Consider the following 68,621-nt stretch of genomic DNA (forward strand, 5'->3'; position numbering starts at 1 on the left):
TAATAATTTATGGGTGTTGTTTGTTCATTTTGCTGTTGGGAAATTCACTGTCTAAATACATAGGCTTGATATTAAAAAGGTAAAATCAGGCTAACCTAATAAATTGTTGGAAAGACAAAATACACAGACAGAGGAACAAAAACCCCTGAACACATCAAAATATGCCACTTCTTTACACTCTGACCAGGAAGGTGATGCTGCCCCTCTACTCCACTCTTGTGAGATCCCACCTAGAGTATGGCATCCAGCTCTGGGTCCCAACAAAAGAAAGACATAGACCTTTTGTAGTGAGTTCAGAGGCAGGTCATAAACATGACTGAGGGCTGGAGTACCTCTCCTGCGAGGACAGGCTGAGAGAGTTGCCTTCCAGTACCTCAGGGTGGCCTAAAAGGCAGCCAGAGAGGGACTTCTGACCAGTGTGTGTGACAGGACAAGGGGGAATGGCTTTAAACTGAAAGAGCATAGGTTTACTCTGGATACTAGGAAGAAATTCTTTACTATGAGGGTGGTGAGGCACTGGCACAAGTTGCCCAGAGAAGCTGCAGATGCCCCATCCCTGGAAGTGTTCAAGGCCAGGTTGCATGGAACCCTGAGCAACTGGGTCTAGTGGAAGGTGTTCCTGCCCACAGTAGGGAGGTTGGAACTAGATGATTTTTAAGGTCCATTCCAACCCAAACCATTACATGATTCTATGAAATGTGTTTGGATATTTAGAAGTTACTGGAGGGAAAAAAAAAAAAAAAAAAAAAAAAAAAAAAAAAAAAAAAAAAGTAAACAGATCAAAAGGATGCTTTTTATGTAAAACAGAAAGGAGTATGTGCAGTCAAATCAGGCTGTCATGGACATATTTTTAAAGAGAAGAAGGAAAGGTGTTTCAAGAAGCTAGATCTATATGTCTTGTTCTAAAGGGCTAATAAGTCTTGAGAAAAATAAATATGCAGTTTGTTGGTTTTAAAATCTTTTACTAATTTCTCTCACAGGGAAAAATGGCAGAGATCCAATATTATACTGAGCACCAAAAGTGAACATCACAGTGCTCTGCAGGATTCGATTAAGGAGGAAAACTGAGGAATTCACAATGAGATGAGTAATACAGCCAAAAAAAAAAAAGTTGAATTGTGGTCAGGGAGAAAAAGAAGGAAATGTGACCACATCTGTAACCACCATAGCTGCCCTGAGAAGTTTTTTACCTGAAGGCTGATCATGCTTCTGTGAGGAGCAAATCCAGGGCCTAAGTTGTGTTAACAGCACAGTTCACACTCAAAACAGGAAGGAACTGTCAGATCTCAGGTGGTGCTTGGTTTTCATTTTTCTTTTTAAGTAACAGTCAACTTTTTCTAATGGCTTAATATCAAAAGTATGCTTGAAGGAGGAATTTCAATGAGGAAAGTTGGCAGTCCTGCCCAGGTTCCATTGATTCAGTGGAATTGGCTGCAGTCCTTGTGGGACAAGTGCTCCCTTAATTTTAGACAAGTCTACTTCAAATATAATTAGACAGGAGGGTTTTTTTTTTCCTTTTTTTCCTACATGCTGAGTGAGTCGCATTACTTGTAATCATTATATACTGGTTTATTGATCATGGCTTTTCAGTATTCACTGTAGATAGGCTTGTTTGAACAGAACTTTCAAGAGACATGTCTGGTTAACAAACAATTACCAAGTGAAGGTATAGAAACAAGCACAGGGATTTTGTCAGAAATGTGCAGGGTATTTTGACAAAAGTTGAAAGGGCTTTTCTCTTGAATATGGTATTTTTTAAGAGATGTTCCTAAAGTCCATTTAATGACATTTTAGGAGTGGTTCAATGTATTGTTTTCATCTCTGCTTCCTACATTTCAATATTTGAAAAGACTGAACAAATGGAAGTTATTCTCAGGAATTGCCTATATGGAAAACCTATGAGAGCTCACACAATGGATTACACTGGCTCATTATTTATAATATAGGTTACCATTAAAATGTATTCCAGTTATTAGGAAAGCTGGAAGTGAGTCAATTATTTGAATAACCAAACAAAGACTTGGTTGCCCCGTAGTTTAGTGCATCCCTGAGACGTCTGTAGGCTCCTTTCCCACGCCTCCTGTCTCATTCCTAAACTAGCAGGGGCTGTTGTGCAAGGCAGCCTGGCAGCTCCTAATGAACAGGTGCCCGCCTCGGAAGCAATTTCTGCACACTGTCCACTTCTGCACATTTGCTGCAGGTACAGGGCATCAACTGCATCTTGTGTGTGTCAGAGGAGGAAGATGTTTTACAGCTTAGGGAAACAGAAGGATCAGCTTATCAGGCCAAGGGAATGCTACTGTGATCCCTCCAAAGGGGCCCTGTGTTTTGATTGTTTGGACAAGTTGAAATACAGCAGTTTGGTGTGTCAGACACTAGAAGAAGGTGAAAAGACAGAAGAAGGTGGTGACTTTTTGCTTTACCCAAAAGACTGGAGTAGGGTTTTTGTGTCTAAAAGATATAAGAAACACTGATAACTTCAGCAAAAAGAAGCAACTCAACCTCACAACTGACAGCATAGTTCCCAGCCTTGTTAGGAAGCAGCAGCCTTACACGCAAATTCTTAGGTGATTGAATGAGGATAAACAGAAACAATACATGAAAGAAAAAAATCCCAAACATCCATTGGGACGAAGTATGCATATTTCAATTCCTAAAGAGTGAAAGTCTGTATTTTCTCAAACAACTGATGTTTCCTGTTTCCATTAAGGTCTAGGACCTTAATCCCAAACCATGGAAAGATGTTAGCCAACAGGTTTATATTTACCCTGGGAATCAAGGTGAGATTCATGATGTTGCTGCTTATTAAAGCTCTTGTTTTAATGTGCTTGGCTCTTGCAAGTTATGACACGGTAAATACATTTGTGTCACTTAGCAACCTCAGTTGTTTCTAAAAGAATGTCTTTTGTTCTTGGAAATCTATTATAAATGCAGACTACAAAACAATTATTGGGGAATCTAAACTTGTCTTATTTGGATGGTGTTCTGGCCTTTCCCCATTCTGCATTTGAAATGTGCACAGGAAATTAATTTACTTTGCACAAACATCCTTCATTGACACAATTGTTATGAAGAGAAGCTCTGCATATTTAACAAATATGACAGAAGTTTCTGTAGAAAATAAAGGATGTGAGAAATGCCTGGAGAAAGCAAGGACTGGAAAGGACCTCCTAGTTGCTGGGTTCACCCAGTTCAAAGCTGTCTTACTGTTTTGTAAACAACACTATAAATACTTTAACAATATGATGCAACACTACATAGTCTCTATCGTGAATTTATCAACCTGATTCATTTCTACACACACCAAAGTCTGAGATCACAGATCACGCAGCTCCAGCAAAAGGCTCTGAAATGTAAACACCTGCATAAATGAAGTATTATTTATAATTTTCACATTGACTGGGTTACAGGGCCTCCATAACAGATTACAACATGTGCATGATGCTGAACACATACATGTAGTCGAAGGACTGAGATTACACTGAATTGAAGACTTCAGAGGATTTAAGGGTTTCCTTTCTTTGTCTTTAATAGGTTTAAAGCACAGAATTTGCATCCAGTTGTCCATGTTGTCAGGATCAGTACAAAAGGTAAAATATATAAATTGACCTTTATATTCTGAAAAGAAAATGTATCCTCAGAAAAGACAATAAAATTATGTCAAAATTTTATAGATGGACACATATAATTAGTACTTGTTTAGGAAACTCAGATTTTGTCCTCTGCTAGGAATATCTGAAAGATAAGTATTACTAAAAGTAACTTAAAGACTGTCTTCTAAACATTTGAACAGATAAAGTGAGAGTGCAAGTGAACAGTAATCATAAAAAGGGACAGATCACTGTTCTCAACTGTAATGTCTTGCTAATAGAATGACTTAGAGGACAAGTTGCCAAGAGAATTTTGGCAATCCCAGTAAAGAAGCAGACCATACACAGAAATGCATCTGGGGGGAAAAAAAAAAAAAAGTACCAATTGTCATTAACAAATTTCTGCCCAAAAAAATACTGTCAGAGTTCAGAAAAATTTTATCAACAGTTTTGCAACTCCTTTTGCACTTTTATTTTAAAAAGAACCTCCCTCTATCCTTAGTGCTGTATGCTTTGGGGTTTGGGGATTTTTTTTTTAATTGAAATTACTGTGGTAGACTGCTAAAGTAAAAGCAGTGCTGCAGAGCTCATCTCCAGCAGTGGAAGACCAAGTATAATCACCGGGCTGTGATTCCCCTAATTCAAAAGAGAATACAGTGAGTAAGCTACAGCTTACTCAGGACTAGGCCAAATAAATGACCTGATAGTTACAAGTGACGAGGCCTCAGCTTCTTTGGGGCTGACCTGGCTGCCAATCCTGTCACTAATGCTCACAGACTGCATCAGGCCATCTATGACAGCGCCTTTATTGCAAAACCCACTGTTGAAGTTGTTCCCATTTCTGCGGGAGGGCACTAGCCAACAGCTGCTTGTTCATGAACTGCTGTAGTATTTCTGCCAGGAATATCTGATAATGGATGCAGAGAGTTTAGATCCCCCTTAGCATGGATTGGGGCTTAATCCCAGAAACGCCTCTGGGTGCTGACTGACTGAGATCCATTCCACAGATTTGATGATGATGTAAATTCATATAGAGCCCTCTTGGGTACAGTTTTCCCACATAAACAAATCTTTGAGGGAGAACTGCAGATACAGGATGTACTATTTTCTCCAGCATTTTAGCTCTTCTTTCATCATCCAGTGAAATGAGCAGATAGTACCAAAGTAATGGCTGAGGTTCCCAATTCCTCTAGGAGGACTTAATCTCAAACACCCTTCTCCTGAAGGTCCACAAACCTCATTTTGTTCAGCTGGTAAATCTATTAATCCTGATCAGCAGCATTCAGTGCAAATATTTGCAGTACATTTAGTCCTAAACCCCTCAGCGGATACCCAGTACACTGTCAACCAGTCATGACTAAAATTTTGCATTTAAAAAGATCTGAGGACATCAGGATTCTGCTAATGACTGTGCTCTGAGCCCCCTATCTGTGGCACTGATCTGCACGATCCTGCAAGCTTTTCCCAGCACTGCCGTTGGTTAGGGATGCAAGAAGCACGACTTGCGATTATCATTCCCAGGCTCATGAAAGCCCCAGGTGTAGATGTAATCACAAGCAGCACTGAGCTTTTGCTGGTATAGCTTATTTTGCTTTTGTGGGAGAAGAAAAGGCTGGAATAAGCTGTACTGGTTTATTGCAGTTTTGCTTGTATAGAATACTAGATTACCTACTCAGAAGTGATCTGAATATAGATCTCCGTTGGAGCTGAAGAAGATCCATCCACTGCACCTATGCAGGCCAGCTTCTGTTGCTTTTGAATAGATACTGCATAAATAAGGAATAAAGGTGAAAGCGTTTTCTTAAAAATATTTGGGGGCGTGTGGGGGGCAACAAAATCTCATTTTTCATCATCTGTAGAAAAATGTGATCTGAGTTTTAATCGACGGTTACCAAAAAGGTGCTGAAAATAAGAAAGTACCGGTACCTTAAGTCTGCGCATGAGTAAATAATACGGAATTAGGTAGCACGATTTATACCCAGTTCATATAAATCCAGGCAAGGGATGTAGCAATGGGCTTGGACACCTAGGCTGGAGCGACCAGTAGCATGTTCAGAATACAGTCATGCTCACCAACACGGGCACAGGTTCTCTTGCTCTGTACAGCAAGTGGAAGTAGCCCAGGAGAACATGAGGACGAACGGAGCAAAGGACATGCCCTCTCCTTTGCCAACCGCTTACTGATTAATCAAGGGCACAATGGTGAGAGCAGTTACGTGTATGAGCCACTTACACTTTACAAGCTGTTCCCAGCGGAGGCGACCGCATGCCCCGTCACGTGAATGAGCGTGTTCTGGACTATGTGCCCAGAGTTCCAACACCCAGGAAACCTTACTTAAAGCTCATCATAGAAATTTTAGCACCCGCTTGAATGATGCAGTGACAGAAACAAGGGAAGGACCGGAACTGGGACATGAAGAGACAGGGCAGAACCTCGGTGCAGGTGACGAAGTAAAGCGCAGACTGAGAGAAATTCCGACAAAACACCTGCACAGAGTCGCTTCACGCCCGCTAAGTCTAGTGATGTAAAGTAAGGTTCTTAAGGCATTTCTATGTCAAGGAATTAAACCCCAAACCAACGCGCCGCCGGGGGCGTGGGCACGCAGCGGGCATAGCCATCGGGGCAAAGGCGACCGCGCACCAAGCGGTCCGACCGCGCCGCGATCCCAGCGGGATCTTTGCGGGGGACCGCGCTGGGTGACGGGGATCGCAAGGGCGCGGCCGCTCCCGGAGAGGCCGGTGCGGGCCGGTCGCGCCCCCATGGGAAGCGCCGGCTCCCGCTTCCAGGCGCGCGGCGCTGCGGGAGAGCCGCGCGCGCGCAACCGCCGGCCGCTCGCGGGGGCACCGGCGCGCGCCCGCACCGGGGCCCCCGCGGGCCGTTAACGGCGGGGCGGGAGCGGCGCCGGCCGAGCCGTCACCGGGCGGTCGCGGGCGGTCACCGGGCGCCGCTCGTCCCCCGCGCCGCCCCCCGCGCCCCCTCCGAGCGCTCCTCTCGAGGCGACGGGGCGGCGCGGAACGCTCGGCCGCGCGGCCCGCCCCGCCCCCTCCTGCCAATCACCGCGGCCCCGCCCCCGAGACCCGAGGTGCGGGGTTTGAAAGCGGGCCGGTCCACGCGGCGCGCAGACGGGGGGGGGAGAAGGGGACGGAAAGGGGAGCGTCGCGCTCGGTGCTCGCGGAGCGGCCTCGCCAGGCCGGCCGCGCCCGCCGGCGGAAGCCGCCCCGGCGCCGTTGGCCGAGCCCTCCCCGCGCGGGGCGCCGGCCCCGGGAGCGGCCGGCGAGCGGTCGGTCCGGAGGGCCGCCCCCCTCCCCCCCCGGCCGGCGCAGTGGGAGGCGCCCGGGCGCGCGCGTCACCCATTGTTTACAAACCAACGCCAGCGGGCCGAGCTCCAGCCGCGACCGCAGCGCCGGAGCCGCGTGTGCTCGCGCGCGCGCGGGGCGGCGGGCGGGCGGGCGGCGGCCCCGGTCCCGCTGCGGCGGCTGCGGCGCGGCGGGCACCCGGCAGAGATGCCGTGCCGCCCGGGCGAGCGCTTCCTGCTGCTGGAGCGCCCCGTCGCCGTGGGACAGGCGGGCTCCAAGGAGGTGGACGCGCTGGTGGCCAAGCTGGGCGAGGTGCTGCAACTGAGCGCCCAGCGGGCGCCGCCGCCGCCCCGCGTCCCCAAGCACCTGGGGCCGGGCAGCGCCCGCGACCGCGCCGCCCCCTACTCCCCGCGGTGCTGCAGCGGCGGCGGGGCCGGACTGCTGGCGCCGCGGGGACCGGCCCCGCCGCAAGCTCACACGCAACACGTCGAGCCTCCGCGGCCGGACCGGAGCGGCCAGCAGCGGGTGACCAAGCAGCTATGCGGACGGGGCTGGCTGCGGAGCGCCGCCCGCCGGAGGAAGCAGCCTCCGCCGGGGCCGGGCGACGGGCCGGCGGAGGAGGAGGACCCGCACCGGCTCCTGCAGCAGCTCATCCTTTCCGGCAACCTCATCAAAGAAGCCGTCCGGCGGCTGCAGCTGGCGGCTGCGGCGGCGGCGGCGGCGGCATCCGCGGCCTCCAGCGGCAGCGCCTCGGCGGGGAGCGGCGGCGCGGACGGCGAGGCGGCGGCGGCGGCGGCGGTGCAGCCCCTGCAGTAGCCGGCGGGGACGAGCGGTGGCGGTGACCGGGGCGAAGGAGCGCGGCCGCCGGCGGCGGAGCCCCCGCCGGGCGGGGCGGACTGCGGAAGCGCGGTGCGGGCTCCGCCAGGATGTAAGTGCGTCCCGGCGGCGGGGCACCCCCGGGCCGGTGCCGGTTGGGGCGGGCAGGGTGCCCGAATCCCTCCCCACCCCCGCCCCAAGGTCACCCGCGGCGCGGACCCCGTGGAGCCCCAGCCGGCGAGGCCGCGCACGCCGCCCGCCCCGAGCTGTTGTTGTGCCCCCGTCTCTCCTCTGCCTTCCCCGGGAGCTCCTCCTTCTCCTCCCCCCGCCGGGGCAGCCCGGCCGGGGCCGCGGGCCCCCCCCCGCCGCCGGTCCCCCGCTGCCGCGGAGCTCCTCCGTCTCCCAGGAGCCATTTGCAATAATCCTCGCTGACCCCGGCGGGAGGTGTTTCCTTTCCCCTCCCGGGCTGGTTCGGTTTTTTGTTGGGGGTTTATTTGTTGTTATTTTAACGTTTATTGTTATTATTTCTCGTTGTGACTGTATGAAGCAGTTTTAAAAAATGTGAATATCGAAGCTGTAAGGCAGCTGGACTTATAACAAATGAGTGAATGGAGGCTGAGATGCATTGTTCACATAAGGTAGCCGAAACAAGTTTTTTTCTACCAAAAAGAAAAACCCCGAATCCACCCTTCCCCGACAAACTCAATGGCTCGAGTACAAGATGCGGCTGTTGATTTTAAATATATGCACTTCGTACCGGAGCGTTTGAAATGTGTTCCTGATTTACAGGACTTACTGTCTTAATTAACCTGTCTGTATTGAATAAACGTGGTCTTGTTTTTATTTTTGGGTCTGTGTCTCATTGTTAAGGGGAAATGAATTCTGGGTTCATGAGAACAAAACTGTGTAGGCACGTTCCCCCTTGATCTTCTTTCAGTTGTAAGATCTCCATTTTGCAAGCCGGAAAAAAAAAAAAAAAAAAAAAAATCCCCACAACAATCCGCATAGTCTGATGCAGTGGGACACCGGTTATTAATGCACGGAGATGCAACTGAGCCCCTTTGTTTGCCAGCAGCGTTCATTCGTAAGCCGTGAGACGCCCCTTGGAGCAGCCGAGAATGTGGCTGTTGGAATTTACAAGTCAAGTCATACTGAAACAAAAATTAGGTATTTTGTCCTGGGGAGGGAACATTGCTTGTGTTGGTCACTTGTTTAGGTTGTTTTGTTTTGTTTTGTTTTTTTCTTTCTCTGGGGATAGAAGGGGAAAATACTCGAGAGAAGAGGTCTAGGCAGCAATCAAAAAAATTTTTAAAATCTGTAAACCAGAATTTTGTAATTCGAGGCTGGTCATTAAGTTCCAATAGCTATTTCGAACAGCTTTCTTTATAAAATCCCATGTTGGGTTTTAGGAGTCAGGGAGCTTCAAGATCAGAACTGAACACATCAGACAGGCTGGAGCTTAGCAGTCTCCCAACCCCCACTCAATTTGAGGTAAAAGCTTCTCCTTTGAAGAAGGTAGCAATCCCACATGAAAGAAAATGGAAGATGTTTGCCTTTGTCCAAGAGAGCAATTTGAGCAGCTACGTTTACTTGTGTGATTAGTTCTTTCATGAATACATTAAATCCACGAAATATTTTAGATTTCTTTCTCTGCCACAGCTGCTACTAGAAACTGATGCTGAAGGTTTTTAAGATGTCTCACTGAATTCCTCCTCCTGCATTAGGACCAGTATGTGATATTATTAGCTTTATCTTGACTAATTTATAAGTTGAACGCAGTTTTTCCATATCAAAGCATGTGAAATGCAAAAAAGGAAGTTCAGTGCATTTTAGAACCTCCTTAATTACTAACATCTGAAGTCCTTTTTTTCATAACTTGGGCTGCTTTTGTGGCATTTTGCACAACTTGGAAAAGATTCAGGTCTGCCATTAGTTCTTAGTCTCTAATACAATGCTGTACTGTGTAGGTTATCCTTCAAATGAATTTTTATTTGCAATGTTCTTGTTTCTTTCTTCAGGAAAAAAAAATAAAAATGAAAGGTGTTCATAGCAGATACAAAGAATATAACCAGTAGCCACAACTGAAGAACTAGTTATTCTTGTATTTGTCCTTTAGATGCTCAGGAAGGTAAGTATTTGCTGTGCAGTTGCTGAATTTGAACCCTAGGATGAGTAGCTTAATTACTGAAAAAGCTGGAGGAAACAAGCTAAAAGCTGGGCATGGATGGTGGAGCCTGAATAGTTAACTACAGTTAAAAGTATATGGGTGGGGGTCAGCTGGAATTCTGAAAGCTGGTGGGTTTGACTTGAACTTTTTGCCACTGATAATTATGCATCGATTTTGCATCTCCTTTCCCTCCCCCCTTTCCTCCTGCCCAAACCCTAGTCCCTGTATACTAATGAGAACAGCTAACTTTACAAGTGTCCTTTGTAGTCATTGAAAGCCTTGAGACATTCCTTTCAAGGATTTTACTAGAATAACACTTTTCAATAAAGTGGCAGTTGAAGTGAGGCGTAGAAAAGATGCTAATAAATTTCACTGTGACTGGCTGGTTTTTAAGCTTCCTAAATTACTTCTAAAATAGCTTTTACTTTCTCCTTTGTGCAAGGCTAGGAGATGTATATATGAACAGGGTTATAGTAAGCTGAGCGTTATGCAGAGTGTGTGATGATTCAGTAAAAGGAATTCTGGCCCTTGTTTCAGATAACTTGCTACTTACATCTTCCATATAAGTCTTTGTCTTCTTCAAAATATAGAACATATCACTCCTTCGTAAGGGAATGGATTGAACATGGCTCATTTTGGTTTTGGAAGATGCATTTTAAAAGACGTTGGACCAGTTGAAGTATTGCCAGAAGGTTTCTGCTGATTCGTTGCAAATTCTCCTTTTCTTTGCCTTGTGCTACACTATGCAAGCATTCAAACTGTGTTATAAAAGTCATTGTCTGCTTTGTTTCCCAAACAAGATTAAAAGTGTTGACCTGGGAAGTAATAATTTTTCTAAGTTTTATATATCTGTGTTTCAAAGGTGGGGTTTCTTTAGTATGTTAAGTCTGTGCCAGTCCTCAAATACCAGTTGTTGGTTTCTGGAGAAGCAAAGTGGAAATACATTTGGCCTTCACAGTATGCTTAAACCTTCTTCATTCTTAAGTGAAAATATACATTTACTTACCAGTTTAAATTTGGAATAAAATTGTGTTTTCATTATAGGCATTTAGCTAGGTTTTAGCTCTTTTTTTTCCCCCCCGTACTGTGAAGAAAAAAAAATTGTTCTAAACATACAGATTTTTGCAGTGGGTGACATAAGCTGTAGAACCAAAATAAACCACTTAGATTTTTGTTAACAAGTAACATTGCAATGCACTGGGGAAGAAATTTAATTTCATTATATCTACAGGAGGCTATATGTTTTGAGGGTAAACTTGATTTTAAATAATGTTGTAAACAAATGCACTGAGGGCTCACAACCTCATCTTTCAACGTGCCTCTCTGTGCTGCTGTGCTAGCATGGCACTGGGCTGCCACAGATTTTTTTTTTATTCATAGTCTACATTGCTGCTTAACTCCTCCTGAGTTTTCTCAGTATGACTGGACAACTGTTTCCCTGACTGCCCAAAACTCAGCTTTGCATCCTAGTTATATCTTGTTCTTTGTACTCCCATGTTCCCTGAGCTCTTAGGAGTAACCTCAGTTTAGCCAGATGTCTGATTTTTGTCCGCTATTTCCCTTGTGTGACCCATCTCCCTTGTAGCTCACTATTGTGTATTGCACCAGCGCTTACAATCTCCTGTAAAAATTAGGTTGGCACGGTACTTGGCATGATAAACATGGTGGGAAAGTAGGGACTCCACCCTAAGTCCTTAAAATGAGATTTAAAAGAAGTCTTTCAAGCAAATTGCAGGCACATCTCATGGAAGGCATAAGGGAGAAGAAGGATATATGCTGGTTAATGCACAATTTAAGTTCTGGTCAGCTGGGGTCAGTCCCAGTGTTGGTGACTTCTCTTCCACCTCCAATAAAAAGCATTTCATTCCCTCCTAGTCCCTGGCCCCATGATTTTTGTCTCTTCACCCTGCATTCCCTGCCTTAGCCAGGCCATTTTTTTTTCAGCTTGTGGTTGAAGTATTTCACTTTTACATGTCTTTTGTCCATGTCATATTACTCTTCCCAAATATTAGGAAGCTTTGTTCTCTTCAGTTGCCTTTTGATGGGTGCTTTTGATGTGCTTGTTCACTTGACTTTCAAATATTTTTTCTCAGTCACTTCTTGGTGGCCACAATCTGGTTAACTCTTTACAAACCTTGCAGTGTGAGTTGGAGGGCAAGTTACAAGTGTCCTTCATCCTCAGTTTGTGCAGCATAGGGCAGAAATCAGAGAAATCCTGGCTGCAATGAAATGAACAGATGAAGTTAACATAAAAAAATATTTTCAATTTCTATGGGAATTTCCTCTTGTTTTGTTTTGTTTTGTTTTGTTTTGTTTTGTTTTGTTTTGTGGGGTTGTTTTGTTTTGTTGTTTGGTTTGGTTTCTTGGTTTTTATTATTTTTTATATAAGTAGCTGGGAAATACCACTTAAAGTGATTCAATGACTACATAAATGCCTTTGGGGGGACACAAAAATGACATCAGCAAACTCATTTCCTGAGTCAATGAGTTTGGTTCACTCTTTCTCTTCCAAAAATTATGCTTTAGCTGTGTGACTAACCTCAGTCACCTTAGTCAGAGCTGCAGATTTGTCATTATACAATTTCCCTGGCAAAAAAGGAAGCTGCTGGAAAAGAATTGGTGCCCATAGAGAGAGGAAGGCTGCAGTGTGCCCAAGCTGCGTTAGTAAACACTGTAAACTCCACAGCAGAGGAAGCTACAGGAAATCAGGCACCATAAATTCAGAGGCGTGCAGCATTAGCTGTTCCTTATGCAATATCCTGTATTTAAATTGTATTATTTTTGCTTCCCATTATATAACACGGTGATGTCTGGTGGAGTAACACAGCCAGCTAAGGGTGCTCTTCATCACTGCAGGCATTAGGTAGGATATAAGCAATCAAAAGAAATTGTAAGAAACACCTTGCCTGTGTGTCTTCCTTGTAATTACCGACTTGGCAGGACTTCATTCATGAAGAGTTGCCAAGGATAGGCTGTAAGCTTCTGAGTGGTATGAAGAAGTTTAGTATGTTCAATTCCAGCCCCAAGTACTTACTTTATAGCAGCAACAGTTTTAAAACTAGGGGGAAAAAATCCTGCTGGAACTCTGAGCTTGGTAAGTGGTAAATTCGAGAATAAATGGACCTGCTTTCATTGTCCTCCCATGTAGGTACTTCAGTTCTTATCCAAGGAACTTCACTGCTCCCTAGCATACTGTGGGGCTTGTATCATCAGCTGCCCTGGGGAGCTGATCTCTGATTGATTTTACAGTCCAGGGAAGTTGTAGTCTTCCAGCTCAATGGGATCACTTTCAGGAGCAGTGCTGACTTAAAAACATTTTTTGTTTGGTGGTGAGGGATGAAACAGCACCAGGATAAAAATGTTTTAATTAGAGGAAATGGATCCTGGCTGGCTTAATAGTAAATATTTATTGCTCTAAGCATTTTACCATAAGAGATCAGGGCTTATTTTACCCGCATCACAACAATTGTCCTAGTTTCAAGGCTTAAATCTACAGAAGCATGGGCTCACAGTTAAAGTGCAAATTTGGGTTATTAGTGTTCTTAAATCCACATTGCAATGCCTTTTCTTGTTTACAGGACTAACTTAGTGTTCCAGAGGAAACCACACAGGGCTGAAGCAGGTGACTGTACATACATCCCCAGCTTCTCCTGCAAAATGGAAGATGAGGGGGATCCCTAATCGTCTCCTGTTGTCAGCAGGCAGCGTTGGCAGTTGCTATTCTGGCAATACCTAATCTGTCAGTGCATGGGTGCGTCCCACTGGTGTGATATCTCATCTCTACATTGTTGTGGAAAGCAAAAAACTAGACATTTCTGTTTTCCATCTTGCTGTCTGCTCTGCTGTTTGTTTTCACCAGGCTGCCTTGACAGCTGCTTTCCTCCAATGCCTCCAATGCAAACTTCCTCAGCTGCTGTCAGCTCTGACCTGAACTGTGGCTGGATTCTGGATCACAGGACACAGAAAACTTATTCCCATACAAAAGGAGAAAGTCAGCTTGGAGCATGCCAGACTGGTGGCAGGATAGAAACAAGAAACATAAATTTCCACATCTGCATTTTTAGAGATCTGTTCTTCCATTCTTCTCCAACTTTTTTTTTTTTCTCTCTCTCTCTCTCTCTCTCTTTTTTTTTTTTTTTTTTTTTTTTTTTTTTTTTTTTTTTTTTTTTTTTTTTTTTTTTTTTCCTTTTAAGAGAGGCCACAGATGTCAAGAATCTCTGGAAATCAAGCTGCCTACTTCAATAGGGGTTTAGGAGTGATCCATGGTCCGTATGTTCACCTTTCCTCTTGTTTTCCTGGAGAGCCTTTCACAGCACATTTGGTTTGTGCTGATCCTCTTCTCCAATCTGCAGTGAAACAAAGATGCTTTGGGGCTAAAGAGCAAACATGCTCAGCCTGGGTGCTGTGCATGTGCACACACAAGCATGGATCAGATGTGACTTGCTGAAACGGTACTTGTGTTCGGGATCAAATGTACAGGTGTTTTATTGACATATATAAATATAAATTATATATATGATATATATATTATATTTAAATATAAATATATAATAATATATATACACACACATATAAATAGAAATATAAATTATATATAAATATAAACTTGTACAAAGGACATGCGCTATTAATTAGATTTAAAACTAAATTTTCAGGGAAAAAATACAGTAAAATCTGTGGAAAAATATAGTTGTGCTTTTTGTGCTGTTGTAAAAGTTAAAGGCAAATGTGTTTTAGTGTAATATTGCCTATGTCCTGCATGTGTCTTGCCTTGATAGCTGCCCCTGAACAGGCCTTATCTTAGAAGAAGCAGATCAAACCCTACCAGAACTACCAAATTATTGTCAGAAATAGAATTTCAAATGGACTTTGGTTTACCTGTTTCTTCCTAAACAAAACAAAAGTCCTTATTGTAAGGTACATATCAATGCTGAATAACTCTTTGAAGAATGTCTTCATGCAGGAGTGACTTAAGTTTGCAGCCAGCATCATACAGGTCTCCCTTATTATTGCAATGGCTTTAGCTTATCTATTATTAAAAGTTTTCAATTATTTTGGCTTTAGTAATTTTGAATATGGTTGCAGAGACATAGAAGTTGAAATTGTGTTATCCAGGAGGCACTACTTATAAGTTCTTAAACTTCAGAAAGTTTTAAATTGGAGAGAGGAAGTTAACTTGAATGGTTAAACTAGAGTACTGATTCTCCATGAGCGATTTCAGCTTCGCAAGTTGTTCAGTTCATTTGAGCTCTTATGAATCAGCAGAGGAGATTAACAGTTTGACACCAAATACAATCTTTTGTAAATGATAGTCATAGAATCATGGAATGGTTTGAGTTGGAAGGGGCCTTTAAGATCAACCAGTTCCAACTCCCCTGCCATGGGCAGGGACACCTTCCACTAGACCAGACTGCTCAAAGCCCCATCCAACCTGGACTTGAACACTTTCGGGGATGGGGCATCCACAGCTCCCCTGGGGAACCTGTGCCAGTGCCTCACCATCCTCACGGCAAAGGAAAAGCCATTCCCCTTCTCCTGTCATTACACACCCTGGTCTAAAGTCCCTCTCCAGCCTTCTTGTAGGCCCCCTTTAGTACTCCAGGTCTCAGGAGAGCAGAGCAGAGGGGCAGAATCACCTCCCACATACATAAACCTTTAAAACTGTCATACTGGGTAAGACCTGAGCTCTGGGTAGCTCAGTATCTCGGATGCCAGTCAGCTGCTTCATATCACCTGCTGTGTGCTGGAATAGCCCCCAGCAGCTCTTGTCCTGATGTCTGGCAGTTTGGCTCCTTCCTGGTTAGAGTCCCTTCCATGCTGTTGGATTTTGGAGCTTTGGCCGTGGTTACAGTTGATTTTCCTGATAGCTCTGCATGACGTTACGGGTGTTCCAGGGTTTTCCGAGCCAGGAGAGCTGCCCTGCTGTATGGCCTGTGTCTGCTCAGATTCTGTGGGTGGTGGTGGGAGGGTGATCAACATGGTCAGGGAGCAAGGTACACCCTGTGAGAAGCAGAGGGGCTGGCCAGCCCATCAGACATGACTGCCTTGACCTCTGCATTTAATGCCGAGGGTTGATGATCAAAGAGTAGGAATGGATGTTTCCTGTGGAAGCTGCCTCTGGAGAGGGATGTGGGAATGCAAGTCAGGCTCCACATGAAAAACTCCTCAGGACACATTGGAGCTGACCAGGAAGACAAACAGAAGATGGGAGAACACTGCACAGAGGTGAGATTTGAGCCAACACAAAGATGGGAACAGCTCTGGGGAAAAGCACTTCTAGACGCTCTAGAACAAAGGATCTATGCTGAAACCCAAAAGGGTACATAAGCTTCAATTCCCCCTACCAACTCCTAGAGAAAGAGGTTATTGACACTTTGACAGCAGATGATGGAGCCCCATCGTGAGAGGAAGGGTTGTTAGAGACCCATGTGGAGAACTGTAGGTAGAAACAAACTTCCTGATGGGAAAAGGCAGCTGCATGGCAGAGAAAACTAAGACAGGCTTGACTAGCAACCCCTGCCTGCATACAAAAGGATGTGGAAACGTGGACACTGACTGTGGGCAGCACTGACTGTTCCTTCTGTTCTGGTGTGCTGTTGGCCTGGGTCTTGCTGGGGTTTTACCCTTTTCCTGTCACTGATTGACTCTGGGATTGTGGGTTTGCAGGACAGATGGCAGGACAAAGTTTGGGGGCTTGCCCTGCATCAGTGCTCCTCAACACCCCAGCACTTGAGATCTGAACCTTTTGTCTGATGCTCCACTTAGAAGTCTCGGCCTCAGCAGGGCAGAGGGAGAAGTACAGCACTGCCCAGTCTGATTTCTGTAGTTGTGTCTATAAAACAACTGTGTGGTTATTGACTCCTTGGTTGTTGCAAAGTGACCTTGAAAGCAGTGGAGTTGTAGCAGCTACGCCTTCCTCTTCAGCTTGCCTTTTTCTCTCTTTCTTTGTTTAAGTTAGTTAGTTGCTACTGCACTTCTACCCATATCACAGTGAATGAAATTAATTATAAGTGATATCTATTGGCTTGCTGCTCTTTTGACTGCACATTCAGCAACGATGACAAATTTTTGTTGGTACCAAAGACTTCAGCACTTACGTTGTCATTTATAGCTCACAGCTGAAATTCATGTCCCTGGGTGTTCCTGGCATCAACAGCTTCCCTTGAATAACTGCTGTTACTCAGTTGTTAACAGCCACACTGTATTTGGTGTGGTCTCTGGGGCACAGCAGAGCTGATTATATAATTTACCACCTCCTAATGTCCTGGATATAAGGATAAACCTCTTTCCCATGAAGACAGCCAGATACCGGAACAAGTTACCCAGCGGTTGTGGTCTCTCTCCTTGGTGGGTTTGATTAGGCTGGAGAAAACACAGAGTAACACAGTGTGATTTCACAGCTGTCCCTGCTTCAGACAGGTTTCTGGACTTGAGATCTCTTCAGAGATGCTTCTGACTTGAATTATCCTATGATCCCACAAAGTTGGGACATTTGCTTGCAGCAAAATATTTCTTTCTAATGCTGTACATGGAATTCACCCAGCATTTCCCTAACTCTCAACTAGGAATAAGGAATCCAGGCTATGTGAATGTAGTTCTCAAGAAGCATGTAATCTCAAGGCTTTTCCTGCTGTGGGTTCGTTCACCCTGGGTGCTACTCTCATTTAGGGTCCTATGATGGAAAAGACCATTCTCCTCAGTTTTTTCTGTGTCTAGATTCTGGTATTTCTCACTGAAATCTGTGAGGTTTCAAAAGCAATAACATCCTTTCCCCAGGCACTGATAGCTCATCTACAACAAGAAGGACGTCCACTCTTCAGCTGATACTGCTCAGGCAGGCACACGCACTTTCGTCTCCAGCAGTAGCAAAAACAGACAAAAAAAGGCAGAAAGGATGGCAGATATCATCTTTGTGGTTTGGGCCTTCTTACTTTCCTCCATGGCCCACATCTGGGTCATTTGGATCATACCTTTGGACTCAAGAGGAAACAAAGCACTGCAACGTTCATGTGTGCCCAAGGGCAAGTGTTATTCCTAAGAGGCCAAGAAAAAAGCCTTTTCCTGGATTTGAAGGACCCCAACCTCCTGTGTTCTCAGGATTGTGTTCATAGTGGCAGCTCTTGTCTCAGTAAACCCAGTGTTTTGGGACCTGACAAGAGCTGACACTACCCTCTGTATCAGGAAGCAGTTTCCTGTGTACCAGTGATTTCTCAGAAATTGTTCTAGGCTGGTGCCTGTGTGGGTGTTTCTGATCACTGTGCCTGGACAACAAAACTACTCCAGTTTTGGTTGTTCGAGATGAAAATTGACTGTGAGCTCATGTTTCTCTTTGGTACATAATTAAATTCACATCCTTTGCTTCAGATAAGCCATGTGCCTGAGACCACCTTTCAGAGATATCTGTGTGCCCTGTACATCTCTGCTCCCCAGCATATACTTCCTGTTCTTCTTTTGGCAAGGGCATTAGGAAATTCAGAAGAAAGCCCACATGTGTGGTCTTACCAGGGCATGGCCAGCCCAGCCAGTTCATCTCTCCAGATCTCCTGAAGCTCTCATTTTAATCTCCAACAGTGTGGGCAGGTTGTTCAGTTTTTCTGAATGGCAGCATCTCTGAATCTCACCTGGAGTTTTGGTTGGTTAGCTTCCACAGGGATGGGTTCTTCTAAGTCAAACCAAACTCCCCCAAGGTTTCAGTTATATAAGGTCAAATATTAAGGGGAAAAAAAAAAAAAAAAAAAAAAAAAAAAAGTGAGGGTGTATGTGGGGTTTTCTATGGTGGCAGAACACTGTGGTATTTCTTAGCAGAGTCAGACATTTGTAACAGATGCATGTACTCTCCCAGAGCAGAGTGTATATGACCAACACCTCTCCAAGAGCCGACTCTGAGGAACTAGCCATTCTTTCCCAATTAAATATCAAAAATGGGGAATGATGGATGGTTTAGTCCGGCCCGTTGCATAATTTACTCTGGGGTAGACCATTCACGTTTTTTTCCAAATGTGTCTCTGCACGAGGGCTTCTCTTCATCCTTAACTCCTTTCCTCTCTCTTATCTGAAATGCCATTATTCTCTTGCTGTCCGTGGGAGGAGTGACCAGAGCTTCACATGGCAGTGCAGGCAGGAGCTCTGCTGCCCGCTCTGAACCACCACAGTCCTCTCCCTTGTCTCCATCCCTGCCTCTCAGAAACTACAAGAGCTTGTTTGGGTTTGGTTTTTTTTTTTTTAAACAAAACTGCTGAACTGTCTCCTGTAATACCCTATTATCCCATCCTGCTGCAGCGTGCCGCTTTTGATTTTTGCTCGGCTGGTTTGCGAGCACACCGCTTTTACACGTGTACGTACTGCACCGGCGTGCCACGAGGCGAGCAGAGCCGTGTCTGTCCTTGCTGCGTGTATGGCAGAGACAAACCAGTCCTTTTATCACCGAACGCGGTGTCATTATAGCCGCCCTCCGGCCTCCCCCTCAGCAGAACCGGGCTCTGGGAACACAAGGGAAGCCCCCAGCCGTTCCTGTTCGCGTTCGCCGGGGCGCTCGGCGCAGGGCCCGTCCCGCCGCGGAGGCGAGCGGGGCCGCGGCGGGCAGCGCTCAGCTCCCCGCGGGTATCCTCGCACCTCCCGCAAGCGCGAGGGACCCGAGAGCGCTTACGAACTCCGCCTCGGAGCGTGCGGATTCGGGATCCGTGCCAGCAGCCCGCGTCAGCTTTGAGCCTCCGTTTTCCCGTGTCTTGGGGCTCGGACTGGGCAGATGAGCGCTTCCCATTAGATACTCACAGACACCAAAAATAGATGCTGCATCACTGCAGCATGCTAGCTGACAGTAATGATAGGACTCTGCTTACTAGTTCAGTTACATACTGGCAATCTGGCCTCTTTGCATGCTTTATTTATCAGGTATTAATTGCGGCTTCCATTTATCACCCCCAGCCTAAATCACTGCATTGTCTCTTGCAGCGGTCAGACATTTACTTATTTTTGCTTTTATTATTAGCATGAGAAAACTCAATTACAGGCGAGCAGGCATGCATACACAAACACACAGTAGTAGGTCTGTGCTGATGTTCTTAAAGATACACATCTGCTGATACTAAAAATAGCTCCTTGTCAGCAGCTTGGTAATTTTAGGCTCAATGAGAATTCATCCCCATGGTAACTGTACAGTTGTTGAATCATTTATTATTTGAGCTTCAAAATCACAACAGTGCCGGCAATTTTCATCCTCCAAACATTTTTTAAGGACCTTTCGCAGTTTTGCAATACTCCTCGCTCCACACCATCAATATTTATCAAGCAAACAGCTGTAGCCCTTGAACTGACTACCTGCTTCTCCTTGGACATAGTGGGGCTGGGATACTCGATAGCAGGGTGACGGTTTAAAAAGGTTTCACTTTTGCGATAACAGCAGCCCGTGATGTGGCCGTTTGGCCAGGGACGGCACACGCGAAGCCCTGCAAATTCCCAACTGGCAAAATGAAACTTTAAAGTGTCAACCTAAGCCTCGGTCTTTGTCTCGAGAGCCAGAAAACAGGATATCTCAGGTCTCTGTGTTGCAAGAGTTTTTGTAGATAAGAGGCTGTTTGTTTTTAACCTCTCAGATAGACGCTGTTGACCCCAAGCTGGCGGGGGGGACACACGGCCTGGCTTTGCAGAGATAAAAGCTGTTTGCACTTTCCCTCGCTTGCAGATAATGCTCATTAGCCATCTTCTGCTAAACCCAAGAGAAGTCAAGGCTAGCAAAGAGTAAGGTGAAACTCAGGTTCCCTGAGACCAGGGGTTGCTCAGACTCTGCTGTCATGGAGTCTCCAGAGAGCGGGAGCAGGGTGAGTTCTGCAGGGTGGGGCAGGAGGTGCAGAGCGAGCACTGCCAGGTTTGAAACAACAGAAATCACTCAGCAGCAGAAACACTTCCATAGCACACAAATTGCAGTGAAATGGGGTGCCAGAGATTGATTTCAGGATGGTCTAAATCACAGACACCAGCTCTCTCACCAGCTGCATGCATGACTTTTGTTGCACTGTTGCTGGCCATTAGATTTACTGGAGTGCACGGTACAGCACTGTTACGTTTTGGGTAGGGTCATTCCCTTTTAGTCTGACAAACTGAAATCTGAAAAGACTGACCCAGAAACACAGACACTATTCCCAGGTGCTCGCAGTTGTAACATGATACACTTAACAGAGCTGATTCTCCTGGGTTAAAACATTGTAGATATTACACACTGTCACACTGATGCCGTATTTTTAGATCAACTGCACTTTAATTGTGTGAGCTTTTTAGAAGCTCTTGGACAAGGTAATCTGCAAGGTGCTTTGAAATTGCCTTTTGCCTTATTAGTTCAGTTGAGTTGAACACAACAAAATAAGAATGTGCAGGAGCCTTTTACAGCTGCTGTGCAGCTGCCCTCTACCTTAAGTAGCTTTCTGTAAATCTGTCAGTACCCGAAGTGTGTTGTGCATCACCCTGGCGGGATTTGTCAGGTGATCCTGGTGTGCACTGCAGGGAAAGCCAGCGTCTGCCACCAAGGAAAGCTCAGTTTCCCCTCCAGTGCAACTGTATGATCATCACTGATGTCAGTTCAAGTCACCTACATGCCAAGAGACAACACACTGACAGAAGCAGGACAAAGTGGCCCATCCACAAACCAGCCCCCAGCTCTGAAGTTGTCTCCTGGAGAAGCGGTAGCTATTCTTTATTCTTTATTCTTTATTCTTTATTCTTTATTCTTTATTCTTTATTCTTTATTCTTTATTCTTTATTCTTTTTGTTCTTGCATCTGGTTTCTCAGTCATTTAATTAAACCAGAAATGTCCTTCCTTCCAGTTGGTTCAGCTGCTGTACATTTATTCCAGAGCACATACAGAGAGAGTTTTGGAAGACACTGCCTTTTTGTATTTCCACCTACCAGGCTTCATCTTCTCTGGCTGGGTGGTGCTCTCTGTGGCCACAGCCTCAGCTGGTGGAGGCCGTGCCACGTCCCACTGTGCCTCAGACAGACATGTCAATAGCAGAATTACTTGCTTGTAGCAACAAAAAAGTTGGTCACAGCTCATAGGTTTTATAATGAGTTGGGAGGTGAAGGAAATCACCTGCACAATAGGCCAGAAGTGGAGTTTATTCTCCAAACCCTTTGCGACCAAGAGCTTGGTTTCAAACAGTTTTTCTCACTTGCCACAGGGCTGGGTGGGTGTTTTGATTCTGCCCAGCAGGGTATTGCCCATGAAGATGGGGTGGCTGTTCCAGAGGTTCCCAGCTTTTCCCAAACATTGTTTTCCTCGTTTTTCCTGACAAAGTATGAAGATCTGTGTAATGACCTCAAATATGCTGTTACTGCCCTGAGGTGTACAGCTAAGCACAGCACCCTGTTTTACACGGTCACTATTTATTTATTTTTACCTCGTTATGCATTTTTGACCCTGCCTGGGGAGCAGTGGGGGGAGGAACATCCACAGTGATGATGTGTGATGCTCCAGTGGCATTGCAGAGCAAGGGCCCCCAGAGCCTGTGAGCTCCCCGGGTGGTTGTAAGCCAGGGTACCTGCACATCCACCACCCAAGGTCCCTGCACTGTCAGAGACCTTCCCCAGGCACCAGCAAGGGTGTTACTGAACCTGCAGAGCAGCTGCAACGCGTGACCACGCATGGAAAGGAGACCCAGCCTGCCTGAGACTTCGAGTTCAGGTTGGGTTTGAAACTTTGGAGACAGTCTCCTTGAACATAGGCTGCTTTTTAACCTGAAGCCAGAAAGAAATAATGAACATGTCACACCATTCCATACTATTTTTGCAGTCGCTGTCAGAAAAAAGAATCAAGTGTTAAAGCTTGTGTCTCAACTCTGCCTTACTAGTTTTTCCCATCTGGTTGTAACTGTATTTCAGGGATGGCTGACAACCCGTGGGGTGCTACAGTAATGTCACTCTGTCACTTTGTGCTTTCTTTGTGATAGCTTATAAGTGACATTTTTTCCATGTAATATCCCTTCCCACTTCACCTGAAGGCAGACTTGCATAGGCTGAAACTTTTTAACACACAGGCTGCTTTGTTCTGTATTTGGTCTGAATCTTGCACTGCAAGTTACACATCAGCCTCCTAAAAAATGCAGGTGAAGTGCTTCTGTGCACCTTTTCACGCGGTGAGCACGGGCAGACGCTGCTGCTGCCCGTGGAAAGCTGGGACTGCTGGGGAGCTTGCAGCACAGACACCTTCCTCTCTAACCTGGTGCTAGCTGTGATGTACAGGCTGAGACTGGAAGCCAAGCAAAGCCACGGGTGAGCCTTTGTTTCCTGGAATCCAGAGGAGCAGGTGGAGGGACACACGGACAGCACGGACAGAGCCAGCAGGCTCTGGATTGCAGCAGCCCATGCAACTGCCCCTGTGCATGGAAGGACACAAGACATGGGATTTGGTGGTAGAGATCTCAGAGCAAGCACTGACAAAATCCCATTCTGCTGCTGATGCTTCTTTATACAATGATGGATAGATTCTGTCTGCAGGCACCAATGTGTAGCAGCTCTAAAAAGCAAAGCAGGCTTGATGATTAAGTAGGCCATCTTTAATTTTCTCTGCACTTATTTCTGTACATTCTCATTTCAATTCTGTGCTATTATGGTGGGCTCTCACTGCTGAGTGCACTTAAATGTGACTGCAGCCATGTGAGAGAAGACTCTCTTCTGTCCCTTTCTCCCCCTGTCCCTCCCCATCAAGGATCTCATTTCAGCTGAGTTCATACAGCATCAGCTCCTGCCCAAAACAATCCAGCCTCCCAATGCCTCCCAAACAATCCAGCAGCAATCCACAGCAGTGCCTCAGCACTCCCCCCCCCGGCTCCCTGAGTGTGGTGAGCCCAGGTCCATTCTTTTATTACCAGTCAAGCTCACAAATCAGCATGAGATTAGTCATTAATTGCTTGGACAGACAAGGCCTGTAGCTTTTGAGGTCTGAACCACTCCTGCATTTGATTTCTCTTCTGTGGTGCAACAAGACTGGGTGGGACAAGCTTCTGTCCCCCACTTGCCCACAATGGTAAGTCTTGACTGAGTGTGGGATGATTTGATGTGCTAGTGCTATCATCAAGGTGAGAGCCTCAAGCTGGCCTGCCCTAAATTCCCCCCGGGTCATCTCAGGCTTTTCATTGCCTGTGATCCTGTGATGCTCTAGTGACAGACCTGTGCTCCTAGGTTCTGCACTGCTCATTCCTGGCTCAGCACTGGGGCTCCCTTGTGTGTGAAGCCACCACTGCTGATCCAGCTCCAAACTGTGTTCAGTAATAGCCAAGTCTAGAGCAGTTAAACTTCTCTGTTGCTCCTTTATGCCCAAGAATGCCATGGACTCTCAGAGGTATGCCCAGGACCCAAGGTGGTGTGTGGTGGCACAGGGCTGGGTGCAAGTGTGGCTGGTGATGAAGAAGCGATTTTCAAAGGGGGTTGCTCTCATACTATGAAATCATGGCCCCAGGATATGATTAGGGGCATAGCTTGGAGGCAGAAGTGATAGCTTTCATTAACTGAAGAGATGAAGTTGAAAAAAGCCACAAAGTTTGGATGTGAGATGGTATGATACTTCTGTGTTTCAGTTTGTCACAGGCAATGAGAGCCAGTCAGGGTAGGGCTTCCTGGAGTTCATGTGAGCTCCTTGCTCAGCTATGGCCACTCCATCAGTCACCCCCTCGAGCCCAGCCAGGCTGACGTGTGCAGCCACATTTCTCACAGGAGTAAATGAAAAAGTGGGATTGGTATTTAATAACTTTTCCCAGTGTAGTCACAGTCAGGTTTTTCAGCTGTTTTCCAGCTTGGTTCTGTAGGCAGTGCTTTGGCTATATGTCCTTTCAGCAGGTTTGCTGCGACTCTGTTACTGCAGAGACTCGTTGCAGGAGCTCCCAGAGTAGACCAGAACTACAGTCCCTGGGGAGATGCAGGTAGTACACCACAGAACTGCCACACTGACATGCAAGAAGAGTTGGACCACAGGAGGAGAGTTTTAATAACCACACTCCATTGACACCATGAAAATAAATTTTTTCCTTTTTTCCTTTAGTACAGCATGACCTACCATCAGCTTCACAAACCAAGCAGGGCAGAGGTGGCAATGGTGGGTGAAAGCAAACTCATCTTGCTTACACTCACTCTGACTGCCCAGACTTGTTTGCCAAGTAGCCCATCTGTGACCTGGAGTGTGTAAAAGGATCACTTGGCTGCCTTCTGGGTGAGGATACAAGAGAGCACAGTTGTTTACGTGTCCATTCAAGTGACTGACCATTAAACAACAGAACAAGGAGTTTGTGTGGCTCCACGAGCTGACCGTGCCTGTCAGCACATGCTGAAATAATCAGTTGTTTTGAGGGGGTGGCAAGCCCAGCAAACACAGGCTCCTTCCCTGAGTACAGCAGCAGAAAGGGACGCAGTCTGGATGGGAGATGCTGGGGAGTGAACCATGCCTACCCTTTGTTGTCCTCTCTCCCGGGGCTGTGCTTTGATATTCACACAGGATGGTTGGTGCTTTGGGTCTCCTTTCATCCTCTTCCCTCCCAGTGAGAGGCACAGCCCAACTCTACCCTATTCCCAGCTCCAGAGAGGCCAAGGAGGCAACTGGGAAAAGCAGAACAGGGCAGAGGTGGGAGCATAGAAAAAGAGAATTCAAACACATGAGCAATAGATTCACATCACAAGTTCAATCAATATTCTTAACCTCAAGAAAGTTACATTGTGGAACTGGACTTTCATTTTTACTGATGGAGTCTCAGGCTTTCCTGCTTAAATAAATAAAATTGCCTCTAGCTGAGAGCCTGCCTGAGATAATGGAGATATTAAGGGAGAGCAAAGCTGTGAGATTCGCCAATTGATTTTGGAAAAAGAAAACAGAATATACACATTTTCCCCTTTTGTAGGAAACATTTCTAGTTTGTTTTCTAAACCATACACATTATACTGGGGAAAATAGTGTCCTATTCAGCTTAAGGTTAAATGATATTTAATGTTGTAATGAATTCAAGCAGAGACATATTGAAAAGGAATATAAAGGATTCTGTTCTGAAAAGACAGAATCCCAAAACTCACAAACATGAGAGAGCTTGTGAAAAATAGCAAAATATATATGATCTGACTTGAAGGCTAAGATGTAAGCTAATTTTATAATATCTAAGGTCAGGGTCCTAAAAAAAAAACCAAAAAAACAGTGTCATCACAACAATGAACATCTGAAGAGGACATCTTGTCAACATCTGTGCCTGACAGTGGGACCAGTTATACCAGTGCTATTTCTGATAAATGCTTGGCCAACCAGTCCCAAAAGATTACCAGGGTGGAGACTGTGCAGCGTCCCCAGGCAGTTCAGATCAATATTTAACTACTGCTGGTAGAAGGTTTGTTCTGAACCCTTAATCCCTGCCTGTAACTCCACCCCTTACTCCTGGTCCCATGCACAAGGGGAAGAATTTATTCCCTCTCTCTTCATAGCCACATTTTTTAATATACTGTTCTCATACCTCTCCCCAGCCTCCTTTCACCAAACTAAGCAATGCTAATGCCTTCAGGAGGTCTGGGGGAGCTGTTTTCACATTGCCTCTCTTCACCTGCAGTTTTTGAGCATATTATTGGTTATAAGTTTTTGCTGAATTTTTAGAGTTACACTGTAGAGAACACTTGGGAAAATACAAAGGCATCCCAAACAAGAAGCCCACTTGTGCAACCTACCATGAAGTTTGTTTCCACAACAGCATTTCATTATTTTTGCATTCAGTCTGTGATTTATATTCCCAAACCTTTTCTGGCCTAGTGCTTCCCATCCCCTCATTGTTTGTCTCTATTTGCACACTTGAGATATTCCTGCCACAGTTAATAAGCAAAAATTCTATTCCCCCATCACTGCCCTAGTGGCTTATATAGGCTAATTTTCCTTATGCATAACTACTAATTTGTACTTACGCTACATAATCAAAGGCAGAACCATTTTTTCAGAAGGAAAAATTGGAAATACCATTTAAAAGTATTTTGCATCAATTAATCATGTTCAATGTGCTCATGTTTGCAGAACAGTGATTTTAGAAAAGGCCCTATCAAATACTTTAGACTGTAACAGTATGAAGTTTACCAGGATAAAATGTAAATCTAGATTACTATGGCTGTAGTGAGTGGGGCAGGAAGGAAAGAAAAGGGCAAAGAAGAATTAAAGGGGGGGAGGAGATTGAGGTTTTTTAATTAGACACTAGAAATGAGATTAGCACTTGCCTTGTCTGGAAGACTTTTTCTACTTTGTCACCCCACCACCTGTTTTTTCTTCCCTTGTACTTACTTTCAGGGATACCAAGGCACTGTTGTCACTGTTGTGGATCTGGGTTCACAGTAACTAAAAACTCCTACAGCACCACCTACCTAAAGTGCTTGTATTCCTCAGTTCTGCAATATTTATTTTGAATGTGCCAAAGAACCTACACAATTTGCCACTTTTAAGCCTCATACATCTCATTATTTCAGGGTTTCCTTGCCCCTGTTTTCAGCACACATGAGGACTACAACTGCCATGGAAAGGCATAGGGATCTACTCCTGTGCCTGAGGCTCAGTCCCAGGGCAGGCAGGGACACCAGGGGCTGCTAAAAGACAGCAGTTATTTAAGAGCATGTACAGCATCTGATTTCTCTGGTAAGAGTGACAAGTGTGGTGCTGGGTTACTTGCTGTAGCCCAGAGAGACCAAGCTCAAACTACCGGCTCTGGACTGACCCTCGCTTAAAGCAGACCAGGCACTGCATCTTAACTACAGGTCACATTTCCTCTTGCAGGGAAGACAGTCAAACACCAAGAAGGGTGGGGAGAGCATGAAGTGGAAATATAAAAATAGGACCACGGGAGAGAGGTTAACTGCATTTCTCATTTTCTGAGTGTGCCCTGTGATCAAAGTTTGAAAATGCCCACTCTTGTAAGCTTTTTAAAATTTAAATACCTGAGTGCATAGGAAAAGCATGCAAGATAAGAATCAGAGACAAAGCATTTAACATCCCACACATATTTTTACAAAGTTACAGCATTTTTTCCTTAGATAATCCATTTTACATTCCTAATTATTTCTGCACTGTTTAAAATATGCCTGCATATAAAGTTTACAGTGGCTTCTTTTGCAGAGATTAGACATATATATACAAAAGATTTTTTATTAAAATGACAAATGCAAAATCAGAGGTTGTAAAACACTTTAATTAAAAAGAACAAATTTAAACTGTGTGCAAAATTATGTAAAAAAGACTTTTTCTATTTCAAAGAACGAAAGATCAGACTTTGTAGGTTCAGGCTGAACTATTTTTGTGTTAAGAGCAGTTTAATACTTTCTTTATCAAGCAGAAACACCCTCAAGGACTTGCATGATTTCAGCACCTGTGCTCTCAGTGAAGGGCTTAGTGGTCTGTGTGCACACGTCTGGAAATTGTGCATGAACTTTAAAACAGTAACAGATCCATCTGGTCACTTTCAGAGTTCTGGTGTTTTTTCTCTTGAGCACAATTGGCTTGAGAAGTGGTAAAGGTGGAAACATAACCAAAGTCTCCATCTAGGCTTGCTGTGTTTGTTCAAAACATCAGAAAGGGTAGAGGAATCTGCATGAAAGAGTTGCGCAGGTCACTGAACACCATGATAAAAGCAAATATTAATTTCTTGATTTCCTAAATTTAATATCATTACAGAAGAACCAAAAGCTTTAGTTTTCACCTCACACACACACAGTTTAAATGACATTTTCTACTAAAGTTAAAAGTGCTTCACTAAGAGAATACCAGAATTTATTCACTATTTCATGACCTTTTACCTTTGGAGGTGAAGATTTACAATCAAGTCCAACATGGCAATGCCATTACTATCTCTCAGTACCTGCTTCAGCCACTTCCACCTTGCTGTCTCTGGGCCAACACAGGTACTAGCACTGCTAAGCTGTAAACTGGCTGGAAACAAAGACAAACCCCGTGAGTTTTTCCAGCTGGATCAGCTTCCTGATCTAATCACTGGATGGCAACACAATAAAAGGATGGGAAATGATGTAGCATAGTTTAGGCAAAGGGTCCAGTACAGCTAATTATGGCTCTGACTGTCAGTGCAGGGATGGGGTTTAGCTTTATCAGTCCAGCCAAAGGCCAGCTTGTTAGACAACGAGCTGATGGTCACTTTTACACATGCAAAAGTAGCACACTTGGAGCAGATGACAGAGAGGTGATGCTGCAAGTAAAGATTTCGACCAGAAGTAGATTACACTCTGGGCTAAGTTGTCTGTGTCAAAAGCAGAAGAATTACAAAAACTGGACAGTTTTGTTGCTATTTTCCAGAGGGGAAGCTGAAAAAAGGAATAGAGGAAAGAAAGGGGCATAAAAGAAATCTAAACACTTCTTTGACTTTGTATGTTTTCAAAGACTAGAGATTACAGAAGCATTTTTTGCAAATACATTTCTATATCTTCCTCTGAGACCACAACACAACAAGTCACATGGTCCATCAATACACTGCTTTGCAGTTCAACTTGCATTTCTCTGCACAAATGCTTTCTGGGTGACTTCACCCTTTGACTGTTCCTACACAGAAGATCAAGTAAACCAAATTGGAAAGGCCGAAGTGGCCTGATCTGAAAACTCACAAAAGCAAGAGAGTAGCTGCCATTATACAAACTACTTCATGGCTTCAATTTTACATCAGTGTGAAGCTTAGACATTGGATTCTGTAGTTACCTAAGAAAGTGGCTCATTCTGTCTAACCAACACCTCATCCTAGGTGCATTGCTGCATACTTTGCTCCACAGAGAAAACTGGCTCTGAGAAGCTTTCTGCAGGCTCTCAGCAGTGATATTAAAGCTTGAAGTAGCCTGCATTTGAAGCCCTGGGAAATGTGCAAAGCAGCAGCCCTCAAGATGACTGGAGTAGTTAAAATCCTTTAAATTATGGCTTTCATAGGGTTTTACATATTGCAGTGTGACATTCTGAACACAGTAAAGTGTAGCCACCTTCTCAGAGCAGCAAATGACAAATTACATTGAGTATGGTGGTGATCTGAATAAAATACCATAATACCCCCAAACCCTATCTCTTGGGGTTTGTTATCCTTACCTTCACTAAGGAAGTCTAACTGCTGGGGCCTTTAAATGCAAATCCATTCTTTGGACACTGTCCTGGCCGCATCATTTGTGCGTACAAGTCCATCCTCTGCTGCATACTACAAACACAAGTTAAGACAGAGGCAATCAGAAGCCAAACTAGTGCAGAAGAGAGCCAGCAGCTGGCTGTGCAATCCTAACCTTTCTTAAAGTGCTGGGCAGATATCAAAGTTCAGGCTGCAGAATTAGACATTCATAATGCTCCCAACCACCATGGTATTAAGAGCAATTCAACAACAGAAACACTGGGGTAATCAGCTTTCCCTAACAACACAACACATGGGTATACACAGGATCTTGTTGAACACCACTGTCTCCAGACTCTGGCAGCCCCAGCTGACTGATCTCAAGAGAGTGTCCCTGGAGACAAACACCTCCTGCAGAGCCACACATTCCCAAAGTCTCTAAAGGAAAAGTTAACAAGATCTATACCAAGTAGATTTGCATAGACCACTTACCCCTAAAGTTGTCCTAATACTGAAGGATGTCACTGGCTTCTCCTACTTACTTTATAATTTTATGAAAGTGAAAAATAAAATAAAAAAAAAATTAAGAAGTCACTCCTCCAAGAGCTCATACTTCTTGCTCAAAGCTACCTCAATAATTTTGCTTCATCTCCTGAGCATCAAGCAGCTAAACCATTTTCATCACCATTTCAATGCTATTCCTTAGACCTGGGATAACCTCTCCAAGCCACACTAGAGAGGCAGCTCCCAGACAACCTCCACTTCTGTTCTCCCAGCTCAATACTGCAAAAATATCATGAGGAAATTTCTACTGGGCTCTATCAGTCTTCCTTCTGCATCCTCACATTGGTGCTTCAATCCTTAGCTAAGCTGTATTCATGAAGACTAAGTTTAGCCCAAAGGCTACTGTCCCAAGATGCCTTGTGGAAGAGTCCTCTTTCCACCTGAGTCCTACAGTGCTAGCCTATATTCCATCTCCCTAAATTAAAGCTCATCTTCTTGAGTGCCTCTATAGCTTCCAAGTCCAGTAGGCACATTTGCCCCCAAAGCATATGTTCTCACTAGTTTTCAGTTTTACCTGCAATGAGTTCTCATTATTTGCAAAGCCCTGAGCCATCTTTATGCAGCAGAGTATGGAAGGGAGTAGATTCATCACATCAGGTAACAAGTAAATCCAGCAGACAAGCCGTTCCTGGACACACTATACAGATATTTATAGCCTCCCTTCAGAGGAACCTCTTCAAGGTGTTTCAGAAAGTAAATGGAACTGAGTGAGGCTTAACACTGCTGCTTCTAAAGGGAACAGCTCTCCATGTCTAGAAAGAGAGCTGCTTTTCTTTTTTCCAGAGGAACTGCTTATAATGCTTGTCTATCCCCACAACTGCGCTCCCAGATACCTTTGTGACAACATCTCACTGGTGGTTCCACTAGATAGCAGAGATAGTCTGGTGCCAAGGACAACACTTGTAATCATTTTTGTCGATTTTGAGCCTATTGTCAGAAAAAAACAGCTGTAGGTAAGACTTTATGCTGTAGAGTAACATCTTCATACAAACTTATCACAACACTTTCCACTAATCATTTCCTGCATGCCCTTTCTGTTACATTAGTAGTCATACTAATCCCTAAAAAACTACTGCCACAGTCAATACACCTTTGTACTACTCAGATTCCCAAACATAAGATCCAGGGGTCAGCTTATGACACCAGTGAAGCTGAAAATAAGTCTTCCCCAACAAGAGCACCATTCAGCTTTGGAATTTATAGCCATCACATGCTTTCTCCAACTCTTTTTTTTTTTTTTTAATGTAGCTATAGAATAAGGATATGAATCCATGGCAAATATGCCCATCCAGTTTGGATGCAAGCTCCAGGTCAGTACCTGCCAAATACATCTGGGGATGGAATTCCCCACAGCTGCCAGCTGCAGTATTTGCTTCTATTTACTTATGTTTTGTGGACTGTTTAGACACAGCATCTTTTGTGGTCAATGGCAACTGCCAGATATAAAAGGTTAGTGCCACAAAGGGACAGGCTTGTCTTATTTTAAGGCAATATTTATGCCACAATAATATAATTTGTTCAGGAGTCAAACCAAAAAAATCTTTTCTTATGCCCAAAATATTAAATCTCTGGATGTTAGAAACTTTGATATTCTTTTTCAGGTCTTTCACAGCTTTTCTCAAAGGCTAAGGGTACTACCTACTCCAACTCCCTAAGAGAAGATAACATATGGACTGTTTCCAGCCAATTCTATGTTCACCCAGTCTGAGGGGTGACAACCTCCCAGAGGAACAGTGGCAAGTGACTTAGAGTAGCCATGTCCCCAGATGGAAAAGAAGTCAATAGAAGACATATGAAAACAGTGAAAAGTGTCCAGTCAGGCACACAAGACAAGTATCCCAGCCTATATTCTCTAAACAAGCCTCAGGAATTAATACATGCATGTTTTACATCAGGCCAGACAGAATTTCTACAGTTGTTCTTTGTAGGTATATACCAATATATAGTGATGCAGTGCAAGCATCATTATATCCATCTAGATCTTGAAATCAAATATGATATGAAGCATTTCCCAATGCAAACCTTTTTTCCTTTGATCCTTCATGGATCTCATCAACAGGCAGATTGGATTTCTTCAAATCAGTACTTCTGATATTGTTGTATTCTCCAAAGAATTTCAAAACAATTAAGTTTCAGAAATCAGTTTTGGATGCAAGAACAACCTTTAGAACACGTGAAAACTTGATGCTGGCATTCAAGCAGCATTTATACACCTCAAGGGATCCCAAATACTCATCACTAGAATATTATGTGGAAACATTAAGGTTCACTGTCTCTCCTGATTTCCTAACAATTTTTTCCATTATACATTTGCTTAACAGATACCAATATCCAGAAGGAAGCTGTGGTTTATATTACAAGTGGGTGTGAGTTGAGAGCAGTCAGCATACATAACCAAGCAGGTTTTCAGATACTCTGCCAAGTATCCTGCAGGTCCATCAAGAGAACCACAAATACGCCCAGCACTATATGCACATAGGAACAGACATGCACATAGACACCATCTAGAGGTTTCAGTTCTCTCCTTGCAGATTTTCTATCCCTATTTTTCCACCTGTAATCCTGGCAGTTTTTTGTTTGTGAAGTATATTAACTATTTTCTTCTTTGTGACAGATACTGACAATATTCTTTCACCAAGCTACTGATTAGCAGCTTCTACTAATTTCAGGACTGTAAAACAGGTCTTGATCACAGGTTAGTCTTGCTTCATATCCCTTACTCTAATACTCAGAGGAGCACTAGCAGTGAAAGAGACCTTGTCAGACTCATCCATTAGCATTTCAAGATTAAGTTATTGTCCCTCTTTTCTCGGTCTAGGAAGCTCAGCAGACCCAGATTATCTTTACAGCACCCCCAAAGTGAGATCCTCTGACCGAAGCCAGCAGGAGGAACAGAAAAAGCAAAGGGTGCAAGTTACCAAGAAGCCCTCAGAAAAAACGCAAAAAGATATTGACAGACTATCCCAGACTTCAGTGAACAGCACACCTTTTCAAAAACTTGTAGGGATTTCAGATACTCCTTAGGCTGGTTAAGAGACATGACTATAATGTGCACGTATACATGAGCTTACAGCATAATGTCTGCACTTTCACTACTGGAAAGCAGCCCATGAGGAAATGCAGCTTCAATATAAAGCTCTTTTAGAAGTGGTTCATACAAAAGTTAATAGTAAATTTTGTGGTATAGCCACCGAAGTTGGAAGTTTTAACACAGTACTTTGTTCACAAAAACTAACAAGACATGTTATTAGCAGAAGTATTTACATAGCCAGAATAATTTTCCTGTTCCAAGACTGGAATGTTTATTCACATATAAAGAAAGGCTGTGTAACTCAACAAATAGCAGAAGTAGGAGCACTAAACCATCAGGTCACCTGTTAATCAAACAAACATTTAGATCCCTATGACTACATAATCATGGAGGAATATCACAGATGGTATTCTCAACAAGGAAGACTTCTTTTTTAATATAAAAACAAGCAAAGAAACAAAAAGCTTTCAGCTCTAAGAAGTCTTATTCCAAGATCAACCCAGCTCTATCCCTGGAAATACAACAGCTCCTTCAACACAGATACCTTCCTACATTTAACCAGATAACCTGCTGCCCACTCTGCCTACTGAAATCAACTTCCCAGCTGGATAAGGTCATGGTATCATGACAACAATAAGCAGGGGAAATGGATCCAGCAGCTCTGCCACAGAAGACTGCAATAGTCTGCCCTGGGTAGTGCTGGGACTTTTAACACTGTAGAAGGCTGCTTGTGAGTAAGGTGAAGCATCCAGGAACATACCTTGGTGCCATGAATAACTTGAGATCATTGCAAATATTTTAAAAAGCCACCTGCATGGATGACACACATGCCTTCAGGCACAACAGGCAGAACTTCTCTCCCACCGCTGAACTGTGTTGTAAATAGGCAAAAGGAAAAACTATACTCAAACTGATCTCTGCAGCAAGCTTGCACAATGTTGCTGTAACAATTAATCCCTCATACAAATCCAAATGTTTTACTAGTTAGCAGAGAAACAATGAGAAGGTGACAGTAAGTGCTACTACCTGAAAATCAAGTATATTAAGGAAACAAAAGGAAGAAGTCCCCACCAGTCTCCATGGCAGCATTTTCCTTGGTGGGCTGAGTGAAAACTTGGACACTGCTACATTTCAGCAGCAACATTTTATCAGGCTTACCAGCTTTGAAGAAAGGTGAGGTTTGGTTGGTTTGGTTTTTTAATTTAAATAATTTTACTATCCTGATATCCAGATAGCTGTTGATCAGAGCATTACTGTTCTGCTGCTTTCACACACCAAGGCAGTTTTACTAATTAAAACCTACAAATGAAGGGATAACGACAGCCTATGGAGGCATGCAACAATTAGTCTTGCCTGCTAATGCACTCGTCCTAATGAAATACGGTAGTAGTTAAAAGCATCCCTGCTGTTCTAGTCCTTGGCATGCTACATTTATTTTGAGAGTGAATCATGAAGTGTCCCCCCGCAAACAATCATTCTGGTGATAAATTTGTGACATTAACTAAGGAGTTAAGGGTTTTTTGACAAATTCATGATGGAGCACAGATCAACAGAACAAGGTAATGAAGAGTCCCAGGTTCAGCCACTTGATTTAAAGCATTTGAACTCCATTTGCTGGACAGCAACTAAAAGCCACCAATAGGCTTTTATATCCAGTGAGCCATCACTGCAGATGTGATTTCATGCAATCCAAGCTGACATACTTAGCCTAAAAATAATAATAAAAAACAAAATCACAAGAAGTTTAAGAGCTGTAGTCCAGAGTGTTGATGTGATGCTGTTAGTACAACTAAAAGAGGTTTTGTTTCTGGCTGCTGCTGTTCTCCATCTGTGACAGAGCTCCCAGGCTAAACACACATATGGTTGTTTCCTAACCCAGTTCTGTCGAGTGCTGCTGGTTAGCCAGAAGCAGAGATATGTAAACAAAGCAGCTGGCAGCAGCTCCAAATGGTATCACCCACTTGTTCCTAAGGTTTGCCAGTTTTAAAATCCCTGTAACTTAACTGTGCTTCAACAAGAATCTGAGCAATAATCAAGGTTAGAAAAGGCTCACTTGTTTCTTTCTCATGGTGATCATTATGGAGAATCTGAATAATCACAGAACAAGTGAGACTTTCTTCTAACCTTGATTATTTCTCAGATTAGCCATTTTACTTTTATACATACATACTTCTGCATGTATGCATACATAAATATGAATGTTATATGTATGTTGCACATGTATATACTTCTACAAGGCTATTAGCAAATGAGAAAACCCATGCCTTATCCACAGCAGGAAGAGATGTAAGCAGACAGATGAGAACACTAAGACATTACCCTGTATCTCCTTGTGCAGCAAGTGTCACAATCATACCTTCATCACATAAAGAGACCTTTTACCTCAAACCACTTCAATGGAGAGAACTGTACACGCTGGCACAACAGGGAGATAATCCCAACTTATCCATTATTAGACAAACACATTGGAACAGACCCACACTCTCAAGAAGTACCTGTATCTCTCAAGACAAGTCCCACAAAGGTGTGAACAAACAAGTTTACCTACCCACCATGGTTCAACAGCACAATAATTTACCACAGAACACACTTACAGTTATTTTGAGTTCAAGGACTTCCTGAGCCAGGTGTGATTTCTGTGCATTCACTAATTCACAATGAATTTCCTGTCATGGAATTTATCCAGTTTGTTTGAACCCACACCAGGTTTCAGTTTCCATATCATACTGGGCTAATCCTACAATTAAGAAGGTCCTCTTTCCACTATGCTATTTAAAATACTTTTTACAAGAGTAAAAAGCATAAGTGTATTACTACATGTATGGATTTTGACAGATACTTTTGAGGCTTTAGAGGCCCTGCTTAAAAGTGATAAAAATGGCATTAGAACTCAACAATACAATAAGATTCCACTTTATTTTAAAACTGTTTACCCTATAGCAATAGCTTTCAAGTTTGTATATGGTAAAAGTTCCAAAAGGATGTGTTAGCAATTGCCAAGTAGTGCAGTTATTATTTTCAATATATGTACAGCACCTAGTACACCTAGAACTAGATAAAGGAAAACTCCTCCCTGCCATGAATCCTAGTGCTCTTTCTTAAAGGCTTGGGACTAGACAGATAGCAAGACCACTGATTTGCTGTCAGAACATGATGCCAGATATAATTACAAGCTGAACAGAGATATCAAAGACTGATGGATCCTGAATAACTTGCTCTCCCTCCTTTTCATTAGGAGTTCACTAAAGCTATTTTAATATCTTAGAAGGCATCCATTTCTTTACACCACTGGTTTCATCACTGAGACCATAATGAGACCATAAGAGCATTAAGACAAGCCTGAGAGTTTCAGGACTTCTGATAGGTACTAAAGGCCAAACAAGTATCTCCCCCCTTTCCACCATTTAAGTTGATTTCTGTATGGAAAATGAGGTTGGACTATTATAAAGCAACTTGACCTTGCAAAACACAAGCTGTAGAAGCTTTTGGCAGCAGCCAAAAGAAATTTTCCTTATTTCCATAAATATTCACCAGTTAGATTTATGAACCATTGCTGATCATTACCTACCATCTCTCTATATTGCTTTTCCTGGGTGTACTTTTAATTGGAACACTTAGTACAGAGGATACCCCTTTCTTTCCTGCTGCATGTACTTTAATTTTTGAATTAAGTTTCAGAGCCAGAAAGCTACATTTAAGAGAGTTCTGATTGCTACTTCCAATGGACTCAAGCATTCTTTGTATCCTGGACAAAGCACAGGGACTTGCCTGAAAAGCAGAAAGAATTAAAAACAAAACAAGCCCAAAATGTCAGCTGCAAAGAATCACTACATCTATTGAGTATATAAAAATTGTCTGTAGATCAAACATTTACTCCCGATGGAAATGCAATACCTAAACACCAAATCTCACAAAGAAAGAACCCAACTTGACTCCAGAAATTTTTCCTTATTTTCTTTAAAAGGGCAATCATTGTAATTGGCAGAGAATCTATGTAATATTGGTTTCCTAAAACCAGTGAACAACTGCCAGGTAGACAAGAATATAAAAAGAGTATTTGGGGACTTGGGATTGATCACTCTGTGACCAACATATGTGCCCACAGCCCAGGCAGCCAGTGATGGGACTCATGGATCTCATTCAGTGAGAAATCACTAGGGTCTGACATTTAGCCTACAGTGGCCAGTCTACTCTTATCTTAAGAAGTAAAACATGTCAGTAACCACAGACTATTACTGTTACTATGTTTTCATGAAATATAGAATTGTTATTGAGAACCTTGTTTTATATTGCCACAGTGCAAGTTTGGAATTTTATTTTTCTTAATCTTACATTAACAAGGCTGAGTTTGGTAATATTATCATAACCATAAAACAGATATTGAAGGTATTATAGAAAATAACCCATGAGTGAAGGAAACATTTTAATAAAAAACTACAACAGTCAGTTCACAGATATATATAGGCAAAGTAATAACAAAACCTTTGTTATCTTACAGGTATTGAAGAGCTCATATTGCTTAACAACTTCCTAAGTAGCTATGTGGTCCCTGCTGCAGAGATAAACTTGAGTTATTTAGCAGATTTCCTAACAGATGAGAAATGGTTTATGGCTTAAAGGGAAAATGGCTCCTTCCAAGGCCTCATAACTGCAGAGGGCAACAGTGTATCCAGAGATTTTGTTCGGTAGCAGATAGCTAATACATCCAGAAGAACCAAAAGCTCTTTGTGAGAGGTGCTTATGAGGACAAGAAGAATATATGCCTCTATGTGCTTCACATATGTGTTCAATACAACACGTGTCCACAGAAATAAACAGTTTTCATCATTAAGGTCAAAAGTTACTTTGTTACATAAACAAAGAGGCAGTACTTCAGAAGTTATTAAGGCAGATTCCAGTCCACCCATTCTAAAGAGGGGCCAAAGGGCTTCTTTATAGACATGGGAAGGAGTACTGCACACATCAATTTCCACTGAGGGCATAAAGCAAACTAGTAAGTTTAAGAGGAATGTTAGGTGAAACAAAAATACTAAAAAATACCCCACTTAAATGTGTGTCCTCAGTTTAAAAAAAAAAAAAAACAAAACCCACAAAAAACACCAAACCCACCAAACACACTAACACAACAACCCCCCTGCTCCCCAAACACTGCTACCTGCAATACTATAAATCTTGGAAAATCCCTAGCTATCCTGAATTTTTTTTCTCCCTGAACAAGATACTGAACAAGCTGGTATCACAAGTTCTTAGCAGAGCAGACAAGGTTCTTTTATGAGCTTTGTGCATTTGCTGGAGACAATTAAAAAAAATTCTTCTTTGCTGCATGGGTTGTCCTCTGCTTTACCTGGGGTAATATGCTGTGTAGTTCATGAAGAGCTGAGCCCCAGCAGGGTAGTAGGCTGTCGAGGGCTGGAGTGTTCGTGGGTTCAGAAGCATGGATGGCTGATACAGAGCAGCTTCTGTTGGCACAACTGCAGCAGGAGCTGGAAAGGAGTAGGCAGGGGGTGAAAGGCCTACAGGGAGCAAATGGAAAATAGATTAGGACTTCTGAAATTCCAGAGCTAATGAAGACCATACACACACAACTCCACAGCACATCAAGAACTTTCACAATCTTCTCATCCTTGTTCACCACAGAAAATAAATGTGAGCCACCAATGTGAGTGTGACTACAGAGTGTTGCGCCCAGCCTCCAGTCTACAGTAAAGTCAAAAATATACAAAAAGCCACCTCTTGCTCTGGGAATAGGGACTCTTTCTGATATATAGGTCAGTTTTGCTTGTCTAGCTCAGATTTTAATGAAGTCTGCAATCAAGAACTACAAGACTTCTCCACGGTGAGAAGAAAAAAGATCTTTTATCAAGGAAGTTAACATTCAACAAAAGAGAGAAGACTTTCATCCTGGTATTGCTTACCCCTTATTTAATCAAACAGCAGAGTGAGAAAAGTCATGGCTTTACAGCTTGAAGCATTAACATTAAATTTAAAAAAAAAGAACAAACCAAAAGTGCACTTTGTGCTGTTTTGACAAGATATTAGGCTCTAAATGAATTCTCACTGATGAGACATCACCCTCCTCCCTTTGCCTTCCTCTTCTCCTCCCCGTTGCCAAATAAGAATAAAAAGCTTTAGATAAAGTAAGCCTTCAATTTTGCTTTTCAGAGTTACAGCCGGCATCTCACTGTATTGTAAAATGTAGAACAATAGGCCCAAAAGGCCTTATCTGAGGAATACATCACAGGCATTTGTGATTGGAAATGGGAACACTGACACCTCTGTGTTTCCAAAGTTTATGGCTCTGACCAGAACCTGTCCTAGGAGCTCTCAGAAGGTTCCAACCCATCTGGAACAGCAGGGACTGCCACACACAGGACTATCTACTGCTGACCCCCCCTCAAGATACTTTCATTGAAAGACAAAAAACTCCAAAGATTAGCTGAAGGTCTACTTGCACCCAAAAGAAACCACTCCTAGGAAGTTTGCTGCTGTATTGGTGGCTCTGACTAGCATGTAGAGGTCATTTCTTAAAAAAAAGTCCACCACACACACACAAAAAATACAATTGCATAGAGAGACACAGAGAAAGCTACTACTTGACTACCTTGCCACTTATGATTTTGGAAGAAAGTATTATTTTTCCCATAGGCTCAGATGCTTAGTAAATCAGTCCTTAAGCTCTTAAAGCATTTCCTCCAGAAGTTGATATAGAAGTCAGTGTTCATCCTAATAGCTCTGAGAATCAAAATTTAAAAGGAAATACAGATTTCCTTCTAAATCTACAATTCTCTGAGGCAGAGGCCATGTGTATTTCATTCTCCCAAAGCCAGCCTCCATTCCATATGAACAAAAACAAAGGAAGAGTTCAGTCGGTTTCAGTTCAAAAGGCAGAACAGTTGATTAAGTCTCAAAGGGGAGCATTACCTATGGTTTCTCAAATTAAGTTTTGGAAGTGAAAAGGGAAGGTCTTTTACTTGACATGTTCACTGTGACAAAAAAATGTAAGTACAGATCAGTTAAAATGCAAAACAGTTCTTTAAGGTCTAGGCAGGGCTTAGAAATTACTTTTCAGAATCATCATTCACCCCAACCAATTAAAGCTTCAGGGAGAGGAGGGAAAATTTGCCACTGGAAAAGCAGTAATAGTTCTGCGGTCATAATAATTCACAACCAAAGGGAAAAATAATGATTGCAAGCTGGTGATGATTTAAGACAAAAGACCTTATTTTAACACCCCCATTTGACAATGTTTTCCAAGAACCAGGAACAGCAAAGCAGCTCCAATACCTACCCGCACACAGTGTAGAGCGTAAGCGACAAGACCCAAGCAAAACTTACATGGTAACTTACATGGTGGCGGGGACAAGCCATTTCGATTTAAAGTGCCCCCCATTAATACAAAGTTCATCTCTTCAGCAGAACACTGAAAGACTTCAACATATCTGTCCTTCATGGTCTTCTTATGGCATTTCTGTGCAGCCAGGAAAGCTCGGTCTGCAGATTTCATCTGAATGAATGCATCTCCCGATGGACGTCCCTACAAACAAGGCAGACAAAAAAGAAATGTTTCTGTAGGTTCCGTGCAGGAGCAGAACAGCAATAATTTGTGCTGTTAGAAGCAGTCTCTTCAGCCATAAATACATTCATCTCCAAAGTCAAGTACAGTAAGTCATCCTGAGCACTCATCAGCATGCTTACGCTCTCCTCTCCAAAGTTCTTCCCACTTGTGATAACTTGATTGCATTTATTCACCTGTTTTGACTTGTTACTTCTATATTAAAAAAAAGACACCTATTATGGGAGAGACTGTAATTCAGGAGTACTTTGAGACCTGCTCTTAGAAATTTACTATGAATACAAAATTAGAAGATCTAGTCCCCATTTATTACCTGTGATTTTAAAATTCAAGGCTAAATACTCATTGCTAAACAATTTATTTTAAAATTTATTTTCTGAACACCAGCATGGGCTGGGATGTTTTAGTAGGGTACTAAACAGACTAACATTTGGTATAAGCTTGCAGGGGGGGGGGGGAAAAGACATCTTTATATCTGTAAATGAGTGGGATACACCACTGGGAGGAGTTATTTTAGCCACATGCAGCTGCTGGATTTGAAGTACCCAAAATTAGAGAGATCTGAAGCCAGCTCTAACTCAAGTTCTGGGCCAGTTCTTCTCGTTCTGAGGGGACAACAACTTTATCATCATCCTTTACACGTCCTTCATGATTAGAGGGTTGAAACCAGTGAACATGGAGAAAGATAAAAATCTAGCAGTAAAGCAAAAGCAGTATTTGGGGAAGAAAAAAAGAAGTCTGATAGCTTTGGGCAGGGCAAAGGGTGGCAGACAGCCCTTAGGGTTATATGCACACACCAATTTCTTCATCCAGTTTCTTACATTAGTGCTGTCAAGGGCTACTGATTTACTACTCTAAATCATTACTTGTGCTTTAATATCTGCACTTTTCTTAGTCTCTCCCAGCACTGCACATTCATTACAGTTTTTTAGCTTTGTCTAGGTCAAGTCCCCACAGACACAGGAATGTCTTTAGATAGACAGGTACTGAAATTAATACAGTCCCTTTTACATCCCCATATTCCTGAAACATAAGTCCTAGTATTTTTTTTTAGTTTTGGTTGACATTAAGCCTAAGCTGAAACAATTTTAGAACTATCATTTTTATACAGCAATAATGAGTTTGTTCCATTGAAACACTCTGAGCATCTCCATAGAGTTAAAGGACTCCTCCCCCTGAAGTCACAAGAATAGGAAGATAAAGATCACGAGAATGCACAATCCTTTGTCTAAAAGATGTTGGTAGAAACTGCTTCCAGAAAACAATGGCGAAGATGTGACCCTTTATACACATCAATGAGCTGTTAATCTTGGTGCTCAGCTGTGACTGTTTAAAGAAAGCAATAACACAGGAAACCCAAAGCTTCAGTTTCTGACTTCTGACAAAGGAATTCCTGCCTCTAGAAGGCTGCAGTCACATTTGTCCTCAATATACTCGCGGCACATTGTTCAGCAAGGCAGGGACAAACCACTCCTTTGAGAGCTAACATCGCCCACACTTGTGTTTGATGGCACTCCTCACAAGGTACAAGAGGAATCATGCATGCTGTTGAGCAAGACTCTTCAGTTCAAGCCTCCTACAGGTCAGGATCACGGCTGCTTTTCTGGGAGCATCAAACCCTACAAGACTATGGCTTAGCTTTCAGCACATGAGTCTCTGTGAAATAAACCACTCTACAGCAAACGCAGCAGCTGGCACAGCAGGGTTCAAGTCATCTATTGCCAGTACACTTTTAGAAGAGAGCTGGAAGCCCACGAGTGCAACTCCTTAAGATGCTTCCCTATGGATATCATCATCAGGATTGTATTCATATATATAAGCATTTGTCAGAGGGGCGAGAAGCATGTTGCCTACCAACCTGGTGATTTAGTACCATGTGAACTCCATGGGTCCGAATATCTGTAGAAAACTCCCCCAGGAACTCCAGAATGTCCTCTATAGTAGCAGCATAGGGAAGACCACGCAAACGGATGCAGTCTCTGATGTTGGTGGGAGGCACAAATTGTTGAGGTAATACTGGAAGAATTGGAGGTGTTGGGAGAGGAATGAGAGGTGTGGAAGAGTACCTGTTCAGCACCTGTGCAAAACAAAAACAGATTACAGAAGCCTCCTTACTCATTCTCCAACTTAGAAGGAGTAAATGTAACCCCAATGCCACCTGTTTTCATTCTGGGCAGTATTTGAAGAAACAAATGAGCTAGATACAAATATTAACTGTAAAACATCTGAATTCTAAGCACCGTGTTGTGGTTTAAGCTCAGGATCTAGCACATTTCTATAGTCATGTTATTGTTTTAAAAAAATTTTGGGTAATTTTTTTTCTTGAAAAACAGTTTTGTTTTGATAAGTTTACTTGAACAGTTAATGCAATTCTCAAGAGATCTTAGAACACAAAACCTGTATATATCTACAGTATTTTTATTGTGAAACTATCCTAAAAAATTCTACCATCTACAGAGTCATGATGACACTTCTGCCCAAAAATCTCCCCTCTGCAAAACTTTAGGAGAGTTTGGGAACTAGAAGCACACTTCACTACCACACATCCCCAGCTGTGCCTGCCATAGTCCATTCAAGAAACATTAGGAGCATTATTGAGTCACAGTACCTGTGACCTTACACATTGAGATTTGTTGTTAATAACTTTAACGGCAAAAGGCCTGTCCAGTGAAAAGTTCCCTGTGTATTCAATCACTACTTCTGAATGCTCTCTGAGCAAGGTTAAGATTTATTTGCATTTATACAGCTATCAAAAAGTTTTACTACACAAAGAAACATATGAGAGTACTTGAGAAAAATGCAATGACAAGTGAGCACTGCAGTTCTGCCTTCTCATCACTAATATCACCTTTTAAACAATGCACTGAAATCTCTACATATTGGGGAAAACAGAGCTGCATAATTTCTTGGATACAATGACATGGCTACAATTTGCATCATAGATAATACCTTTCAGAATAAGGACTAGAAATGATTTACCTCAACTGAAGCTCTGCAAATCTTTTTTGGAGACTTAAACAGTCCATTCAGCTCTCCTTCCTTTCCCTGACAGCTTAGCTGAAATTAATGGTCCACCAAGCCCTGTTAAGCCAGACTCTTCAGTTTCAAAGTCCTGCCACCCTCTGCTTGGTAGCCTGTGCTTGCAGAAAATGGCAGAAATCTGCCCTTAAAGACAATTTGTAGAATTCTTCAGATACATTACACACTGGAGAGGACAACTACATCAAAAGGCTTTGCTTTTTTGTGTCAATGACTAAAGATAAATCTTTTAGCTCGAGATTTGTTGCTAAACACTCCTTCTGAATAGATCATCATCAGACTTAGTCAAATTCAGAATAAGTAGTGTAAAGCACTAGACCCACACCCACATTTTACAAAGCTATTGGAAGCCAAAACCCCAAAGGTTTTGAGATAACCCAAAGGTTATGATTGAGAACATCCTATACCATAAGATGTTACATTTCAAGGGAGCAAAGTCTCACAAAATTCAGACAATACTCATTCCAGCAAGAGGCAAGAATGAGAAAAGATAAAATAAGCTTTCAAGTCAAGGCCAAACATTATTTGCTTCCTCTATTGCCAGCATAGAAGTTTGGACTACAAAAAGCCAACATTCGAAAGGTTTGCACCTACCTGCTGAACTTCTGCTGCAGTGCTCCGGAAGAGTTCAATGTACCTTTTCCCCAGCAAATCTTTGTGCTTTTTCAGTGCATTTTGTGCGTATTCCTCACAAGCAAACAAGACAAAGGCATCCCCTGTTGGCCTGCTGTCAGGGTAAGTGACAAACAGGACTCCCTCCTTTCCCCCTGTTACAGGGCAGTGCTGGCCAAAGAAAGTCAGCACTTCTTCTGTCGTTACATTGAAAGGAAGACCTCGCATCCTGACAATCACTTGGTTTTCTTTCGACAAGAACTGTGCAACCTCATTGGAAGTACCTTTAACAAGAAAAAGTACAGAAGCACTTCAGTCTAGGCAACCAAATAAAATCATGAGCATAGCTACATCCTCTCCACAGGCAGTTTTTGAGCAGGTAGAACAATATTTGCCTCTAAAGTCAGGAAAGGTGACCCTCTAATAAACTAGATACATTGTATAGGACACCTCCCATTAAAGTGTAATAATGTTTCTCCATCATTTAGAGAAGATTAATCTTTATTCAAAGGAAAAACAGGAAATACTTGCAATGTTCAAAGCCCAAGGAAAGCAAAATCTGTCAATCTCTTGTGTGAGCAGGACCTGTGCTACTGTGCCCCTTGTCTAACTTTGGAACACCTCTGGCATGCTCTGGAGCCATATCATATGGCAACCAAGTACCCAGATCATTGAGTTGGGAAAGAAAGTTGGAAACATATCAAAATCATAACAAAACTGTCAAAGTCTGCCAATTCTACTTTCAGTACCTTTAGAAAACCAGTGAAGCTAGTAACACTACCTTATTCAAAGGTAGCTGATAACCAAATTCCTATCTTAATATAGCCCTTTCACTTACAGCTCTCTTATTCTACAAAGTTTGGCTGTACCAGACACACCATTCTTCACAAATGTCACTGTGGAATGGCTTTACTTTGAATGGCATAGCTACTACCAAACCTATCAGTTAGCTATGTAGTTGGCAGCTTAACCAGCCTCTTCCAATCCGAAGTATCAACCTCAGATATCCAGTTAGTCACTTACAAACCTCAGTCCAAATCTCTGTCAGGAAGCTTATTGGTTCTCAATTCAAATTTTGTATGCTTACAGACATAAAGAAAGGAAAACAGATCAAGAGAGAGTTTGAAGAGCAAATTTTGCAGCTTTTCAATTATCAGCAATTATTTCAAGATTCCCCTTAAAAAGCATTTTCCCTAAATCCTCCCCATTAAGTTAGAGGCAAAGATTTGATTTGAAGAAAATCAGTTCCATAAATCCCTTGTATTTATACTGATATCTGTGATTTGTTTTTATGTGCAAGCCTCCACAGCAGCAGCAGTTACACTGTTTTTCAAAACTACACTGGTTTCATTTTTCAGCAATCAATAACGTTTAGATTCCCACTACCATGAAGATGACCTAACAAATTAAGTTCACATACAAGATCACTTTGCCCAATCAAATCCTGATTGACAGGCCACTTAAAAATAGCAAGAATGTGGAAGAGAGAGGCAGACAGATAAATCATCGAAAACATCTTGGACTGCTAGCAGAAAACACAGTAATCAATACACCAGCCAAATACTTGTTCAAAGACAGAAAAAAGGGCCACATTCAACAGGAGCAGTTTGCAGCCAAAATTTAGAGATGCAGATGGAACAAACTATCCCTTTTCATCTCCTAAAAATTACCTCCAGCAATTTTAAGGAAGTCTTCACCTGTTGCCTTGTATACCTAAAGGAAAAAAAGGAACACATTATTGGCATGTAATTTGCATTCCTTTTGAGAAGAGGATTTCAAAGCCCATCATGTCACCCACCTCTATGTATCGGTTCCCCATGTGATGCTTGTGCCTTTGTAGTGCTAGATCTCTGTGCTCTTCGCTTACAAACCTCACCAGAGCCTCCCCGTTCCTCCTACCTTGGGCATTGAGACAGAGTGCAGCACCTCCTCTGCAAGATTTAAATCAAGAGATGAAACTCCGTGACCTATGCAGCTGAAGAACTACAAATGCACAAGCAAATTCTGAACTACTAACTTGGCAATATTTAGACCTTTGAAGAATCTTGCTATGTCCTGGTCAGATGACTGCCATGGCAACCCTCTTGCTCGGATAACAGCATTGTCATCCACAAGTTCCATCTTGCTGCTGCAGGCACAGAAAGAAGTAGTAATGCAGAGATAATCTGCCTCTAATATCTGCCACACACCAACCTGTCTGCTCATCATTTGTACTCTCGGAACAGGCTTCTGTCCCTGCTCCGTGTTTGCTGAATGGCAATGCCAAGGCACTGAGGGCCAAGTGCCACCACCAATTGAAAGCCAATGTACAAGGCTCTCCAAGAGAAAGTTTGCTATGTTAAGTTGCCGCTTTCCAAGTTCCCCTTCCTTGCTTTACCTCATTTGCTCTGTGAGCTGTCATCTCTTTAATCATATTCCCCATTTACTTCCCTCTCCTGACATCATTTGTGCTTTGTTATCTGAAGAGGGTTACTGGTATAAAAATCAAATACTTGCTGTTCTAATCTAGATTGGTAGAAACTGAAGCAGAGCAATTAGATGTAACAGATTAGTGCTTATGATTTCTACTATGACAGTGTATAAGAACCAGTCACAAGCCAAGTCCAAATCTGTTCAGGACTGTACTCAGCACACACAGGACTCTGGCCTGAAGAGTTGAGCCTTAACATTGCTGGCTCAGGCCATCACTGCGCTGTCAGAGACTAATATAGCTGAAGGCTACATTGGCTGCTTAGCATGGGAATAGCCTAGCCACAGAAAGCCAGGTTTAATTGGTCATTACTGCAGTCTCTTTTGTTCTCTTACTTCTTCAAAGTGTCAAGTACAACAAAACGCTCACAGCTACCCAAGCCTGCCTTTCTGGCTATGAAGGAACAGCTTTTTTGCACCGAAGAGCTTAAGTGATTGATTAAGTAGATGAAGTGTTGTTCAGTAGTAGAGGACTCCCTCACACAACAGGACTGTGGTATGCCTGGAGGGTCATGTTTCTCACCCACATTTTAATTTCTCAGATGGCCTTTGTGTAGCTGTCTGCCTCAAACTGTTCCCCCTTGCCTCCTAGTTCTGTACTTCTCATTATCTCAAATAAAATGTGAATCTTCCACTTCATCCTAGAATTTTGTCAGTGAAAAGGAAAAAGCTTAGAACAAGTCTGAAACATAGCCCCTGAGCTAATCTGTCTGGATACTTCCTGCCATTGTTGCATTTTTTCTTACTTTTTTTGACTAAAAAATATAAGCATCATCTACCATTACGACAGATCCATAATCTGAATGAGGGAAGTGTTTGTGCAAGATGGGAATAATAAAAAAGGTCAGTTTAACACCAGCATCTTGTGATATCACAGATAAATCATCACAAAAACCACTGAGAAAAATCTGTATTTACACATAGAAAAAACAGTCACATTAAAAAAACCCCACAACCACCCAAGCAACAAAGCAGGCATCAAAAGCAGATAAAAGCTTTACATTTAAAACATATTTGGGAATAAGAATCACCATTAGATAAGAAGCATCATAAACAACTGAGTGGTAGCACAGTATTTCTGGCACAATAGCTATATGAAAGTGTTTCTTCCCTATTAGAAAAAAATGTATATGCAGTACCCATGTAGTAAATTGCAGGAAGAGTGCAAGAGTTAATAACTAATAGGGTTATTTCTGAAACACTGCTTACATTCTTTTGTTAATAGCACAACACACTTAGCACTCATTATAAGCACTTATTAGTAGAACAGAACTCTCAGCAGCTAAGAGGCAACACTGAAGCCTAACAAGAAAACAAGCTTGCATCTGATCATAGATTGTCTGTTCCCTGTCTCACTTGAAGGATCTAATCGATTCCCACAGTGGGATGGTAAATAAATATAATGGTAACAACTCTTGGCAAATTAGGAAGAGAGAAGTACAGTCCACCTAAACAGTAACCTTAAACAAAAAGTGGTGGGGGTTGAAACATGTGCAACAAGAAGAGGGAAGAAGTACTTACCATGGACCACTTTCAAATTTGTAGTTCACCCTTTCTGGATCTGAAAACCGGTGATCTACGAAATACAGCACAAGTTATTTCCTATTTTGTCAATGTACATGACAGGCACCAAAACTGAAGAAGGGACAAAGAAAACTCATTCATCATAATCACTTACTGTATGGTTCAGATATTAATGTTAAAATAATATTCCCCATATCTTCAACTTGAGATGCTCCATAGGGAAATGCTGGACTGTTCTTGTCAAGATTTAAATCTTTATGCTGGAGTTAAGTCAATAATCACCAAACAGATTTCGAATTGGTTTCCTGCTAGAGCAACACACTTTCATGTTGTCCTTGTATGTTGCTTCTCAGGGGAAGATTTAATCCATCTTCCTGCTGGGGTACATTAGCTGCTCTGCCTTGGCCTCTGTTACTGCCACCTCTGGGAGCGTAAGGTCACTCCAGAAAGTGTTTGGGGACATGAGACCCCATAATAAGGACATTTTTTAATATGTCCATGAATATGTATGTTTGACAGATGCACCTCTGCATGTGGAAGAGACTGGAGCCCTGTCCTCTTTAATTAACATCCTCTTTAATCTTCAGGGATTGGGGCAGAAGCAGCAAATAATCAACTAAAAGCTCCAGAAACAGAGGGATATACCACATGCTTTTTTGACCAAGTAAATCCCAAAGCAGAATAAGTATCTTAGCACTTCAACAAAATTCATAAGTGACATCTCATCTAAACCTTGCTTATTAGAAGTTGTAACCCAAGTTTTGTACTGCTGCACAAATGCATTTTGAGAATCTGGTTAGAGCCCACCAGTTAATGTGCTTCGTCAAGAGGCAAAACAGAGCCCCACAACCCATAGCTTCAGTCTGAAGGATTTTAGAAATAACTACAGAAGAGGGCAGGAAGCATCCTGTCCTAAGAAATCCATAGGAAGACAAAAAAACCCACCACATTTATAAAGGGAGGCTGATATAAGTTGCATATACCATCTTTTTTCAGACAACTGTAAACAGTTTACTATGGTATCTCCTGCTTTCCACCATGTTTACTCTTCTCCAACATCAGGCTACAGGACTGTAAGATTACTTGAAATTCTACTCCATTATTTATGAAGCAAAATTTTAAAAAGGCCTTTTTCACTGAGGATGGAAGGGTAAAAAAAATAATCAAGAACAGAACCAAAAATAAGGAAATCTGGGAAAAAGCATTGCACTTTTTACTTGCCTTATCAGTTTGCATCAAGATTTCAGAACAAAAGTGAGAGTTTCTTAAACAAGATCCATCCTGACTTGGAGGTACAGCAATGCAACACATTGAAAACAGCTAAATGCACCCATTATTTGCCCATATGACCCCCGGACTCCATTAAACACATTTCAAATGCTCTAGAGCCTGCATTGTGATGTTTGAAGAGGAAACCTGCTTTCTCCACCTAGAGCTGAGCAACATTTGAGTTGTCAGACACCCACATGAAGTGCAGAGAACAGTTGTATCATCTCATCAACAGGTAAGCAAGCACAAATTTCTTTGTGGGATAAAGTCTTCCCTGTTATTTGCAGGATGAGCGCAAGTCAGTTCTACAGAACAGATTTTAAAAAATCATTTAACAGTTGTCCTGTTGCAAGATGAAAAAATAACTTGAACTGAATTAATGCATTCCTCTTCCACAGAAAGGACTGGAAAGGTGCTGTGCCAACAAAATACACTTCAGGCTAATTTGATTCTGAAGCTTTGTGGGTTTTAAGTGTGCACTGGAGTATGGAATGTGAGAGGATGACGCTTAGTCTTAGAAGAACATTTGAAGCTTAAGTGAATTATCTTAGTTTAAAAACTAGAATACTTAAACCAGTGATTCCTCCCCTCCAACTGCTTGGCTATAAATAGTTTGCTAGTCATTGCCTTTATCTTCCCCCTCCTAGTACCTTCTTTGGGGTAAAGTACTGCAAACATGAAATAGTTTTCTTAAAAACCAAGCCAAAAAATCCTGAGCAACTCCAAAGCATGGTTTAAGAGATTATGACTATTTATGACAACAAAAAATTTCTTCATTGCAGTCTCTTTCTAAGCTTTAAACAAACTCAAGCTCACCTCCCTCCTCTGCCCCCAGAAAGGGGGTTGCAAAGAAAAATAACCCACAAACACCCTCTGACAGACAGGGTGCCTAAGCAGCACCACACAGATGTTTCTGGGTGCCTTGTGTATCAGAGCAGAGTAGTGCTTCTCCTCCCTTTCCTGACACTGCTCCCCCTGTAGCACCTAACAGCTCCACACTGGGCTTGGGCAGAGCTGCTGATGGTGCAGGTGTTAGAACCCTGGTCTTGCCTGACCAAGTTTTATGAAGATTTTGGAAATGCGTTTCCTCTGTCAAGAGCAATTGGGCAGGAGTTTCAATAGCTATTCCAGCAAGGGACATGCATACGCATGTGCTCGGCTGTTAGACTGTGCTGTCAGAACTGAAAAGACATTTCAATATTTCCTTTGTGCTGAGCCAAAGATCCCTACAAGTGATCAGCATTCAGAGACGGGAATGCAGCAGTGTGAAAGGGGCGGGGAATTTGAAGAGAGGCCATCACACAAGGAAAACAAACAAGGACCCCACCCCACAATCGTTTTCTTTGGTGAAACTGTTTTCTGAAGACACTGATCCACGGGAGAAATAGCTCCTGAAAATGCTCTAGAGCTGGTACCAGTTGTCAAACACAGTGAGTCAGCTGTGCCAAACTCTAGAGAAATATAAACACAGTGGAGGGGACAAAGAGTCAACAACATTATTGCAGGCTTAACCTCACACTTTCACCTCTGATTAGTTAGAAGCACAGCTTTTAGGCAAGATTGGAGAAGAACGTTAATGGTTTTCTGCATGTTTAAAGAGCATGCTGAGTGAAAATCTGTATTCTAATGAACAAGATTGACTACGCAGAAGTAGACACCTATGGACAAAGGCACTAGAAATTATGGTACTAGAGAAAAAAATATAAATGATGTAGTCTATAAACCCCATCCCTTGTTCTGCAAAGGAGACCACATATGTGTCTCTGTACATTCGTATTTAAAGAATGCCTCTCTCAGGCAATTGGAGAAAGACAATTACAGGGGATAATCCAAGTTCACATCTAAAGCAGTGTAAGGAACAAGACATGGCTGTCCAGAACTAATATATGCAGTAGCAGCCACATGTATATTCTAAATGAAGCAACAAGCAAAAGACAGTACGAAATAAGGCAGAATGGGAAACAACAAGCTACCTAATCTTGAGGTGCAGCTGTGGTACCACCTCCTGCTACACTCAGCAAGTTAAAGGGAGCAGGAAGGAAAGGCATAATCTGTATTAGGAGGGCACCTCTGACATGGAATAAATTTCTAAATCATTCCTCAGATGCACCACCACCTCAGCTGCACTCACTGCCAATGTCCTCCAAGACTTATTCCTTTCCACTTTCTCTGTCTTTTAACTCCTTTCTCATTGAACAACAAACTTAACCTGAGATGACATGAAACAGCATTGCAATTGTGCTCTGCACTGATCCTTTCCCCTTGGCACTGTTTCTTATTTAAGTCCCTTTAGACAGAAGATTACACCTTTCTACATAATGCTTTGCATAAAGGTAATAAAATATTACCCAGTTCCTGAGTACTATCACAGGAAATACAAATAGCAATATCCAAGGTTCTCAACTAATATCCAGTTATGAGCTTTTTACTGCCAGAGTTAAGCACTGTTGGTTATAATTGTGCTCCACATTATTGTTTCCAAGACACCCAGGTAAAAACACAAAAATAAACCGAACAATAAAACCCCAACAAACCAAGTTTCAGTGCTACAATAGCCAGCACATTAAACAAGTTGTTCTGGAGTCCCCCTGAGTTTCTACTGACAACATCAGCAGATACTCCTAGTAAGAAGTTTTCGTCACACATCCAGTACAGAAGTGAGTGGAGCAAACCAAGTATTGGAGGAAGCAAGAGTATTTGCCATTTAATGGCTTCTGCACACCCAATCTCGAGGCAAAGGATGAGTCTTCTGCAAACCTAATAGGAATAGTCATGCAAGCTTTATTCACTCCACCCTGAAGGCACTCACAGGGTGAAAACTGGCTCAGCAAGCTTTGCAAATCAAGAAGTGTAGCAAGTATGGGAGGTACAGAGGGTGCAAGAACAACCCTGCTCCTTTTGTATGCTTACAAATTTAAAAAAACCCGTCGACAGACCCAAGTTCTTTTCTCTGCTGGAACATGATCAGTTCTCTCAAGTTTTGTTACACAAAATTTCTCATAATTGTCCTGCTGTCATTACGCTTACACAATTCTGACAGTCTGCCAGAAAACTGTCTCATACACAAGAACTGTCTTGACACCATGACTTAGGCAGCAGTAGCACTCTAATAATTACAAAAAGTCTCAGTTCTGCCTTGGTCCCCTGAATTTCATAACACTTTAAAGATTGCTTTACCTTTATCTAAAAGAAATGAGTGGCTGTTTGCTGTGAAGTGTATAACTTCTTGCAGGGGTTGGGAATAAAGATTTGTACAGCTTGCACCTGAGCTGGGCATGGTTTCATTGCTGTACACATATTCCAAGTAGCCTCCTGAGAGAGTAAGTCCACAAAGCACTTCCTAAAGTAAGAATAACCCAGCCAGTTATTCAGTCTACTATCTCTATGGTTTTTTTACAAGACTGTGCTTGCCTTGTCTGCAAGAAATACATAGCCAAGCACCAATAATCCAGTGTGCTGTATACTGAAATATGTTTCTGGAATTGACTGTGCAGTAGGAAGTTATCTCCCCTCACAGCTGGAAACAGTAGCATACATTCCCCATTTGCCTGTAATTTGTTCTTTCATCAAAAGTGACCTATCAAAACAAAAGCTTTTGAAGACTTTAATAAATTAAATTACTCTAGATTAATACCCTAGCTTTCTCCTAACTATTTCATATCAAAAGTTTCCTCTTACTGATCACAACCAGGTTACACACAGAAAATGGAGATATAAGTACATGAAGGGATGCGCCCAAAAATCATTCTACTCCTGCATCTGCCAGTCTGGAAATGCAGGTCTCTTGAATATCTAGTCAGTACCTTAGCTCCATACTAAAACCTTCCATCCTCACCAAATGCTATTGTGTCTGGCACAGTACAGTTTCTGTGGCAGAAACCATGGAAGATTCATACACCTTCTAACTGTGAGGCCAAGAGGCTGCACTTTCTACAAGAATAAAAAGAGCTTAATCAGATTCTTTGCCTAATCTGCAGCTTCATTTCAACCTACTGCACTTATTTCTGATTTGTTTTTGTGTCCCACATCCAGACAAGAAGGAAGAAAACCTAAACAACTCTGTACACAACTTATGGAACTAGTCTTTAGACTGAGCACCTTCTTAAACAATTTTTATCCTAAGTATGACATAAGTCCATGGTCTACAAGTACAATTAACCTATATAGCTTCTGACACTGAGGAGATTATGTTGATTTATTTCAGCAAGGTGAAGAGAAGGGAAATTATCATATTTATCATTAAAGAATAATTGCTTTACCCTTTTTGGTCTCCGTATCCTCTGCTCCCACACAATAATGGGGGAGAGACAGTTGATTTCAGCCATGTTGCATAAACATAGCAAGTTTACAAATCAGAGCCTCAGCAATTACAAAATAAGACAAGCCACAGAAATAAATGTAAGACCAAAATGAAGTTAGGTTTATATACCTTAAGAAGCAGATCTTATCCAGAACTCAGACTCAAGCTGAGTGCATTTGGATAGACTGACTAAGCTTCTGGGAACTTGGAGAAAATATTGGCAACTGCCAAAACTACTCATGTAGCACTGACTCTTTAGGGACTTCCTGACAGTCGGGTAACACAGGGTGGTCTGCCTCTTCTCTCCCAGCAGGCAGGGAATACACAGTCCATCAGCACACCTCAGCTGACCAGTGACACTCCAGCTAGCTACAGTCAATCAATTCCTTCCACAGTGGAAAGGCATACCCCAGACATCCACATAAGGAGAAACCAAGGGCAACTCTCAGAAACAGCTGAAGTAGCTGATTGTCTTTAATTTCTCCAGATCACATCAAAGCATTCCCTACACAATGTATTAAGTTTTTGACCATAACTTTAAGAAGTCATCATCCAGTTTCTATGCACCACAGCATTTATTTCATTTCTCTACATAAAGATTCAGAATCCTACTCTAAGTGTACTGCTTTCCTTCAGAATACAGGGGGAAATAATTTTTGCCCCTTCACTAGCAGAGATTAATCCTGATAACAGAGCAGAATGGTTAAACACAAAAATCCACCCTATATGTGTATTTTATGTCCCCAACAAGTACAAAGTCCAGGCAACACTGGTCCTGCAGTGAAAGCCCAAAAAAATTCTGAAGGCACAGACATTATCTCTTAATGACAACCGTTCCATGGACACAATAAGCAAGTCAGAGGAAAAATTATTAAAAACAATAGCAGCAACATCAACCAACAGCAAAGGCAAACACCTCAAATTCCTTTATTCCTCCTTGATACCTGACTTTTGTGACCACTACTTCAATAGCTCAGTAACTCTGTGTCCAAGAATATTTTTAAGATGAGGCCTGAAGCTTGTAGCAAGAGGGAAGACTGCCAAGGAAGCAAGAGAAGAAGGCATGGCCAAATCACAGCTTCAGCGCTCAAGCTCAGACTCAGAAAGAGCCAACAGAAGGGGGTTACACACCACTTCAGTCTATTCAGAAAGTAATTTTAGACATCCCTACCATTGAAAATGGAAACATACTACTGACTGCATCTTGATGCCAGCCAAGCCTCACCCTGTGAAGTGCAGCATGTGCACCTTCTAGGAGACCGAATACCACATGTTCCAACAACATCCCTGCCCTAGGTTCATTCCCGTGCTAGAAATTCACTACAAGGTCACATCAAGAATAACCATCTCCTCTCCTGAAAATTAAGGTGGTCTCCCAACATTTGCTTTTGCCTAAAATAAATTAAAAAAAAAAAAACCAAAAAAAACCCCCCAACCTAACTGATGCTATGAAACTCAACACCCAAGCTTTAGTATTACAATTCACAACAGCAACTTGAAAAAAGTGTGCTAGTTACACTAAACTGCCAAGTTTAAAGACAGACAGCTATGAAGATGATAAAGAAAACATGCAGAAGTCAAGAAGAAATACTGGATTTTCTCTACAGAAGCATTCATCCTCATATGCTTTTATCTTTATCTTTGTGAGAAAACTCAGTACACTCCGAGTCACTCATTAAAGTTATACCATCCCTAAACATGTGTTGCAAGCATTACTCATGCACCTCTGTCCTAAAATTCAGCCAAGACTGTAACAGCAGCAGAGACACCATTGTTAAAAGGATACATTCTGTCATGGCTGCAACATCGAGTTTGCTAACTTCTGGTGAGCCAGGGCAACACTTCTTGAACTCTTTCCGCAAGTCAAAAAAGGAGTAGAAGCATTCAGGCAGTAAAATATTCTGTAAAAGGAACAAAGTCAGTTAGGGTGAGTTCAACCTACTTTGTGAGTAGATGCCAAACTTCCTAGCAATAGCTTTAGAATAGATAGGAAACATGGTCTTTGCTGCAGAGAAACTCACATAGCTCTTCTTAGCCAGGTAAGTATGTTTATAAACTTTTTTGCTTAAACAGCTTTCTCCTTACATTGTTTAATAAGAGAAATGTGCTTTTGCACTGCCAGAGAAACATTTGCCATTATTACTATAGCTTCAAAGCCAATATATATGTAGCAGAGCAGATGCCTCCTATTGCAACATTTAAAATTGCAAACAAGAATTGATGATAACTGTATAAAGCCAGAGGGTAGCCCAGTTTGCAGAATTAAGAAAATTTGGCAAGCCTAGCAGACACTTTAGTTTATAGAAAAGGCTGTTTTCAGAGAATAATGACACTTCAAATATTTATTTCCAACAAATAAAAAATCTGACTGTGCAGAAGAGGGTTTGACATGGTGCAGAGGTTTCCAGCCTATGAATGGTAACTGCTTTAACTGCAGGATACAAAGTCAGAAGCAAGTTATGTAGCCCACTATAAGTAAAAGTATCCTTTCTTGCCGCACATGCTTTTAATTTTTTTGGGAGTGGAAAGGAGAAGAAATGGACAAGTCTTGGGGGAAGCTGTTGAAACCAAAGCAAACCCTTACTTCTTCAGTTAGCTTTTCACCCCAGACAGAATACAACATTTTCCTTCTGGCTGTTTGTTGCCTGCAAGGCCTTTCAAGACTACACATAAAGGCTTTCTGGGATTTAACAACTAGTTAGCATGCTGGCATTATAACATAGCAGCCTATGTGAAAGCATATTTAGGGAGCCTAAAGAAAGCAGTTCAGGCTCCAAAACAAATCCTGCTTTGAGAACATTAGAGCTTATCTTAGCATATGGACAGGTGTTTTAGGCAAACGATACTCTTTAAAGGCTTATGAAAATATAGATGGGCTTGCCAACATTTCCTGCTCTAGTTTTAGCATGATTTTCTTCCTTGATGTGAAATGCAGTTCCATACTTCATCTATTTTCTTTTTGAATGGCTGATGCCAATTTATTCACTGAATACCAGGAGTTGCTAAGTAGTGTCAGAACAGATATCTTAGAAATAAATATCTTCTCAAGAGCCCAGAGACTTCTGCCTTTGGACTTTTGTGATCCCACACTCCAATCCCTGTATTAGGATATTCATCAAAAAACTATTACAAGTGTCATAAGCATCTGGTTTATTTAATCTACATGCAGCACAGAGCAAATTTCAAATGAACAATTCTTAATGAAACAGCAACAGAAGATTTTGATGAAGATTTGATTTCTGTCTATGATGCTGTCACAATACAGAAAAAGGATCCCTGACATCAAAACAACACTAATTGTAGGATGTGTCCCTTCTTTTATCCACGTAACTTAAATGGATTACAAGTTATACTTTATTAGCCAAGAAGAAAGTCTTTTTAAAACCTGTTTCCACATTTTCTCATGTTACATGTCCTAGAAGACAAGTTACATATATATATATAAGAACTGTCCCTTCACTGTGAATAATGCTCACTACTCCTCTTCTAAGCCTTAAAAGCTATCAACACTTAAAGCACAAAGAAGTATTACAACCAAGCTCATTCAGTATCACTGTTGTAACAGCACACACTTGCAGCAGTGTCCCTTCAAAGATGGGGCAGCAAACTGATGCACAAGAAGTCAGGTACAATGAGAGGAGCAGAACAGCTCAGTTACAGAGCAATGCACATCCATTCCAAGCCACAAAATGAGGTGTTATTAATATTGAGGCAGTTATTTCAGAACCAGAGAGACTCACATATTGCTGCAACCCTATCACTAACGAAAAGCAGGCAGGACTTCATAACATTGTTAAGTGATTTGGCAACTCTGAAGTTATGGAAAACTCCAGAGCATGGGACTAATCATCACTCATAGCCTGCCTCAAACTCCTGTTCAGCTCCTTACAAATACAAACACCGCCCTTGGAGTGTCAGCTGAATGCCCAAAGATTGAAAGTTGCTATAACTAGGCATGAATGTAAAATTTCAAAAAAATAGTTCATGGTTAAAATGGTTAATTATTTAGCAACAATCCCAAATCCCACCTGTTAACCCTGTAGAAGCTACAAGTACTGTCAATACATTGCTCCTTTCTCAAACATTTAAGAGCATCAGCCTCCTGATTTAACTTAAAAAGGCATTTCAAGACTGCATAAGGACACTGTATATGCCTACCACACAGGCTCTTTAGCCTGGTAAGCACATTACATATGAGCAGTGTTTGTGCTATGGCTGTGTGGAGGTACCTCATACTAGAGAGAAGTTGATTTGTTTTGCAAGAAATCATAAAAAGCACATTAGGACTTAAGCTACATACCTTTTTGGAAGCTTCAGGGTGTAGAACCTGCCTAATGTGCAGCTGTCCATCAGTACAGAAACAGAAAGAAGTACCTACACCAATGTTCAGCTCATTGCTCACGGACTGATTAAACTGTTGGCAGGAACAAGAAAAGACATACATGTTATATTATGAGATCAGAGTGGCTCCACTCGGCAGTGTTATCAGTTGGTAACATGTTATTCCTGCATTGGGCAGCAGGAACATGGAGCTGGAATTCCTTTTCATATAGGCCTACTCCTTCACTTCTGTAAATTTGTTTCTTTCTAGCTAAGCACATGCTAACTTCCACAATAAATCTCTTCACAAGGAAACCAGCCCTTTTCTCCTTCTAATGAGATATGGCTACACAGACAGACCACATCACAAAAGAAAATGCTTTTAAAGATTTACAAGAGCATTGCAATGAGACAAAGCTGATTGCAGAGAGCTGAGGCAGTACTGGGGCAGAAGAGCTTTTCAGACGGGGGCACTCAAGCATGTCAGAAAGACAAGCTTTCAGCCCTGCCCTCAATGGGAATCACACACACTTCCTTGTTAATCTAGAGGCTTCAGTACCATCATCTTCCCAGGACTGATGAGCACAAGCCTTAACAGGGAACACCTAAAGCTGGCTTCTTCCAACACTTTGATTAGGGCTCACCCTCAGCTAAGACTCACTCAGGGTCCAGCAGGGCAGGGAAATAGCCGCCCCTAGCCTTCCTCTCTTGGGGTTCAGTTCCTCCCAAGGCAAATAAAGAAAAGGCAAGGGAGGAAGGTCCCCAAAGCCGTACACATGTAAGCTTTCTGGCCCACACACGTCTGTGGTGCTCCCGGACCAGGCTCCACTGCTCTGATGGTGGGGATAAGTAGATGACGATACCACCTCTACCCCACGGGAGAGCTCCCAAAGGAGACCAGCACTTAGCAGCAGTTACGGTGTGTCACCTGTCTCAATGCCTGCTCCAGCGGTGGAGCCAGTGCCAGGCTCTCCACATCCACTTGGGTGATCTCCTGGCACTCAGCCGTCAGTTCTGTGTGGTCAGGCCGGACCAGCACGTCATGCAGGTGCCCCAGCTCCAGAGAAAGCAGAGGAGGGGGTGAGTCAGCTCTCCGGGCTGGAGGTCCCCACCTGCAGCACCAGCCCCTACCCTCCACCAGAGCTTGCTCCAGCCTGGGACACCCATTACCAGCCCAGCGCCGAGACCGCCCTGCCCACATCCAGCATGGCAGGCGCCAAGGAAGCAGCAGGTCGGGGTGCTCTCCCGTCGGGTGAAAATACCTCCTTACTCCTCAGGTCGACCACTTTCCACAGGAGCTGGAGCAGCTCTCGCTCGTCTGAGCCCAACCTTGCCCCGTTGGTGCCCGCCGTGGTCACGAAGAGAATCACCAGGTAGTCGGGAGACGCCGTCATGGTGCCACCGGACCAGCAAAGAGGATAAAAAAGAGGAAAGGAAGAAGGGGGGGGAAAGAGAAGAAGCCGGAAACTTTCCTTGCCCCAGGCGCTTCCAAGCGAGACCCAAGCGGCAGAACCCCCGGCTGCAGCCTCCCTCCCCAAGGGCCTGGCGTGGGGGAAGCGCACGGCTCCCCCCCTTCCCCACCCCTTTTCCCCGAGGTGGGCGGTAGCCGCTCCCACACCAAGTGCACCCCTGGGAAAGGCGCAATGGCTGCGAGCTTTTCTGCGCGGGGCCGCGGCACCACCTGCCCACCCCCGGCCCACGTGGTGCAGGTAACACACACCTGGCGCCGCCGCCCATTGGCCCTGCCGGGCGGGGACGTGGCAGCGCCGCGGGGGCGGCAGCCCGAGTGCGGGGCCGGGATTGCGGGCGGAACGCCCAGCGCGGGGCCGCGATTGCGGAAGGCTTGCGGGGGCTCGGCGGCAGGGAGCGGCCCCGAGCCCCCGAGGAGCCTCAGCGTGCCCCGACGGCGGCCCAGAGCCCGCCGGGCTGCGCCTTCCGCCGTCGAGGTGCGCTGCACCGGGATGGTGCAACTCCTCAGCGACGGGGCGGGATCGCCCGGTCCTGCCGGGACGTGCCGCGGAGGGCAGTTCTGTTCCCCCGGACGGAAGGGCAGGGGAGATGGGCACACCGCTCGTAACAGCCCCCGCGGGTACCCGGCTTTGGTCGGAGACGGCGGGGGCCGAGTGTGGTGCCGGGGAGCGCTGTGGCGACGTGCGGGCAGGCTGCCCCGGGGAGCAGCTCCTGCCGAGGGGGAACAGGGGCTCAGGGCGGTGAAGCCTTTCCCTCTGTCGTCCTCAAGGCAGCGGCAGCGCAAACTGTGTACGGTTCTGGCACGGCGGATCAAGTCGTGTGTTAGCAGCCTTCCCTCGATGAGCTGTTGATTTTGGCCCTTTTGACATTCCCTCTTGCTTCACGGTGAAATCTCTACTCTAAAATCTCTGTTTTCAGTGCATAATTCTCCAACGCAAATCTTTTCCATGACAAAACATGGAACGCAGGGAGACAACACTGACTTTCTGCAGGGAAATCCTGTAATACACTTGATTCTTTAAGACCTCCGCTGTTAATTTCCAACTTCATTGAGATGCTGCTTCTTGAAATTTTTACTGAGATCACAGAATCATGGAATATACTTACTTAGAGGGTAATGCCATTTGGGTTTTGCCTTTTCTATGTTCTCTGTATTCTTCACACTTATATTTGTAACTCTGTCATCTATTGCATTAGTAGCTAGTTTTCCTAGTACTTTTCCATGGCCTTTCCTTAAGCAGAAAGACAAAACAAATTCCAGAGCTCCAAGCCCCAGGGGGTACAAGGCCCCAGTGGTTCTGGTTCTTGGTTCTTCCTGGGAACCAAGGCTGAGAACAACTCTTCGAGATACATTCTCATGGACAAAGTACAACTAGTGCTGAACGGTGGGCTCCGGAGAAGGGGCTTGACCTGGGGGGAGGAACTGCATCACCACTTGTCCTCCTAATTGGTGCTTTTTATCAATTATGCTAATTTCATTAAACCTATAAAAATGTACTCACCCCTGGAGGGGGTGGGCTTTTGTGGACATGTTTCCATAACTGCCCCTGAAGGCCTTCATTAAAGAACCTCTTTTATATTACCTCCTTACTAAAATTATCTCCAGTTTCATTTCCAGGTTGGGAAAAAGGCAACAAAGGGACCCATCAGGATCATTGAGTCCAACTCCTGGCCCTGTGCAGGACACCCCAAAAATCACACCATGTGCCTGAGAGCATTGTCCAAATGCTTCTTGAACTAATGAAGGCTTGGCGCTGTGACCACTTCCCTGGGGAGCCTGTTCCAGTGCCCAGCAACTCTCTGTGTGAAAAACCTTTTCTTCATATCTAACAGAAACCTCTCCTGACTCAGCTTTATGCAGTTTCCTCAAGTTCTGTCGCTGGTCACAAGAGATCTGTACTTGCTCCTTGTGAGGATGTTGAGGACAGTCATGAGGTCTTGTCTCAGTCTCCTCCTTTCTTCCCAGCTCCTCCTAATAAAGTTTCCCCTCAAGGCCTTTCACCATTCTTATGGCCCTCCTTTGGACACTCTCTAAGAGGTTTATATCTTTCTTATATTGTGGTGACCATAATATCACACAATATTTGAGGTGAGGCTGCCCCAGCTCAGAGCAGATCAGGATAATCCCCTCCCTTGCCCGGCTGGCCATGCTGTGCCTGATGCCCTCCAGGACATGACTGGCTCTCCTGGCTGCTGGGCACTGCTGGCTCACATTCAACTTTCCACTGACCAGGACCCCCAGATGCCTTTCTCCTTTCTCTGGTGCTGCTCTCCAGCCTCTCGTTCCCCAGGCTGTCTGTACATCCAGGATTGCCCCATTCCAGGTGCAGAATCTGGCATTTACCTTTGTTAAAACTTCATACAGTTGGTGATTGCCCATCTCTCCTAATTTGTTAATGTCCCTCTGCAGGGCCTCTTTGCCCTCAAAGGAGTTGACAGCTCCTCCCAATTTGGTGTTGTTGGTAAACTTACTTAGTATGTCTTTGAGTCCCACATCCAAGTCTTTAAGGAAGACATTCAAAAGAACTGGGCCAAGGATGGAGCCTTGTGGAACCCCACTGGTGATAGGTTGCCAGCCTGATGTCACCCCATTCACTGTAACTCTTTGCATCTGACCTGTGAGCCAGCTGCTCACCCATCGTGTCAGCTGGCTGTTCAGCTGTGTGCTAGACATTTCTATGAAGGTGCCCATTGTGTGTTTCTTCGTCTCCATTCCTTATTCTGGTGCAGGTTCACAGCTTGCACCACCTTTTGTTAACACATATACATTTGTTTGGCAGGAACGGAGCAGATGTGTTTCACCACTGCTGGGGATCCTGTCAGCCACTGACTTGTCCCCACAGTGCCTGGTGTCCTCTTCCTGCCCTGCTGTGATTTGGTGCAGCCTGGTTCTTCTTGTGGGGACTGCTACCAAATTCCAGCATGACACATGATGGCTGGAGTCATTTTCACTCTCTCTGGTCCAAGATTTCAAAGCTGACATTCACTGGTGGCAGAGACTGCAATTTAAGGGGTGAAAATGTCAAATTAATCTCTCCAGGTTTTAAAAGCAGTAGCTGAACTTTGCCACGTGAATCTGGTATCAGGAAACAACTAAGATAATTGCGCCCTCTTAGTCAGAGGTTTAGAGCACCTGGTTTTCTTTGTGCATTTGTCTTCTGACTTTTGAGGCATTGAGTAAAACATTTGTGAAGTGGAGGTCTGGGGTTTTTGTACTCAGTAGTGGCTGTAGGCAATCTGTACTCTGCATCTGAGGAGTGAGGTTGATCCTCACACAGGGAGTTTGCTTTGTGACCTCTGCTTAGGCTGGAGCAGGAGGATTCAATGGCATAAGATTTCTTTGTGCAGTTTCCCTTTCAGGTGTTGGTTTACTGCAACTTCTTAGAAAAACATTTATACTTTTGTACTTTTAGTACAAAAATCCAGAACGTTTCTGAAATTACTTCACAGTGGAGCACACCAGAGTTCTGGCTTGGCTGGCTGCTTGTCTTTCAGTGAAACTTAATCATCTGTTCTAGGCAGTTTCTTTCTCAGTGCCAGCCCTGAAAGGGCTTTTGAGATGCAGCCCTTGTCTTTGTGAGAATGATTTTTGGATGGGCACCTGTTCCTTTTCTTGTGATTTGTTCTGTTCTGCTTATGTGCTTTTTTCCTCTCTTCTCTGTCTTGTCTCATCCTATGTCTCTGAGCATCTAGGAGCGTGAGACTCCCCAAATTATGCATTATGTGTAGTAACCCCTTTCAAAGGTAAAACTGTACCCCCAAAGTATTTTAAATTCCCATAATGTATTTTGTGTTACTGGCTAACCCTTGTTTTGTTTATTCATTGTTTTATGAAGCTGCTTGTCACTAATTGCTACGGTAGAGCTATTACTTCTTTTTTTTTCTCTTTCTTGGCTGATAAATTCCCTAAAACACCTGTTTTCCAGTCACAGTTCCCATTCCACCCTCTTTCTTGCCTCCTTGCAGCATCTGGTCTGACAACATGCACCAGTTGGTCAGGTTCCTGTGCTGTGTTGCCCAGGCTCTTGGTATTTGTGTACTTCCATTCCAGTTGCTTGTCCCTGGCCATTCCGCTGTCCTGGGACTGGTTAAGCATAGTCTTTTCATGAAATGTCACCTTCCAGATGACATCGGTGTTGTTATCTACAGGAAAGTACTGGGGTGCTTTGAAGCAAGGTGACCTCTCAGGGCTCCTCCCAGCACTCTGCTGCTGTACTCATCTCTTTGGCAATCCTTTTGTTTCCTGCCTGCTCTCTGCCCAGACCTTTTGCTAATCTCAATGTAACTGTTTTCCTGTCATTTTTATATTAGTTCTGGTGATTTCCCACCGTGTGTACTTTTGTTCCACTTACTGTAACAGGACAGTTCTGAAAGAGCTCCTACCATTCTTTTTGCCAAGGAGTTCACACCCCCCTGCCCCCTACACTGCAAGAGACTCATGTGTCCTCTTATTTATTTCTTTTTTTTCTGAAACTTTCTTCTTCCATCCATTGAATCCCCTTCCTTGCAAACAAACAACCTGTGACTTTGCACATCTCAGTATGTCCAGATTTCTTCTGCCAGTTCTGGATTTCCTGCCCTGCTTTATTCTGCTACAGGAGGGTCTTCACCCCAATATCACCTGCAACTGTTATCTTTTCATGCACAGACCTTTGGCCTCTGGCAAGTATCCCACCTGTATCACTTTCACCCAGTTTCCTTCCAGAATATCAACTTCTTACAACTGAAACTGGAGAATCAGCTGTATCATTCTTTTTTGAATGTGTTAATGTTACCACCTTTTTTTTTTTTTTTTTAAATTCTCTAAGATAATTGCTGTTCCTAACCAGATTCTGTCATCTCCACTTTCATCAGTGGAGACCCCCCAAAATACCCAAACTGCTTCTTGATACCGTGCAATTGTGTGTGACATTCAAGCACTGCTGTTCTACCTTGCAGCAAGGAAATGCCTGACCTGTAAGCCCAGCCATGTGCTAAAGTCAATGACGCTGCATTGAGAGCTGTCTAAATTTAATCCTGCAAAGCTGATTCTGTTCACATCCAGAGCTGCAGCTGTTACAAGAAGCGAGGGGGTCACTGCAGATGGAAATGCAGGGCTGGAATTCCCCTGCCAGTTACTGAACCGACTCTCAGTGGCTGACCTGGTTGCAGTGCTGTTGCAGGCTATCCCAGCAGAGAAGTCATCTGACAGGGACTGCGCTCCTCTGGCACAACGGCACACACGGTGATGCCCATGTTTGGAGTCGTTGCAAAGCTACTGCCCCACAGAAGTCTCCAAAGAGCCCCTAAACATAATCAAGACAAGCTATGCCAAGTGTCAAAAGGCATTGTGCTGCTTTAGTAAAATACATATAAAGGGTTTTTATTTTTTTTCTGCATGAAGATATTGTATTTTACTTCAGGAGTTTAGATCTGGTAATTCATCAGGATGAGAGAGTGATGTCTCAGGTAAATCTGACGTCATGGCCAAGGATGCCCCTTGGTTTTCAAACTGTGAAATATTTCTTTAAAGGGATTTGTACTTTAACTACATCTGTTCAGATAGCATGAGGCAGAACCATGCTTTCAGTGAACTGAGAAGAAATTCTAGTCGATGAGTATCCCTGCACTGCCAAAAATCACCTCTTCAGGTGTGCCAGTAGAACTGGTTGGGGATTTGCACCGTGGGCCGGCTCCCCAACACGTGCTGTGGAGACAGAACTTCCTGAACTAGTTTCACCACCGCAAATGGATACATTGAACCACAGCCTTGTTTAAAGTGATGCAGCATTTTCACGTGGAGTACAACCTAGAAGACTGCTGCTCCTGATCCAAGTGAAAGTTTGGAGTGCTGAGAGAGCAGTAAGTTCAGCTACTGAAACAGAAAAGGGGCTTGTGAAGTCCTGATACAGACATAAACCAGTGCATTTCATAAGCAGCTGTTTCAGGCACAAGAGGCAGATAGCAAGGGAATCCTTTCCTTATCACCGTTAAGGAAAGTGCAGGTATTTGGCTGAAGCTTCCATCTAGAGATGTAACACATCTTTTTACAGCTTCCTCCAAAGGCACACGGTGCAGCTCTGCTGTCAGGTTTAGAGCTGGTAGAGAAAACTTGTATAACCAACACCGCTTGCGTAAGAATAGTTCCACATCATTCTCCTGACCACGGGCTGGCTTTGGCTTCGTGTCCCCCGTGCTTGTACAACTTGATTGCTGTTGCAGAAGGGCAACGGATGCTAAACAGCGCTGCGGAAAGGTTGAAAGGAATTGCGCTACACGAACTTGAGAGGAGCGACGAGTTCTTTACCTGAAAAGAGTTAGTTTTAAGCACGGGAAAAGCCGCAAAGGAAATGTCTCAGGCGGGGCTGAAATTAACCAGCACCGAGCTTGTGAAACCGAGCGGAGGCAAAGGCTCGTCGCGGACTGCGGTGACGCCCAGCGGGGACTGGGGTCTGTGGAGAGCGGGGGCACCGCCCCGCTGCTCGCAACCCCGACTGCGGCCCGAGTTTTAGCAGGTGAAAGCTTGGACTCGACGATCTCGGAGTTTTTCCATCCTCGTTCATTCTGTACCACCGCGTGTGCTGAGGCTACGCCGGCTCTGTCTCCCCCGACGGCGCTGAGGGCGGCGGGACCCGCCCCCGTCTCCCCCCCCTCCGCCCCCGTTCCCCAGCCCGCCCGGCCCGGAAGCGCTCGCGCGCGCGCCGGAAGCGCGTCCCCCGCGTCCCGGCCAAGATGGCGGCGGATGCCGCCACCGAGCTGCTGTTCCTGGACACATTCAAGCACCAGAGCGCGGAGGTAAAACGGGGTTCGGGTCCGCCTCTGCTCTCACCTCCCTTCTCCTCCTCTCCCTTCTCTTGGGCTATTGCCGGCGCCCCCTTACTCGCGCCGGGGCCTCCCGGGCGTGCGGAACCCCCGCTGGGGCGGGCCGCGGCGGCGGTCGGGCAGGAGCAGCCCCGGGGCAGGTAACGTCGAGGAGCTGCCGCCTCCTTCCCGCCTCGCCTGACACGAAGCCTTGCTCGAGCCTCAGTCCTGGCAGCCCGAGGTGCTGCTGGCAGGGAGCGGAGGGTGAGGGAAAAGGAGCGGAGATTTAGAGGCGAGCGGAGAACAAAGAAGATAAGCGTGCTTCGAGAAGGCAGTAATGGAAGAAGTCGACTAGAGGGCCATGCCCTGCCACTTGTGAGATTCCTGATGCTCTTGTGTCGCTGATGATGAGGAGGGATATTTGTGTGTTTGTGAGATATTACCTTAGATTTATTAACTTTATACAAAATAAGTATTTCGAGCTTTTTTGGCAGTGGTAGATCGTGCAAGTATTGCACTTAAGAGGCTGTTTGGATCCTGAGCATCTTTGAAACTGCTGGTCTTGCGGCAGGTTTGTCCGGGGCTGTGTTCAGGGAGGAAGAATGGGAGGGACTGTTAGGTGGAAAGCGATTGTGTACAGTAACGTGAGAAAGACGTTTCGGTTTCATAGAGTAACTCGACTGTGTTCATGGATAGGCATTCGGGAAAGAAATTGGGGTATTTTGAACGCGTGCTGTAATGAAATGTATTTGAAAAGGTTTTCAGGAGTCTTGTGGCTGTCCAGATCCACTGTTTAAGACAAGTCCACTGTTTAAGACGGTGTTAGTCGGGGAGTGCTACCCAGTGCTGTTCCTCTGGGTAGAAACAGTAGCCACTCTTATTCCTCTCCAGAATCCTACGTTCTCTTGTTGAACATTTTTAATCGTGTTCTTTATAAATAATTTTCTGTCACTTTCATTCTTACCAGTGACATTGTCCAAACCTGAACCTTATGTATTTTATGTGTTTCTTTTTTATGTTACGCTAATTCTTCTTCTTTGTGGATTATGAGTGTTGCACTGGAACTTACAGTTTTTGAAAAGTACTGCTGTGTTTTTGAATAGTTATTTATTTGGCTTAGCTGTGCAGTTTAACTGCTGTTGAGCAGTTCTGAAGTAGGGTCTGTTTTAATGTTTTGTAGGAAAACTGGGTTGAATTCACTTGCTGTTTTGCTGATGTTGGTGCATGGCTGTCAGGGCATAATCTTGCATCATTTAAAGAGGAATTTGTCTTTACTTGGGCAGTGCTCCTGGGGATGAAGCTCCCTAGAGCAGCCTTTCCTCCAGAAATCTGAGTCTCCTGCATGACTCAGATCTTTTTTAGAGGCACACATGAGCTCCCACAGCCCTCACTCCATGCATGCTGTGCTCACACTGTTCCTGTTTGTGCATCTGTGCTCCCTGTCCTAGCAGGATTCCTTTCGTTCCACCATCCAGCTTCTAGCACGTCAGCCCACAGGCCAAGATGTTGTATTGAGTGCTAAAAAATGTTGGCATAGATTTTTCAGAAGACAGTAACACATGCCCAAAACCATATCTTAAAAACTGTTTTTAAAACTCCACTTTGTCTGTTTCATTGCTTACTAGCTTTCTAAAAATTTTATTACTTGCTTTCTTCTGGTTTCATTTGCTTTCTGATTGTGGTGAATGAGTTACATTTCGACAGCAGATCAACTTGTTTTTTAA

General features: G+C 43.6%; 3 protein-coding genes across 5 annotated transcripts in view; 2 read left to right on the forward strand and 1 right to left on the reverse strand.

The window, feature by feature from the left end:
* The first annotated feature begins 7,079 nt into the window (after positions 1 to 7,079).
* Positions 7,080 to 7,703, forward strand: LOC120760057 (GSK-3-binding protein-like). Its single transcript, XM_040079971.2, has one exon. The coding sequence runs from the start codon at positions 7,095 to 7,097 to the stop codon at positions 7,701 to 7,703; it is 609 nt and encodes a 202-aa protein (XP_039935905.1). The 5' UTR covers positions 7,080 to 7,094.
* Positions 7,704 to 27,989: 20,286 nt separating this feature from the next.
* ESRP1 (epithelial splicing regulatory protein 1) lies at positions 27,990 to 60,272 on the reverse strand. 3 transcript variants are annotated; one of them, XM_040077048.2, is made up of 15 exons: positions 59,910 to 60,272; positions 59,576 to 59,704; positions 58,628 to 58,741; positions 56,114 to 56,228; positions 48,913 to 49,011; positions 48,756 to 48,810; positions 46,783 to 46,893; positions 46,564 to 46,696; positions 46,436 to 46,478; positions 44,748 to 45,049; positions 42,973 to 43,191; positions 40,877 to 41,075; positions 38,886 to 39,054; positions 29,934 to 30,039; positions 27,990 to 28,442 (listed from the first exon to the last, which is right to left on the reverse strand). In XM_040077048.2, the coding sequence occupies exons 1-14, from the start codon at positions 60,039 to 60,041 to the stop codon at positions 29,949 to 29,951; spliced, it is 1,911 nt and encodes a 636-aa protein (XP_039932982.1). In that variant the 5' UTR covers positions 60,042 to 60,272; the 3' UTR covers positions 27,990 to 28,442; positions 29,934 to 29,948. The 3 variants fall into 3 exon arrangements, with proteins under 3 accessions (XP_039932982.1, XP_039932992.1, XP_039933000.1); XM_040077058.2 differs by having other exon boundaries at positions 28,071 to 28,442; positions 40,889 to 41,075; positions 59,910 to 60,266; XM_040077066.1 differs by lacking the exons at positions 27,990 to 28,442; positions 29,934 to 30,039 and having other exon boundaries at positions 37,821 to 39,054.
* Positions 60,273 to 66,808: 6,536 nt separating this feature from the next.
* The window catches only part of VIRMA (vir like m6A methyltransferase associated), a 25,069-nt gene continuing 23,256 nt past the window's right edge, over positions 66,809 to 68,621 (forward strand). The window contains exon 1 of the mRNA XM_040057430.2: positions 66,809 to 66,891. Within this exon, the coding sequence (XP_039913364.1) occupies positions 66,829 to 66,891 (63 nt within the window). The 5' untranslated portion in view covers positions 66,809 to 66,828. The remainder of the gene's footprint in view (positions 66,892 to 68,621) is intronic.

Source organism: Hirundo rustica, chromosome 1 (assembly GCF_015227805.2).
Source record: "Hirundo rustica isolate bHirRus1 chromosome 1, bHirRus1.pri.v3, whole genome shotgun sequence".
In the NCBI taxonomy this organism is placed as follows: Eukaryota; Metazoa; Chordata; class Aves; order Passeriformes; family Hirundinidae; genus Hirundo; species Hirundo rustica.

Coding starts and splice junctions, on each gene's coding strand:
- LOC120760057 (XM_040079971.2), top strand. CDS start 7,095: ATGCCGTGCCGCCCGGGCGAGCGCTTCCTGCTGCTGGAGCGCCCCGTC.
- ESRP1 (XM_040077048.2), bottom strand. CDS start 60,041: ATGACGGCGTCTCCCGACTACCTGGTGATTCTCTTCGTGACCACGGCG. Junction 59,705..59,909: donor TCGACCTGAGGAGTAAGGAG/GTATTTTCACCC, acceptor CTTTCTCTGGAG/CTGGGGCACCTGCATGACGT. Junction 30,040..38,885: donor TACACAGCATATTACCCCAG/GTAAAGCAGAGG, acceptor TTGTGTTTGTAG/TATGCAGCAGAGGATGGACT.